Source organism: Boleophthalmus pectinirostris, unplaced genomic scaffold (genome assembly GCF_026225935.1).
Source record: "Boleophthalmus pectinirostris isolate CB_2022bp ecotype Guang Dong unplaced genomic scaffold, ASM2622593v1 HiC_scaffold_14, whole genome shotgun sequence".
Lineage (NCBI taxonomy): Eukaryota > Metazoa > Chordata > Actinopteri > Gobiiformes > Gobiidae > Boleophthalmus > Boleophthalmus pectinirostris.
In genome coordinates this window covers 3,923,224-3,995,312 of record NW_026571047.1, presented here as the reverse complement: position 1 = coordinate 3,995,312, position 72,089 = coordinate 3,923,224, and the positions used below count along the sequence as shown (strand labels likewise).

At 41.8% G+C, this 72,089-nt stretch overlaps 12 non-coding genes across 12 annotated transcripts; 2 read left to right on the top strand and 10 right to left on the bottom strand.

The window, feature by feature from the left end:
- Window positions 1-39,094: 39,094 nt before the first annotated feature.
- On the bottom strand, window positions 39,095-39,168 carry trnat-cgu (transfer RNA threonine (anticodon CGU)). The gene has a single exon. It is a non-coding gene; the product is annotated as a tRNA-Thr (tRNA).
- Window positions 39,169-39,284: 116 nt separating this feature from the next.
- On the top strand, window positions 39,285-39,357 carry trnar-ucg (transfer RNA arginine (anticodon UCG)). The gene has a single exon. It is a non-coding gene; the product is annotated as a tRNA-Arg (tRNA).
- A 264-nt stretch (window positions 39,358-39,621) lies between these two features.
- On the bottom strand, window positions 39,622-39,695 carry trnat-ugu (transfer RNA threonine (anticodon UGU)). Its single transcript has one exon. It is a non-coding gene; the product is annotated as a tRNA-Thr (tRNA).
- A 766-nt stretch (window positions 39,696-40,461) lies between these two features.
- Window positions 40,462-40,535, bottom strand: trnat-cgu (transfer RNA threonine (anticodon CGU)). The gene has a single exon. It is a non-coding gene; the product is annotated as a tRNA-Thr (tRNA).
- A 440-nt stretch (window positions 40,536-40,975) lies between these two features.
- trnat-ugu (transfer RNA threonine (anticodon UGU)) lies at window positions 40,976-41,049 on the bottom strand. The gene has a single exon. It is a non-coding gene; the product is annotated as a tRNA-Thr (tRNA).
- A 762-nt stretch (window positions 41,050-41,811) lies between these two features.
- Window positions 41,812-41,885, bottom strand: trnat-cgu (transfer RNA threonine (anticodon CGU)). The gene has a single exon. It is a non-coding gene; the product is annotated as a tRNA-Thr (tRNA).
- Window positions 41,886-42,322: 437 nt separating this feature from the next.
- On the bottom strand, window positions 42,323-42,396 carry trnat-ugu (transfer RNA threonine (anticodon UGU)). The gene has a single exon. It is a non-coding gene; the product is annotated as a tRNA-Thr (tRNA).
- A 455-nt stretch (window positions 42,397-42,851) lies between these two features.
- On the bottom strand, window positions 42,852-42,925 carry trnat-agu (transfer RNA threonine (anticodon AGU)). Its single transcript has one exon. It is a non-coding gene; the product is annotated as a tRNA-Thr (tRNA).
- Window positions 42,926-43,160: 235 nt separating this feature from the next.
- trnam-cau (transfer RNA methionine (anticodon CAU)) lies at window positions 43,161-43,234 on the bottom strand. The gene has a single exon. It is a non-coding gene; the product is annotated as a tRNA-Met (tRNA).
- A 117-nt stretch (window positions 43,235-43,351) lies between these two features.
- Window positions 43,352-43,424, top strand: trnar-ucg (transfer RNA arginine (anticodon UCG)). The gene has a single exon. It is a non-coding gene; the product is annotated as a tRNA-Arg (tRNA).
- A 263-nt stretch (window positions 43,425-43,687) lies between these two features.
- On the bottom strand, window positions 43,688-43,761 carry trnat-agu (transfer RNA threonine (anticodon AGU)). The gene has a single exon. It is a non-coding gene; the product is annotated as a tRNA-Thr (tRNA).
- Window positions 43,762-44,560: 799 nt separating this feature from the next.
- On the bottom strand, window positions 44,561-44,634 carry trnat-ugu (transfer RNA threonine (anticodon UGU)). Its single transcript has one exon. It is a non-coding gene; the product is annotated as a tRNA-Thr (tRNA).
- Window positions 44,635-72,089: the final 27,455 nt, after the last annotated feature.

Below are 72,089 nucleotides of genomic sequence, written 5' to 3'. Positions count from 1 at the left end.
TAACAGTACACAAAAATCACGGTTTGGTACATGCCTCGGTTTTGAGGTCACAGCTGGGTTCATTCTCGGTACAGTATGGGAACAAAATACAAAGCCATTTACTTGTTTATTTGTTTTAACAAATGGGAAAATAATATAAATGTAAAGTGCTGCTTAGTAATACTAATAAGTTAAATAAAATATTCTCAAATAAGCAACAAATGTATGAAATATTATGAAAAATGTATTCCTTGTAAACAGTAAACAAAACTTTTCAAGAAGTAAAGCACAGCACTAACACTTCCAGAATGTTTACTCAACTCAGTTTTACTCAGTCCTCAGATTTCTGGCTAGTCATTTTGGACCACGGCATGAAGACCGTAGGTGGTAAAACTTTATAATAACTCCACCTTATTTAGCCTTAATAAAGCATGAACAAAGACTTAATTAATAATCATTCACGCTTACTAACTACTTAATTAGTACCTGAATTAGCACTTAACTTGCACTTCATTTGCCTGTGCTGTAAATAGTTACGCATAAGTTATTTCTTACTGAATTACTCATGAACTAACCATTTGTGTGTGCATTTGTAAATGTATATTTAAGTCCAAATTTGAGCATTTATTAATGATTAATAAGCCATGAGAGAATGATTTACTAGTAATGCATTATTGTTTCTCTGGAATTTGACCAACCTTAACAAATGCTTAATAAACATAATTAGTCTTCACTTTAGAAAAGCTCACAGAAAGACTTAACTAACAGATAACAGCTGCCTGAATGATCATTGCATTGTATTATTAGTAAATCATTCTCTCATGGCTTACTAATCATTAATAAATGCTCAAATTTGCACTTAAATATACATTTGTAAACATGCAAATGGTTAGTTCATGAGTAATTAAGAAGTATTGAGATACTATTTACAGCACAGGTGAATTAAGTGCAAGTTAAGTGCTAATTCAGGTAATAATTAAGAAGTTACTAAGTGTGAATCATTATTAAATTAAGTCTTTGTTCATGCTTTATTAAGGCTAAATAAGGTGTAGTTATTATAAAGTGTTATCCCGTAGTTTTGTGAGGATTCACATGGTCTGAAGGGATGTAGTCAAGGCGGCCGCCCTAACTATAAAGCGCTGTGGTAAACACACAAATTGTGTAAAGTCACTCATTCACAGCCCTGCACTGAACCACATGTCCTGTACCTTAACGGTTCAGCACGAATACATGTACTGTTACAGCCCTAAGCATTAATATCTCTAGCATAACTATAGCAGCACAAACAAAACTTTTTGCAGCACAAACGGAGCTCAAACGATTGACAGTTTTTGTAGGTTTGTGTTTGATGGGGGACACACGAAGGGAGGGGTAAGAAAAGCAAGGAGGCAGGGGTGCACACAGAGAAGACAAACAAGTGAAGAGGCAAAATCAGAATTAAATATAAGCATTATATTGATATATATGATATGACCATTTTGTGTCTAAAAATATCTCGATATATTTTAAATATCAAGATATCGACCACCCCTCACTGCAAGTATCTGTACAGTGTTGGAGAGTTCCTTTTCCAAGTCATAGATATTTATCATTGACTCTTTCCAGCTCAAATCTCAAACCTGTGCCTGACTTTCTGACCTCTCCTCCACCCCCACAGAGAACACCATGGAGACAGCACACTCACCTCTGTACAAGCAAGAAGTTACATTCAGCAACACTTTAATGCCTTCTGTTGCCTGAGATCCAGAATCCACACTGCTCCAATACTTTACAAAGAGGTGAAGTGTGTCATTGTTGAATCTGGGAGACTGACAGGCAGAAGTGGGTAGAAAAATCCCCAAAATTTACTTAACTAAGAATGGAGTTACTTCAAAATGTGTAGAGGAATAGGAAGGAATAGAGGAACAGACTGAATACTTCATACCAATTCCAACAACATGATGATAAACACTGTTTCATAGATAAGAGAATGTGATTTTCCACATTAAATGGTAGTACTTTCTTTTTTAAATTCCCAAGTGGTTTTATATCTATGTAATCCCTCACTAGTGCTAATACCAGTCTATGTGCTCTTATACTTGTTCTGATGCAGCTCCAGATCATTCTAAAGCTACTCAAGAAAAGTTCTGCTCTGTCCTGTCAATGGGACTTTTTTAATCGATACCTGCGGGAAATAGTGTCTCATCTCTAGCTTTTCTGTCATCTCGGTTTGTCGTTACGCCACGGACACAAACACTATCCAAACTTTTTGCGCAGTGGTTCTGATGATAATTGCACAGCAGCTGGAGAATTCTCTCATCACGCTTTACGTCTGTCAGCTGAGGAGGAGACGGGAAGAGTGTCGGAGAAGGAGGAAGAAGACAAACTGAGTGTGAGGCTGCTCTACCTCAGCCCACTCCCACATCCCACTCACAAATCCAAAGAGACGTGGATGAAAGTCCGAAGTCAGGACTGGTGGAGCTGGATCGTCCGGATCACATCAGAAGGGCGACACAACGAACATAAACTGAACCACTGGAATTATTTTTAAGAAGAATAAACATTTACATGATCGAGGAAAAAATTAGTTTGGCTTTAAAATCAGAATAAACCTCCCACTTACTTCGGAATCAAATTTAATTCCGAATAATCATTCTCATTAGGAATTAAGTGTTTACATGGTCTTTTTAAAGCGGAATACATTTTTATACAGAATTATTATTGTTATCTCTTTATTCAGAATGTAAAGCATCTTCGAGTGTCCAAAAAAGTGTTTTATCAAACTGATCCATTTATCCCAATAGATGCATCAAGAATCTCAGACTTCCGGTCATTGCGCAATGCATACTGGGAAGTGAGCATCAAACCGCCATGTTTGTTTTCCCAGTGGGATGCGTCTATTGACAAAGTCGATCTTTTCAAGTCTTTTGAACCATATCACTTTTGTTTCTGGTTCTGATATTGTCATATTTTAGTTTTGGGATTCAGACATTGTAATTGTGTGGTTGTTGGATCCTAACAGTGGAAAACGGCTCGAGAAATTTGTTTGTGAACTCCATAACTGCAAAAGGGAATCAGACGTGTGTGACTGCAAACCTCTGTTCAAACAGTTTTCCTTCCCATTGAAAAATAGTGAAAAGTGAAGGTGATGGGCAGGATTGATCCACAGGAAGGACGAAAAAGGAAACCTTTGACTGTCTAAATCATCCTGAGTTTGCAGTGAACATTTTGTATGTGGAGCCAACAAAGCAGGATCCCGTTTGTGAGAGGTGCAGAAGACAAACAGACTGAGCTGCACTTTCTTGTTCTTGTGGTTTTACAGCAACATCATGTCTTGGTCTCTTTGCAGTGGAAGGTGTTTCTTGGGGAACAGTTGGTGCCTTTCGCTTTGGCGTTGACTTTTTAAATTTGTAACCAAAGTTGAGTAAGAGACCGGGATCCCGCTTTGATGTTGCTCCACATACAAAATGTTTGCTGCAAACTCAGGATGATTTAGACAGTCAGAGGTTTCCTTTTTGGTCCTTTCCTGTGGATCAATCCTGCCCATCGCCTTCAACTTTCACTATTTTTCAATTCCGTTGGGAAGGGAAACAGTTTGAACAGAGGTTTGCAGTCACACACATCTGATTCTTTTTTGCATTTATGGAGTTCGCAAACAAATTTCTTGAGCCGTTTTCTGCTGTTGGGATCCAACAACCACAAAATTACAATGTCCGAATCCCAAAACTAAAATATGACAATATCAGAACCAGAAACAAAAGTGATATGATTCAAAAGACTTGAAAAGATCGACTTTGACAATAGACGCATCCCAGTGGGAAAACAAACATGGAGGTTTGATGCTCACTTATTCGGAAAATCCTTCCCAGTATGAATTGCACAATGACCGGAAGTCCGAAATTCTTGATGCATCTATACACGGTTTTGTTTTGTAAAAGGTGCCTTCTGTGTCAAATTGTGCTCACTACTGCCCCCAGTGGTCAGCTCAGTCACTGCTCTGTCGCAAAGATTTGACGGACAGAACAACTCAGGGGATGGACAGAAGCCTCCGTGCGTATCTGTATGTGTCTAGAACGTAGAGCATAAATGACTCTTAAGGCAACAGCAGCTCCATCAGCCCACACACAAGAGCAGAGGAGGCTGAAGTCTGGAGACGGATGCTTCAGCCCGGGTCTATTTCTCTCACTGATAACACTTGATAAATGGAAATGGAAGAACACTCAAATGGGGCTGTCATTTTGAGCAGCAATGTGATGTGACAGGTAAATAGTATTCACACAAACTCATACGTATATAAATAAGGAGGATATATTTACTATGCATACTGCCATGGAGGCTCTATATTACACAAAACTGACTCTTGTGAGCTTTAAGTCTTGTTAGAATGTTGTTATCGAATCGTAAAACATACCTGGAGTTGTGTTTTCTTTCATTCACACTGGGGCTGAAACGATTCTCAAAAAAAAAAAGATCATATTGTTCGATTCTGGTGTTTCAATTCGATTCAGTATTGAGTTTGATTTTCACGTGTGCCTCCATGCGATGTGTGTTGTCACTTTGGCATGGCCAGAAAAAGTTCAAGCCTTGGGTCTTTTCTTACACGACGTTCAGACTGCAGGGCTTAATGCTCATTTTGGATTTTTTTGAGAAATCAGATTTTTTTTTGCAAGGTTGTCCACATTTCCACGAATTGTATGTGATCTCCAGTGTTGGGGAGGAACAGATTACATGTACCGGCATTACATAAACAGAGTACAAATGATGAGTAACTGTATTCAGTTACAGTTACTGTTTCAATGAGTGGTAATTGGATTACAGTTACTTTGTTGAAATAAATGGATTACACGGTGGTATTTTCCTGTTTTCACATTTTGAGCTATATCCCTTTTTAAAATGTATTTATTTTTTATTACGATAATTCCACTCATTGCTGGAAACCCAGACAAAACACGTGCAGTAAGAGCGATGTAAACGTCTTGGTGGCATCAGTCACACACTGGACGAGGTCGAGGAGCCAGTAGAATAGAGCCAGCAGTCCAAGGGCAAAAACGCATTTGTGTCTTGGAAATTTAGATACCACTTTGTATTTAAAGAAGAGAGGGACGAGCATGTGGTGGGCGTGGTACGTGGGGGTACGCCAACCCCCCAATTCTCCCGACGTGAGATATAAAAAATAACAAATATAAAATTGCTTACAAGTTAAATGTCAAACCGAAGCTATTGGCACTGGTGAAAACAACCTGCATAGGAGCCAGGACTGTGTGTAGCCGCGCTCGGACATTTCTTTAGCAGTCATTTCAAAAACTGCCCTTTTCCGATAAGGCCCCTCCAATTTGGCCTGAATACAACGATTCCCCTAAATACTAATTAACACTAACCTAATTCTCCATGCTCTGACTAGACTCCAAGCCTGATGTGTAGGTGGGATGAATGTGACCTGGATTGTATATGTATTGGTTTTAGGAGAACATATCCAAGTGGCCTGGGTCATATTTGAAAAAAAATCATATTTGGGTCACTTCAGGCTGCAGTTTTGAACATAGTCTTAGATACAGAAAGTAAACAGCTCTATAGAAGCTCACTGCTGCTTTATTCTAACAGAGGTGAGTTTTGTCTTTCAGTCACTTTTTATTTTACATTCATAGTCTCAAAATTGACATAAATATGAACTTTTAAATATGCCAAAACTGCTTTTTGGGGGTTAGACATGTATGACAGAAAAACTCCTAAATATGCAAAGTTTGTGGGTTAAACACGTGTGAATGAAACAAAACACAACTCCAGGTCTGTTTGCGATGACATTATAATGTAATGACAGACTCCCCACTCCTCCATTCTGTCATTTTGAGCTTTGGAGATGTAGACAGAAATAATGAAGAGTTACTCAAACATATGAATGAAACATAACACAACTGCAGGTCTGTTTTTTGGACCATAACAACATTATAACAAGAGTCAAAGTTCACAAGCGTGAATGAAACAAAATACAAGTCCCGGTATGTTTTTGATGATAAAAAAACAATATCACATTGAAAATTTATGGCGACGGCTGAAGTAAAGCACACAACCACAAAAACAAACATGGCGACGCTATCTCCAGATTGCTCTTGGCTGGAGATATTCCCAGATTGATCATGCGTCTTCATCTCATGAGTGCTTCACATAGATCAGTCTCTTCTGCTCTGTTAGCCATTCCTCCACTAGAACACAAAATGATGTCACCCAAAACCATCAATATGGACACCACCCAACCAACCATGATTGAATTATGCTCTGGAGTCCTCCACGCTGACCACCATCGCTGACCTCTCCGTCTCCTCTCCTCAAACAGCACAAACACGTCCCTCATCTGCTCCATCTGTTTAATGCTGCGGTTGCCAGGCACGTCTCTGTCCCGAGCGCTTGACCTCTGCGTCCCGGGCGTCCTGTCCTCTTATTATCTTGTTTTGGGACAGCTCTTCTCCACGCTGCCCCGCTCAGACCCTCTCGCCTCTGCTCCCGCACGCAGCCCGGTGAAGAGGACACGCACCATCACATGTCTGCTTGAAGGTCATCACTGCCAAATCTGTATTTGTAAATCCACTTTTGTTTGTTTTGCAGAAAGATTATCCCGTATTTCACAGTCACAGTCGCTTTATAAAGACATATCATGCTTGTGTGTGCTCTACTGTTCTAATCTATGACACCCATGGATCATTATGTTAGAATTTGCACATTTTAAATCACAATATTCATCTAAATTTACTTATTTAAAGAAACAAACAAACTGTATTACCCAGTGGGAGCTGCAGTGGCCATAAACGTCAACACAACAAAGAGCTGAGCAGTTGTCAGCACCTTCGATGGACACCTGCAGAAAAGCGAGAGGCGAGCATGATGTGACACGACGCTGCCAAGTAAATATAGAGCAGGCAGGTGACAGTGAAAACTCTGTCTTGAAAATAAATGATTAAATATTCTTCAAACATGCACGAATCACTCCACATCCAACTTTGGGTGAGTGAGGGGAAACAATTATAGCCTGGTGATACATAGTTTATTTTGCAGAATAGGATGGAATGGAACTCATTTCAAGTCTGTATTGTTTATGTCAGTGAAATAAGCCATTTAGATTTGTTTTCAAAAATGAAAAGTCATTTTTATTTTTTATTTTGCGTTGTAGCTCATCCCTATGGACGCTTATTACAGACACTGCTTGTCAATGATTAATTATACTCATTTACATATTATTTATGGACTGAAGGAGGAAGTCAGCAAGATTTCCTTTGCTTTAATGTATTTGTTGCAATTTTTTAATTTTTTTTTTCGCAGTCAAATACCAGAGTCAAGAAAAGAAAGTAGGCAGTGAGCTGAGTGTCTGAATGGCTCTGTGAATAAGGAGCTATGAGTCCTCTGAATAGTGCAGGTCTGTGTAGTGAATGAGAGGTTAGAGGTGACAGTGACATTCAGCCAGTGTTTAAAACTGTCAACATTAGTGCCCATGGGCTTTTAACTTTTAACTAAAAATACAATCATTTGTTAAAGAAAAGTTGCGTGACAAATGCAGAATGATGTGTCTGTTTTTTTGTTTTTTTTCGTACCAGTCTTATGCCAAATAGCACAGGCCACTGAAAACGACACAAGGCCATCTTCATCTTCCTTATCATATTATACTTTTTTTTTTTTTCCCTCATAAGCAGCCATATTTATTTTAATACAGACCATAAGTGTGCCTGATTGGCTAATCCACCTGTCAATCACACTCACCTGAACTCGGGGAGATTCACCAGTGACCAAACTCACAGTGCGTTCAATTATCCATCTGACTCGGAGGTCCGAGGATGTTGCCTAGTGACAACTAATTTCAGTCACTCATATTACTGCAATGCCTGACTGCCTATGGGTTTGGTTGTCGGTGTTGTGGTGGTCGGTGTGTTGTGGTGGTTGTGTTGTGGTGGTCGGTGTTGTGTTTGTGGTGGTCAGTGTTGTGTGGTCGGTGTTGTGTGGTCAGTGTTGGTGTGGTGTTGTGGTGGTCAGTGTGTGTGTGTGTTGTGTTGTGGTGTGTTGTTGTGGTGGTCGGTGTTGTGGTGGTCAGTGTTGTGGTGGTCAGTGTTGTGGTGGTCAGTGTTGTGGTGGTGGTCGTGTTGTCGGTGTTGTGTTGTGGTTGTCAGTGTTGTGGTGGTCAGTGTTGTGGTGGTCAGTGTTGTGGTGGTCGGTGTTGTGTTGTGGTTGTCGGTGTTGTGGTGGTCAGTGTTGTGGTGGTCGTGTTGTGTGTTGTGTTGTGGTCGGTATTGTGTGTGTTGTGTGTGTGTTGTGGTGGTCGGTGTTGTGTGGTGTTGTGGTGTTGGGTTGTGGTGTGTGGTGGTCAGTGTTGTGGTGGTCTGGTGTTTGTGGTGGTCAGTGTGTGGTGGTCGGTTGTGTTGTGGTGGTCAGTGTTTGTGGTGGTCGGTGTGGTTGTGGTGGGTGTGTGGTGTGTGTGGTGTTGTGTTGTGTGGTCGGTGTTGTGTGTTGTGGTGGTCAGTGTTGTGGTGGTCGGTGTTGTGTGTGTGTCGTGTTGTGTGTGGTCAGTGTTGTGTGGGTTGTTGTGGTGTTGTGTGGTGGTGTTGTGGTGTTGTGGTTGTCGGTTGTGGTGTTGTGGTGTGGTGTGTGTGTGTGGTGGTGTGTGTTTGTGTGTGTGGTGTGTGTGTGTGGTTGTGTGTGTGTGTGTGAGTTTGTGGTGTTGTCGGTGTTGTGGTGGTCAGTGTGTCGTGGTGTTGTGTTGTGGTGGCGGTGTTGTGTTGTGGTGGTGTGGTGGTCCGGTGTTGTGTGGTGTGGTGGTGTCGGTGTTGAGTTGTGTTGTGGTGGTCGGTGTTGTGGTGGTCAGTGTTGTGGTTGTGTGTCAGTGGCTGTTGTGTTGTGTTTTGGTGTTGTTGGTCGTGTTTTGTGGTTGGTTGTTGTGTGTCGGTGTTGTCGTGTTGTGGTGGTCGGTGTGTGTGTGTGGTCAGTGTGGTGGTGTGTTGTGTGTTGTGGTGGTCATGTGGTGTCAGTGTTGTGGTGGTCAGTTGTGGTTTGTCAGTGTTGTGGTGGTCGGTATTGTGGTTGTTGTTGTTGTTGTGTGTGGTCCGGTGTTGTGTTGTGTTGTGTGTGGTGGTCGGTGTTGTGGTGGTCCGGTGTTGTGGTGGTCAGTGTTGTGGTGGTCAGTGTTGTGGTGGTCGTGTGTGTTGTGGTTGTCGGTGTTGTGGTGGTAGTGTTGGTGTGTGGTGGTCGGTGTTGTGTGTGGTCGGTGTGTTGTGGTGGTGTGTTGTGGTGGTCAGTGTTGTTGGTGGTCGGTGTTGTGGTGGTGGTCAGTGTTGTGGTGTCGGTGTTGTTGTGTGTTGTCGGTGTTGTGGTGGTGTGTTGTGTTGGTGTGTGGTCAGTGTTGTGTTGTGTGGTCAGTGTTGTTGTCGGTGGTCGGTGTTGTGTTGTGGTGTCGGTGTTTGTGGTGGTCGGTGTTGTGGTGGTGGTGTTTGTGGTGGTCAGTGTTGTGGTGGTCGGTGTTGTCGGTGGTCGGTGTTGTGTGTGTTGTGGTTGTCGGTGTTGTGGTGGTCGGTGTTGTGTTGTGGTGTCAGTGTTGTGGTGGTCAGTGTTGTGGTGGTCGGTGTTGTGTTGGTGTGTTGTGTGGTGTTGTGGTGTTGTGGTGTTGTGGTGGTCGGTGTTGTGGTGGTCAGTGTTGTGATGAGGCCAATATTGAACACAGACTTTTTTTTGAATGGATATTGCTAAATGTCCCTAGAGTCACTAACAGAAGATAAACAACAACAATAACAGATTTCCAGTGGCGTCCACGTTTTTCTTCCAGTCAGACATGGAAAACTGGTACGGGGCGGCTAGCGCGTGAGCTATGTCCATTCATATATACAGTCTATGCACGAACATAATAAAACACTTAAAGTGTGAATGTGACGTTATATTCCAGATCTGAGCGGGGGATAGATGGATAATCAAACACACCAATACATCTTGAGAATGTTTTGGAGAAGTGTGTGTTCTGGATCTCAGACAATCAAAAAGCAATGAAAACTGTGAATTTATCAAGAGAAACAACTACTCCCCCTCTACCACCTACCAACCCCGCTGACCCTCCAATCTCCACACACTCACTGTAAAAAGTCAATTTGGTAAAAATATAAAACAGCCCGGTGGGACCACGCTTGTGTTTACAGACTGGCTTGTTGCTTCGGTGTGACCTGGCAGCCCTGCAGCCTGTGCCCGGGTATGGCGCTCCGTTGTGGGGTGAGGTCGGGGGCTTTCTCTCCCCTCTCTGGTGCTCTCCGCTCTCCTCCTCTGATTATAATGACGCTCCGCTCCGTAGCCCCTCATTTGGGGGAATGGGCTGTGATTTCAGGCCTGAAGAGGTGCGTGTGCTCTGTTGTGATGAAGACACAATCAAGGTCAGGATTTGGAAAGTTGAGGAGGAATTTTCTGGAAACTTTTGCTGAAAGCTTTTATTTGAATGAAACTAATTTAATATTGTGTGGTCATTCATACATTTACACAGTTAACATCATTTATATTTAAGGTTTTACTAACAATTGTATCTAGTTTTGTCAGTTATCTTTTTTTTTTTTTTTTTTTTTTTTTTCTGGTGAGTTTATAATTTAACTTTTCAGTTGGACATGGGCATCAGTTATGACGTATGCAGAGGTAATCCAGTTCTGTTAACTAGCAACCATAATATAAACAAAGGCCAAAACCTGTCTAATGCGTTCATTTATCCATCTGACTCAGAGGTCCATGGACGTTGCTTAGCAACACACACTGACACGCCCCTTTTCCTCAGATGGCGGAACTTGGAAGAACGTGGAAAGAGACCGAGATAGAATCAAAGATGGCTGTGCCCAGTGTCACTTTTAAGTATGAAGTGTTTTCATTGTGTTAGGAGCTTTGGTGGTTTAAAGGACAATTTCAGTCACCCGTATTACTGCTGTACCTTACTGCATCTGTATTACTACAGTACCTTACTGTATTACTACAGTACCTTACTGCCTATGTATTACTACAGTACCTTACTGCGTATGTATTACTACAGTACCTTACTGCGTATGTATTACTACGATACTTTATTGCGTCCGTATCACTGCCTGTGGGTTTGGGAGTCAGTATCACCCATGTTTTAAGCCCATTTCCTGCTAGGTAATGTGCCAAAATGATCGACTATCACATGACCAAGGCTTTCACTTCACTAATATACTCAATTATACTGAATTATACTATTATACTGAATTCTTCCTGGAGGTTGTGTAGTTGAAGCACAGACTTATTGTGGAGCCTGGTACTCAGCCAGTGCTAAAGCAACAACAGCTTTACGGTTAGAGTCCACGTTTTTCTCCACATGAAACATACTGAAACAGTTGAAGCGTAGACCTGATGTCATATCTGAGATCCGAGTGGGAGGTGGATGGATAAATGAATGCAGCATAAATTACAGTAGTTTTCCATCCATCCATTTTCTTCCGCTTATCCGAGGGCAGATTGTGTTGACAGCAGTCTAAGCAGGGACTCCCAGACTTCCTTCACCCCAGACACGTCCTCCAGCTCCACCGAGGGGACCCCAAGGAGTTCCCAGGTCAGCCCAGAGACATAGACCCTCCAGCGTGTCCTGGGTCTTCCCCGGGGCCTCCTTCCGGTGGGACAGTAGTTATGATTAGATTCAGAAAACTATATGACAACACTTATTTTCATAAAAAGGGAGTATTTTACTTCTATGGGGCATTAACTGCTAACACATCACATATTCACATCAGCATGTTACCTTTTATTGTTTAGAAAATACTGTATCTCCACGCCAAGTCACTCCCCCTTCAGAGCACTATCACAACACAATCAAACTACTACACATCACATCAGGTTTGTCAAGATGCTGTGTACAGTTTTGTATCATGTTTTTGTATTTTTGTATATTTATGGAGGATTGTCATGTGGGAGCATGGGTGATGTAGGCTTGTGGGCAGAGTCTTGTACAGAATCTTACAGCTCGCCATAAATATGGTTTGAATAGGGCCCAGGAATCTCTCCTAAAGCTCTTCTAAATTACTCAAACATGCATGTATGACTCTAAAACATACTAACATTTTTTTTGATGACAGAACAATGTTATAATATGGTAGAAAGCTCCAAAAAGTCGATTTTGCAGAATTCCCCTCTTGAAGATATCGAGTGTGACTAATAAGATGAGCACATGTCTGGTAAGTCTGCTACATCTGCACTCTGCTCATCTATGTAAGTATGTGCAATGCAACCACATGAAATCTAAGAACCTGGATCAGCTCTTTGACATTTAGACTGCAAAAGTGTAGATAAAGCAGTTCTGAAAAACCAAAATGATTACATTAAAGGTCCTTTACTACACAGAATGGACACTTGTGAGCTTTAAGTCATGTGAATGTTGTTACCTCTTCAAAAACAGACTTGGAGCTTGTGTTTTGTTTCATTCATACATGTCTGAGTAACACTTTATTATTAGTCTGTTTACATCTCCAAAGCTCAAAATGCTCTTTTCCGCCTTGTGATGTCATGAAGGTAATTTTCAAGTTAACAGCTTGTTACAAACCAGTGCTAGGGACAAAGGAAAATAACACAAAAAAGATGTGATGTAATATTAAGTTAGTTTTACGAAAACCCCAGAAGTGCGAGTTCAGGCACCAGCCAATGAGCAAGAGCCATATATTCAGTGTTGGCAACGATTCCTGAGATCAAGGATTTAAAGCCGGAACATTTGGTGAATTTTATCAAGGGGAAAGACGTTATTGCCCTTCTTCCTACGGAATTTGGGAAAAGCTTAATATACCAGTTGGCCCCATTAGTGGTGCATTACATACATCACAACTAAATAACAGAGATTGGTTAAATGAAAAAAAAAGTACCCACCTTCCCTCAAGTGAACAAATCCTAATGCTGCGAAGTCAAACGGTTTCTACGAAGTGAAACCGGCTGATGAACCAGGATAATATTAATTGGCTTTTATATAGTAAATGCAAGTAAGTACAATAACACAATAATGGAGGTTTTACATAAAATTTTAAAATCTGAATTCTCAATACAACTAAACAATATTCTAAATGGATAAGGTTAAATCAAAGAAAATGTAAATGCCCAAGGGCCGAGCCAAGGCAATTACAAAAAAGCGATAGATCAATAACAAACTCTAGTGTCTCAAATACACAATTCACACTTGGCAGTAGGAGACAACAAGAGACACGTCGATCATGGAGTGTGACGAGCTGAAACTGAAACCCAGCCGCCAGGAGGAACAGGCGCACGGGACTTTTATGGGATGAAGGGTTGGATGATCAGGAAAGGGATTGGAAGCCAGGCTGGTGCCACCTAGTGCCTCTGCTCGATTTAATTTCTCTCCAGCGACTTGGTCAGGAATCAAAATACACTACAGTAGACCCGCAAGAGTGAGTTCGGGCACCAGCCAATCAGACATTCTGTGTTGTCAAGGATTCCCCAGATCGAGGATTTAAAGCTGGAACAAAGAGAATGTTTGGTGAATTTCATCAAGGGGAAAGACGTTATTGACCTTCTTCCTATGGGATTTTGGAAAAGATAGTTAGCCCCCGTTAGCGGCGCATTACATACATCATGACCAAATAGCAGTGATTGGTTAAATGATAAAAAGTACCCAACTACCATCAAGCGAACAAATTCTAACTCTGCAAGGTCAGATGGTTTCTACAAAGTGAAACGAAGTAAAACTGTCTGATGAATCAGGCTAGGGGATTGGAGGAGTGTAACATCAATCCTCCAACCACGGCACGACGAACATCGGAGCCAGCCCAACAGCGACGGGACCACACCCCACCAATCAGGGGCCAGGTATCACACAAGCACATGCAAATACAGAAGACACAAGCGGTGAAACAAACAGCGAGAGTCGGGCGAGGCAGAGCCTGACCGCGTGCCGTAACACAGCTTCTTTTACCTTTAGTTTAGTAGAGCTTGGCAATCCAGGTCTTAAATTATCCAAATGATTCTATTGAAGGTGTGTGGACTTTAAAAACACAGTGGAGCACTTCCTGTATTACCATATGGCATCACAAGGTAGAACAAAGAACACAACTCCAGGTCTGTTTGTGATGAGGAAACAACATTACATAAATTAGAAAACAGCGTAATATGAGCCCTTTAAACGCTCTGTACCTGATTTTGACTCTCTTAAAAACGTGAAAAACAGAACTAGTTCGTTTTAACAGTTTGCAGTGTTCCAAAGTTATTCCTCACTTACCTTATGCATTCAGAGGCATCCTGGTTATTCACCATGTTGAGTTTATAAGCACTTATAACAACTGTCACAAAACAGTAGAGTTTTGCAGACTTATATTGACCCCAGAGTTTCTTATACCACATATCTCTGTACTGGGGCAAGATATAATGTACTCAAACACATTGAAAAACATAAATCATGTTCAGGGCCTTGAAGTCTTTCTCATTTCACTAAACTCGGAGTCTCCATAGGCCCGGCATATTAATATTGATCCTGTGCTTGTGATTGGGACAAAGTGATCCTGGGGGCTTCACAACAGAATACATTAACACAACATAAACAGGTTAGGGGCACAGTAATAATCCACAGAGTCGCAGTGGTCCTGGGAGCAGCTCTGAAGGAACTCTCCACTCCCAGATAAAGAGTGATTTAGTCTGGACTAACAGAGGGTTAAATTACACCAGGCATGTACACAGGTCTGTCTGTAAATGTGCATGCTCTTTGTGGTAGGAACACAAAGCTCTGGTGGTTTTACTTTAACTTTGAAAGGAACTGTGTGCAAGATTTCTCATTTCATGACCTCACGCCAGAAACAGACTGAAGTACATCTGCTGGTGTCGTTATATTTGTTTTGGTTCATTTGGGCGACTTTGAATAAGTTGCTGACTTCACTTAAATGTGGCGGATGAGTTAGTATCAGCTCACACCCTCTGGTTTAATCAGAATTTACAGTTTTGTATGGTAATGCGAAGGAAAGAAATGCAGGGGACTGGCTCTGATATTCGAAAATCTTCCTGGACTCGAATTGTTAAGTGAATGATAGCATTAGCATTGAACGCTGCATCTACTAATTGTCTATGCTTAAAACAATTTTCCAATCATGAAGCAGAATGAGCCTCACACGAGTCTCTCATTTGAGTTGCCAGTTTCTGCCTCACAGTCACTACCTAAACCCTAGCTCCTGCAGACAATCAGGAATCAGACCGCAGGGCTTAATGCTCAATTTGGATTAAAAAAAAATAAAAATAAATATGAAATCAGATTTTGTTAAGACATTGTTCACATTTTCAGTTGACTGTGACTTGTATGTGATCTTCAGTGTGAACTTTAAATGCCCCAAAAGTGTCCCACATGAGCATTGGAGGACACGACAACTGGACACACAGCGAGCATGTCCAGTGTTTAGGGAAGTTGCCTAAACATAGACGCAGCATTGATCACCTGGAAATTTTAAAGTTGATGTCATACCAGAGCCAGAACATGTACAGTTTATTTGTTTTAAGGAGAAGAACGAGGTATTTGGCCATGCCGTTTTGTGGGGCAGTGGCAGCAACTTCTGTAGAAAGGAACGTGTGGGTGCGAAGTCACAGTGTGGAGGGAATAATCTGTGCTTCACTGCTTCACTGACACACAGTTCAGACACAATTTTCGTATAACGAGAAGTTTGTGACATGCAGGTAGGATGAATGTGACCTGGCCGTTCAGACTGAACTTGCATGTCAAAAGATCGGATGTGTATCGGTTTTAGGAGCACATATCCGAGCGGCCTTGGTCGCATTTGAAAAAAAAAAAACGGATCCGGGTCATTCAAACTGTCATTAAAAGTTCAGACACAGGAGCATCAAATCAAATTTGGGTCACTTCAGGCTGCAGTCTGAACATAGCCTTACAATTTTACAGGTACCACAATCACAACAGAACCTGTGTCTCCAGAGTCTTAACCTGCAGATAGAGACACAGCCAAGTTTGTCTCATTCTCAGTATATGGACAGACCTCATGTGAAGCTCAGAACCTCCAGAATTCACTCACTGAGCTGCAGAGGCTGCACTAGCACTGATTCATGATGTTTAGTTAGTGACAATTCATATCAGAGAGAGGCATTTTAGGTTTTTGTAATTAAGAATAAGTAACATTAGAATTGTTATCAGTAAAAGCTACAGTAGAGTTGAACCTAGTCTGGGGACACAGGCAGGTCATGTTTGTTGTTGGTCAAATTTAAAATCACAATCTTACACACCGTCCGTAAACACATCCAACGTGTATCTGCTTGTTCTCGCTCGGTGCTGTCGATGCCATCTGTGCTTCTCCAATATGAGATATTCAAATTACATCCTCACCAATCCTAGTGCCTCGTTTACATGCACTTTGAAATCCAGTTCACACTATAGGCCTAATCCAATTTTCCCAGCATGCATGTGGACGTGGTGTGTGTGAACATGTCATCACTGCCGCAGCTCAGAACAATCACATTTGCCCTGATAACAGCTAAAGCGTTCATCTTGTGCTTAAAGGGCCTCTACCTGATTCTTTGCCATGCATTTGAGCCCCTGTACAGATAGATTACATAAGCAGCTTTTGAGATCAAATGTGTGCACTGTGTACTGTCTGCATCTACTTATCAAGTGTTTTAGTGTCCAGTAATCAGGAACTGCACAGTTAGCATGGTAGTGTTGCTGTTAGCTTCACAGTGACTGGCAAAACCCAACTTCTGAAAGTTGTGAAAAGCACTTATAAACTTGGACCACTGCAAACTGTTAGAAGGAACTAGTTCAGCGCAAACAGTAAAAATCAAACAAGTTACAAAATCAAAGTTCAAGTTCAAAAATGTTTATTGTCAATTCTTCATACGAAATATATGAAGAATCAAAATTGTGTTTCTCACTCCCAAGCATGTAAATAAATAATAATTCATGGACAACAGATTCCTGCACAGATTCCTGCTTCCTGGTCGCCTGCTGGTTATAAAGGGGAGAGAGTTCAGCATCCTAACAGCCTGGTGGATGAAGCTGTTGATGAGTCTGGTGGTGCAGGAACAGAGTCTCTTGTACCTCCCCTAGAGGACAGGATTGTGTGTGGGCTGACTTGCATCACTCACAGTTGTGATAAGCAGGTGGTGTATGTGCGGGTGAGGTGGGTGGTGTATGTGCGGGTGAGGTGGGTGGTGTATATGCGGGTGGGTGGGTGGGTGGGTGGTGGGTGAGGTGGGTGGTGTATATGGGTGAGGTGGGTGGTGGTATATGGGGTGAGTGGGTGGTGTATGGGGTGAGGTGGGTGGTGTATACGCGGGGGTGAGGTGGGTGGTGTATATGCGGGTGAGGTGGGTGTGTGTGAGGTGGGTGGTGTATGCGGGTCGAGGTGGGTGGTGTATGTGCGGGTGAGGTGGGTGGTGTATATGTGGGTGAGGTGGGTGGTGTATGGGGTGAGGTGGGTGTGTGTATGTGCGGTGAGGTGGGTGGTGTATATGTGGGTGAGGTGGGTGGTGTATACGCGGGTGAGGTGGGTGGTGTATGTGCGGGTGGGTGGTGGTGTATATGGGTGTGGTGTGGGTGAGGTGGGTGGTGTATACGCGGGTGAGGTGGGTGGTGTATGCGGGTGAGGTGTGCGGGTGGGTGTGTGTATATGCGGGTGAGGGTGGTGGTGGTGTATACGCGGGTGAGGTGGTGGTGTATATGTGGGTGAGGTGGGTGATACGGGTGAGGTGCGGGTGAGGTGGTGTGGCGGGTGAGGTGGGTGGTGTATGCGGGTGAGGTGGGTGGTGTATATGCGGGTGAGGTGGGTGGTGTATATGCGGGTGAGGTGGGTGGTGTATATGCGGGTGAGGTGGGTGGTGTATAACGGGGTGAGGTGGGTGGTGTATGGGTGGCGGGTGAGTGTGTATATGTGGGGGTGACGGTTGTGGTCGGGTGAGGGTGGGTGGTGTATATGTGGGTGAGGTGGGTGGTGTGCGGGTGAGGTGGGTGGTGTATATGCGGGTGAGGTGGGTGGTGTATGGGGTGAGGTGATATGCGGGTGAGGTGGGTGGTGTATACGGGTGAGGTGGGTGGTGTATATGCGGGTGAGGTTGGTGGTGTATACGCGGGTGAGGGGTGAGGTTGGTGGTGTATACGCGGGTGAGGTGGGTGGATACTCTCGATGGTTCCTCTGTAGAATGTGTTCATGATGGGTGGAGATGCATTTGTGCTAAATCCAATAGATATTCTGCTACAGATTCCCAGGCCAGTAACATTTCCTTAGGCTGATATCTGGTTGGATAATTTCAGATTGTAGAAAATGTCTCTTGATACTCCCAGATGGCAGCAAGAGCCAGTTTTCGCAATAGATTTGACTGTACTTTCAGCTGACATTTCTAAAAGGTAAATTCACAAATGTTGAATAATGCTGATCATTTCTATTATTGACGAGAGCCCAGAAGTCCCTGCATTACAACCGAAAGCTGCACTGGTAACAATTTTATAATAACTACACCTTATTTAGCCTTAATAAAGCATGAACAAAGACTTAATTAATAATGATTCATGCTTTGTAACTACTTAAATTACTACCTTAATTAGGATTTAACTTGCACGCCTGTGCTGTAAATAGTTACTCATAATTATTTCTTACTTAATTACTCATGAAGTAACCATTTGTGTGTGCATTTGTAAAAGCATATTTAAGTACTAATTTGAGCACTTATTAATGATCAGTAAAATATGAGAATGATTTACTAATAATGCAATGATAATTCTGTTATCTGTTAGTTAAGTCATTTTGAGACCTTAATAAATACTCAAATTTGCAGACATATTTAAGTACACAAGTGAATTAAGTGCAAGTTAAATGCTAATTAACGTAGTAATTAAGTAGTTACTAAGCGTGAATCATTATTAATTAAGTCTTTGTTCATGCTTTATTAAGGCTAAATAATGTATAGTTATTATAAAGTGTTACCGCTGCATTTGAATATATGTCTTTGTTTGTAAGTCAGCTTGTTTTGTAAGTCTCAAATAAGTCTCAAGTGTTTGACCTCAAGTCCGAGTCAAGTCCCAAGTCAAATACAGTCAAGTCCAAGTCAAGTCCAAGTTGTCTGCTTTGAACTTCAATTCCTTTCAAGTCTTTAAACCAAAGTATCAAATCTAGCTTACATTTTTGCAATTTATATGAAATTTAAACTAAATTGTACCTGAAGTCATGGTATATTTATACATGAATATTCATACGATCCATGGGGTTGTAGTCTGTTGTTTTGTTTTGTGCTGCAAAATGACCAAATAAAACTACTACTACTATATAAGAGTTGTAGAAACGCTACTTTCTCCTTTTTAAATGTCTTGACAGGATTTTAGTCTGAATCATTACGGTCAGAATAGAAAGAACTCAAATTTAAAAATACAGTTATTTTGTCATGTAGTCTGCACTAAAATGGAAGGATCATGTTCTGTAGCTCCCTCTGTTTTACTGTACTGCACTTTACATTACTGTAGTACATTTGAGCAGTGTTGGGAGTAATGTATTATAAAAGTAATGTATTACAGTAATGCGTTGATTTTTGCTGTAACGCAGTAATGTAAGGCATTACAGGGGGAAAAATTGTAATATTTTACTCGGTACAAATGTGAGTAACGCGCGTTACAATGCTTTTTTAACCTGGATTGAAGTGGTGGGTTTTTCTTCATAGAAATTCGCTAAAATCACCGTGAAATCAGCAGCGGTGAAACGCCGGAGACGCGACTGCAATTTTGCATGCCTTTTGTTTTTAGTGTATGAACACGTATTTCGTTCCTCCCGCTGTGTCCTGATCGGCTAAGGGACTCCTGTCTCCTGAACAGTACAGTACAGAATATGTTCAGCTGCCAAATTTAAATAAATGTTCAATCTGTATCAGTGTGATTCTGAAGTGCTGTATGTCTGCAAGTTTTCTCTCCGACAAAATCCACAACGTCGACGAAATGTTCTGCACCAACAAAGTCTCCTGCGCTCACACCCAAAAGACAGAGGACGATGCAAACCATCGCACAAAAAGTTGGACTTCTGGACACGCTGAAGGAAGGTAGAAGTTACGCGCTGTAGCAGAATCTTGCACCGGGTCTTGTACCCGCAAATAGTTGCTGAAATCAGGACCGCGAGCCCCCGCAGCAGGGTGTCCATAAAGAGCGATCAGGCGACAGCCGCTCTTACCTCCATGAGGTGCGGAGCAAAGCCGGTCCTTTCTCCTGCGTCACCTTTGAGCCCGTCCTGACAGTGAGTCCTGTTTTAGTCCTAGTTCAGTTCTGGTTTAGTCCTCCTCTTCAGTCCTGGAATCAGTCTGAGGTTAGTCCTGTTATAGTCCTGGTTTAGTCCTGGTTCAGCTCTGGTTTAGTCCTGGTTTAGACCTTGTTTAGTCCTGGTTCAGTCCATATACGGCTCAAAAGTTCAGCTTTTTCGCAGTTATTTTGGTGAGAGTAACTTAAAGTAATGTAATGCCTTATATTTTAAATGCAGTAATATTGTAATGTAACGAATTACTTTGAAATGACAGTAATAAGTAATAAATAACACATTACAGTTTTAAAGTAACTTGCCCAACAGTGCATTTGAGGACACTATATCACAGTACTTCAGTTACATTCAGAGTAACAAACAGAGAAGTGGGAGGGACATGTTCCAATTTGTTCCTGTAAAATGAATCACCACATTTATCAACTGTAAAGAGAAAAGTGTTTCATGAAAACATATATTTTTAGAAGAAGCATCAAGTCTTCTCAAGTCACAGGCCTCAAGTCCGAGTCAAATCCCAAGTCATTGAGCTTCACGTCCAAGTCCAGTCCAAAGTCTTAGTCCATTTTATCAAGCTTCAAGTGCTAAAAATAGTGACTCAAGTCTGACTCAAGTCCAAGTCACGACTCGGAGTATTGGACTATCACAGATTACTGCATTGTGTCCATAGTACACCTCTCTACGTTTTCCCATATCTGTGCCTCTCTGGTCCAGTTACCTGCCTGGCTGATTGTGTTCACAACAATCTCATCTGCTCCTTCCTCTCTCCTCCTCCTCCACCTCTTCTCTTCTCTCCTTTCCTCAGCTCGAAACGGCAAAATCCTATAATCGTGCTTTTTGGTGGCAGCAATTCTATCCGTGCTGGATCAATATTGGGAGGCATGAGGAAAAATCAGTGAGGATCGCTGAGACGTGCATGAATGAAACACATACGTGCACACTTACAGGTGCAAATGATTTTATGTTCAATCTTCATCTTAAATCATAAACAGAGCTTTTTCCAATTTGAATAACCTGAGTCCAAATTAAAAGCTCCACTGTGTGACGTTTCTCGTGGCTTTTCTCGATGGAGATGTTATTGCTTTGTCTGGAATGTTTCCCAGTATGGCATTAAACCATTCTATCTCTATGGAGACCAAACCGGACCAAGTTAGAGTCCAGATCTGTGGAGAGGCGACCACGCTCACAGTCAGAATACCTGTTTTTCTTGGTATTTTTGAGCTCTAAAACCACCTGTAATTGAATAAACGTGAAATAGAGCTGTTTAATGTCATACTGTGGGATATTCTAGACCACAGGTGTCAATCATAAGGCCCAGGGGCCAGATCCAGCCCTCCAAGACCTTTAATGTGGCCCTTGGGTGATTTTCTACTAAAATATTTTAATTATATTTTCTATTAAAATCTTGTTAATTTTCTGTGGTGTTTATCACAGCAGCGTCTCCAGCGTCTCTGTACGTGGCCCCTCCCACCAGAGCAGCACAAATGAAGACTTGTCTCTTTCCAAACGCTCTTAAAGGACGATCGTTTTGACTGTTGACCGTGACACCCTCATCAGAAAAATGTCCAACATGAGAAAAGTGGAGCCGAGTGCAGGATTTTCCAAGAAAAACTTACTTATTCCTATTTATACAAGTTAATGTTAAACAAGTTCATGTTAAAACATTGTATTGAAATTGAATTTTTCTTAAAGTTTTAGGTTGTTCATAATATTATAATATTATAATAAGAAAGAGTTCATCACTTAAAAAAGATTTCTGTAATAGATTTGCATTTCTCTGCACAAATATTTGAACTTATTGTTATTTTTGGGGTTTATATGACCATGAGTTTTCTGATCCGGCCCCTTTGGGATCAAAGTAGGTTGGATATGGCCCCCGGACCAAAATGAGTTTGACACTCCTGGTCTAGAGCGATGACGTATCCATAAGAACAAGCAGGTGACAAACCCCTAACCGAAAACTTTTATTCTCTGGCTTGTAACACCACTTGAGTTCAATGTAAACTCTAACACTAGGGTACATTTGCATTCAGCTTGTTTACTTTACTCACAGTTACGAATTTTTGGTTACAGTTACTTTCAGAGCCCAGTTTGTTCTGCTCCTCCTTTTGTTACCTCCCTGTACAACCGCCACTCATTCTCTGATCCTCCCAGAGCGTCTCTATATCCTCCCTCTTTTCACTCAGTCTCTTTATCCTTATTTCTTATTTTATTTATTTGTAAATGGACAGTACATATTAATGAACATTAAAAATGTAAATATGTTAAGATTATAGCCAACGTGGCTCATTTCTATCTTCAGTCCCTCGGCAGGTTGATGCAAAATCATCTACAGGACAAAAGTAAGTACAGCAACAATCACACAAAAGTACACAACACCAGCAGACTCACTACACATACATTAGTTTCAAACTGTTCATTCTTGTTGTGCAAATTGAATCCTCCCTCTGTTCATCCAGTCTCTATATCCTCCCTCTGTTCATCCAGTCTCTATATCCTCCCTCTGTTCTTCTCTCTAGTCTCTCTATCCTCCCTCTGTTCTATCTCTAGTCTCTATCTCTATCCTCCCTCTGTTCTTTCAGTCTCTCATATCCTCCTCTGTTCTCCAGTCTCTATATCCTCCCTCTGTTCTTCAGTCTCTATATCCTCCCTCTGTTCTTTCACTCTCTATATCTCCCTCTGTTCTTTCACTATATCCTCCCTCTGTTCTTTCACTCTTTATATCCTCCCTCTGTTCTTTCAGTCTCTCTATCCTCTCTTTTTATCCAGTTTCTATGTTCTCCCTCTGTTCACTCTGTCTCTATATCAGGAGTGTCAAACTCAAATTCACAAAGGGCCAAAATTTAACAAAAACTGGGACTAAGTTGTGGGCCAGACTAACTTCATCTAACATTTGCATGTTTTCTCTTCTTTCCAGATACGTCATGTCAAATGTTTTGTCATTAAAATAAATGTTTAATTATAGTTTTGCTTAAACGTTGAATCCAGAACAAGCAGAATATAAAATAATAACACAATTTTAAATAAATAATGTCTCTATAGTCTATCTGTAGTCGGAGGGCAGCTCTAATACATATTTGATATGATCTTGTGGGCTAAAAAATAATTAAATCGCGGGCCAAACCTGTTCTCCTGTTTAGTTTCTTCCAGTGTTTTTTTGAGTGTGGGGGTCTCGGTTGAGTTGACACAGAATGACCGAGCTTTACTATTTTATTCTTACACATGTTATGATCGGTTTAAATTTAAGATGAACAAAAGTAATTGCTATTATTTTTTTTCATATACTAATAAAAAATCAGATCCTTGTGTAGATATGGGTGTCAAATTATTGCGTTAATTGCAATTAATTACAGTCATATTTAGTGCGTTATGTTTTTTAATCGCGTTAATCTCATTTTTAATCTCTAACTTTACTGTTTCTGTATGCAAGTTGCCTTATTATAAACTCTGTTTTTATGTGTTGTTGGGACAACAACACATCGCTCCCGCAAAGAATTGTAATTTTCATTCCTGTTCTCGCCACATTTGCAATAAACCTGCACACGTCTGATCTCTGAAAACATCGCGACAAACACAGAACAGACTCACCTTCCCCACCAACATCCCTCTGTCACAGAGAGAACACTCATATTCCACTGAGTCATGTCCTTTAGTCCGACAGAAGATGAACCGCATCAGCGCACAAGAGCATTTTTTTTTTTTCTCGCTTAGTTTATGCAAATTAATGAATTTTGAAGTTTTGTTTCTGTAAGACTTGCACAAATCTGCATTAAACACATTCTAATGTCAAACGGGCTGATGTGGCTCTCGAGTGGTGATGGTTTATATGTTGTAAAGTTGAGTTTATTTATGCAGATTAGTAATAGTCATAATGATGATGATGATACTGTGGAATGTAAATGACTGCATTTGTTAAAGTTTGTTAAACAATAAATGACTTTATAAAGTCACTTTTTTTTGTTCTATATCAGTCTTTTGATCTGCCACAATAATGTGATAATGAATTTAAATGAAAATACCTCAAGTTGAAGCTTTTCTCAGCAATTTTTAGGTGAGATTAAAAATAAATTAAATTAGATTAATTAATTACAGATCATAATTAATTCATCTCTCAATTTTTTTAATTACATGACAGCACTAATTGTAGAATAGAACCTGTTTTTACTCTAACTTGTGTATAGAAGTAACATTTACTCGCTCATTTTAAGGCAATTCATTTCCATGTTTTTACCAACTAAGATGAACTTCCTCTTAAAGTAAAAGATACTACAGATTTCAGATTTGAGGAAATGACTGATTCGTTGGCACAGCTTCACAAAATGAGCTCTATGAATGAAATCTAAAGTCCATTTCACTTGCTGTGCTTTGTTCGAAAGAGGAATTCACTGAACACTACACCGAGGAATTTCTTGCAAGACAGTCCACTTTAGTCCGATTTTTCAAGGCAATCGGTTTCCAAGAATTTTTCAAGTAAGGTCTTCTTATTAGATTCGACAGTGTTGTGTGCTCCTCTGTGTCTTTTATTTATTTTACTCATTTATTTCTCTTTTAAGATTTTTATGCTTTTGCTTTTATTTGCTTTTTACCTGTTTCATTGTTTTAGGACTGTTATGATCACATTTTTAGCAATTTACCTTTTTGTTGTCTTCATTTTATTGATCTCTGTGCAGCACTTTGGAAACTGCTTTGTTGCAAAAATGTGCTATAGAAATAAAAGTGCATTTGGATTTTGGACAGCAGTTTTTTATCAATTTGTTGCTGAATTCTCCACATTATGAGGTTCAGAAAGTACAATTGGAGAAGTAAGTACAGTACAGTGGGCCGGGGTGTAGCTGCAAATTCTGGACCCTTTGTACAAATCAAGTTAGTGGGCCCCAACTAAATGATGTTGTGAAAAAAAAGCATATTACACTGCAAATACTAAAATCTAGTGAAGTTAAGATGACTTGAATTAAGAAAGTTGATCAGGATTTGAGCGAATTTCACTTGACAAGTAAAATGATGTGCCAATGGAACAAGACTTTTTGGAGTTAAAATATGAAAATGCATCTTGCTGCACTTAAGAAAAACAACAACTTTTTGCACTTAAAATAAGAAACAAAATGTAATGTTGCTTGAATTAAGGAAACCACACTTGTGCCATTGGAAGATCATTTGACTTGTCAAGTTGAATCTACTCAAATGTTCTTAACCTAAACTGGGATCAGCCTTATCATCAGAACCCTCAGTCAGGGGTGTCCAAACTAGGCCCGCGGCCAACTGCCCGCAGTCAGTTTTTATTGGCCCGCGGGCAAGTTTTGAAAATATAATATAATACATATGGTTTGCAAAGTTTGCGCTCTCGGAGCTCCACTTCTCAGTTTCAACACTTGGTGGAGCCAAACAACTTTAGAACTCTCTTGCAGTACAAGTTTGAACACTAGATGGAGCCAGCCACGGAAACAGGTCTCTGTCGCCGCCAAAAAAAACTACTTCACCGCAAATAGGCAGACAGTACGAAGAAACCAAAATAGCAAGTGAGTGAGGAGATTTCAGAAATGATTATTTCTTCAAAGTAAATGGAAAGTGTTCTGTTTGATTTGTAAGAAGATATTTTGTGATGAAAGATCCGACACCACTATGAGACTAGAGCACATCATACACTGAAACGACCAGAAAGTCAAGCAAATCTAGTTACAAGAACAACAGCTTTTTTTTCCGCGCTAACAAAATGCAGGAAAATGCTACAACAGCAAGTATGTCGCTAACTTATAGCCCAGCACGGCAAACCATTCTCAGATGGTGATTCATAAAGCAGTGCCTCATCAAAGTCACAGAAACAATGTGTCAGAAAAAGTGCAGGATTTCAATAACGTGAGCTTATCCAGGAATACGGTGGTACAGAGAATCGAGGACTTGGCAGCTAACGTGAAACTTCAATGAGAGACAAAGCGTGCGCTTTGATTTTTACTCAATAGCATTGTGAGAGCAACGCACAGACACCGCTCAGCTGTTCATTTTTTGGGGGAGTAGATGATAACTTTTGCTGTACGGAGGAGTTGCTTGACATGATGAGCCTAAAAAGCACAACACGGGTAAAGATATTTTTGAAGCCGTGTCAGAGGCAATTGAACTTAAATAGGCAACAGAACTTTCCAGCTGGGTATTGATGGACTGTTTAAAACAACATAATTCGAGCTAGAGACTAAGAATTTCAAGAGCCGATGTGATTCTGAATACGGGGAACTTACCACTAATGTGCGCTGGCGGCTTCAGAATCGACCAGTTTTTAATGAAGGGCCCTGTGACTGAGTGACTTTGGCTGGCAAATCTCGCATTGCATCATGAATACACTAAACAAAACCTACAAGGCAAAGAGCAGCTGTCCACAACTACGAAAAGCCTTCTGTGTAAAGCCCCGCCTGTTTGAGACGCACTAGGAGTTTAACACTGCGCACTCACTACACTGGCTGAAATCAAAGCTGCTTTTCAAACGCGGACCTTACTACTAAATAATGACAAACATGTCTGTGATTGCATCTCTTATGATAGAATTCAACAGCGCCAAGTTTTTCTATAATTGAAAACAAATCAAGCTCTTCTCTACCCCCTTCCTGGTGGATAGAAAAGAGAGTTTGCAGTCAGAATTGATTGAAATGCTGTGATGATTGTCTGAAAAGTCAGCATCAGCTTCTCTCCCTCCCTGACTTCTATCAGAGTTTGGATAATGTCAAGTTTCCTCTGATGAGACGCCATGCAAAAAGAATGATGAGCCTGTTTGGCTCAAGAACAAACATTTTCTCTATTAAATCAGAACAAAAAAGACTGAAACAGAATTGATAGCTTCTGTGAAGTCTTCGTGTTCAACCACCAAATTTTCTCCTGAATATCGCCATTTTCAGTCCAAAGAGCATCACTGCTCCCATTTCTTCACGAAGGTGTTACAATTACACAGTAAATTATACATAGTCAGTTCTCTAGTACGGCCCGGCCCTTGGTTCATTTTTCTGTATTTGGCCTCAGGGAAAGTTTGGACTGCTCTAGACCAGAAAGACCCTCTAGTCAGAAGACCCTTAGTCAGAAGACCCTCTAGTCATCAGAAACTCTATGTTCAGGTAGTGTTTTCAGTATACCCAAGATCTTGTAGGTATTTTCCAAATTTCACTCAAAGTTCATAAAGACATTAATTTTTATACAACTTCCAATTTTGCTAACAATTGAAAATAAGAGGCTTGATATTTTTAGCTCAGCTCAAAGTATATGTACTATTTAGGCGTGTCATAAAAATGCTCCTGTTCTGGGTATCCCGCCTGGTCGTATTGAAAAGGGCCAACTGTAAGGCATTTTTAGCTCAGCTTGTGAGCTGTAAACTCAGTTTACTAATTCTTCCCTGATATCCAGGAATTATTCCCTGTTGCTTTCATCAAATATACATTCAGTTGTTCAAGAGAAATGTTGCTGACAAACCAATAGAAGAGGGAATGATTTTCTAGCTAGTGGCCTTCTGACTACAGGACTTCTGACTAGTACTAGTGGCCTTCTGACTATAGGGCCTGGACTTTCTGACTAGTGGGGCTTCTGATGATAAGGGTGTAACCAAGTAGATATTGCTTTTTGCAGTGTAGCAGTGAATAAACAGTACACTTTAAAGGTACATTGTGTAACTTTTTGGTTCTGTCGGGAATGTTCCACAGTATGACATTAAACAACTCTACTTCTGACCTGTAACTTGGTCTTGTTTGGTCTCCATGAACATAGAAAGGTTTAATGCCATATTGTGAAACATTCCAGACAAAGTAATAACATCTCCATGGAGAAAAGCATTTGATGGACCCTCCACCAGAAAAGTTACCGTATTTTCCGGGCTATTAAACACGCTCTTAAGCCTCTAATCCCATCAAAAAACGACCGCACGCCCCACAATCCAGAGCACCCTAAACATGAATCCACTCGGGTGTCCCAGCACGACTTCATTAAACTACAAAGCCGCAGCACCCACAGAACACACAAACACACACAGAGCAGACAGCGACCGACAGCACAAAAACACCCACAGACACGCCGACGAGAACAGAACGGAAAGTGAGTGCAATGTGCCACTTCTAGACACAACTGAACAACTGAGTCACTGTGAACACACCGACAATCCGTTGGTCCCAGACAGCACCCTCCCTACACGCCACAACTGAACAAAGCCCAGAGTCACCGTGAACGAACAAACAAACAAAACCACTCACCCATCCACAGTGTTGGGAAGGTTACTTTTAAAATGTATTCCCTTACAGATTACAGATTACAGACCCCAGAATGTAGTTTGTAACGTAATCCATTAAATTCCTTAAAGTGAGTAACGTAATCTGAATACTTTGGATTACTTTATTTGCTCTGGAGAAGCAAAGATTAGGATATCTTCACATAAATCTGCTAAATTAGAGCTGCTAAATTTAGTCCTGTTAAATCCTGGTTTAGACCTGGTTTAGTCCTGTTTTAGTCCTGCTTTAGACCTGATTTTTTATTTTTTTTTTTTTTTCAGTAATTCCACTCATTGCCGGACACTAAACCAGGACTAAACCAGGACTAAACCAAGACTAAACCAGGACTAAACCAGGACTAAACAGGACTAAAACAGGACTAAACCAGGAGGACTAAACCAGGACTAAAACAGGACTAAACCAGGACTAAAACAGGACTAAAACCAGGACTAAAACCAGGACTAAAACAGGACTAAAACAGGACTAAACCAGGACTAAAACAGGATTTAACAGGACTAAACCAGGACTAAAACAGGATTTAACAGGACTAAACCATGCCGCGTGGACTGTGTCTCCTCCTCTTCTATCAATAATATTTTTTTATACGGTAAAATAAAGTCTGGGCTTTTTATTTTCTTTTAGCAGACAAAACTTCTTATGTGAAGATTTCCTTGTCTTTTGCTTCTCTACAGCAAATCAAGTAATCCAAAGTATTCAGATTACGTTACTCACTTTAAGTAATTTAATGGATTACGTTACAAACTACATTTTGGGGTCTGTAATCTGTAATCTGTAGGGGATTACATTTTAAAAGTCACCTTCCCAACACTGTATATACACTATAGACAATAGACAGTATATTAATCCCTATTCGTACAGGATTAGTGTGACCTGTGGACCTTTGGTGATTTGTAATAGTTTTGGAGGATGCCTGAGATCTTTATCTCAAGCAAATGCGCCATGTCTGTAATTTGTGAAGTAAAAATTCCGCCACAAATGACCCACTATATTTCACCAAACACAGACACAGTCCGGTGATAACACTACATCTGCATCTCAGTGTTTGTTGTTGTAATTGCTCCTTTTCGATCTCTTTCTTTTCTTTCCATGTCCTTTTCTCTTTCAATCTCAGTCAAAGTCAGTGAAATTGATTAATTTATGGACTTTGTTTATTCCGTGGAAAGGCGCAGTACGTAACACAGAGGTGGGGCAGTATTTTGCAAATGACCGGACGTCCCCAGGTTGTACTTGTCCTGTGTGAATAGAGCTTTACAGTGTACATTGTAGTGAATATATACAAATAAATACAGTAGAATGAACAGGTGGGAATCCAGAACTACACTAAGCACCTTCAGCCTTCACTAGGACACTTTAAAACACTGCACTTTCATAGCACACAGCACTTTCAACATATTTGCACATGACAAAAAAAAATTGCACACAATTGGTTTTAAAAATTATTTATTGTCTTTCCTTTTACCACTTTTAATCCTGAGGCACAGTAGCACTTTAATTGGAAGCTGCTGGTCCCTGGAGGAAAAGGAGACAATTACCAAATACATTTTAAATTGAAATAGTGCAATATATGATGCAATATCTGTTTTTGAAATGTTTTAAGTGTTGATGTGAGTGTTAGTGTATTTTAATGTGTTTTAATGAATGGTGTGGCTTCTGCTTTTACTTACCTCCCTTTTTTATCTTCTGTCCAGGTGCTAAAAGAGTCCCCTGGAAACAAGTTCCCTCTTGTAAGGTTCCGGGCTGGACCACGTGTATTATTTTGTACAGGGGTTTTAGGTTTGGTGTTTTATTGGTTTATGGGTTTTAAAATTTAATTGGTGTAATGATTTTAGGGTTTTTATGTATATAGTTGGTGATTTTAATAGTTAACTGGATTTGGGTTGTTTGATGGAGGTTTAGGTTATGATTTTAAGCTAATGGCAAGGCAAGGCAAGTTTATTTGTACAGCACAATTCGTACACAAAGTAATTCAAAGTGCTTTACAGAATAAGAAATACATTAAAATCATAATAAAAAACAAATCAAAACATAAATAATCATGAAGATTAAAATTAAAAAAGAGAGACATAAATTGGAGAGAAGAGTGCGGAATGAAAACCTTTCAGTTATTTGCACAGTTAAACAGAAATGTTTTGAGCCTGGATTTAAACAGCGTCACAGAAGAGTCTGTCTCACATGTTCAGACTGTTCCAGGTTTTAGCTGCATGAACCTGAAACTCTGACTCCCCTTGTTTAGTCGTGACTCTGGGCACCAGCAGGAGGTCGGTCCCTGAGCTCCTCAGAGTGTGAGATGGTTCATATGACACTAACATGTCACAGATGGACTTTGGTGGTGCTCGGTCATGGAGACACTTGTACAAGCAGAGCTGCTTTAAATCTAGTCTCTGAGGCACAGGAGCCAGTGCAGAGACCTGAGACCAGGACTTATGTGCTCGTACTTCCTAGTTCGAGTCAGGACCCGAGCTGCAGCGTTCTGGATGTTCTGCAGCGTCTCACAGCTCGTTTGGAGAGACCAGTGAGCAGACCATTACAGTATCTAACCTACTGGAGACAAACGCATGGATAAGTTTCTCCAAGTCTGATTTAGACAGTAAACCTTTGATTTTTGCTATGTTTTTTAGATGGTAAAAGGCTGCAGATGTTATTGATTTGATGTGGCTGTTAAAGTTCAAGTCTGAGTCCATTATTACCCCTAGATTTCTTGCCTGATTTGAAGGTTTTAGAGAGAGAGACTGGAGGTGATGCTGACACTGTCCCTTTGTTTCTGTGGACCAAACACTATGACTTCAGTCTTGTCAGAGTTTAGCTGGAGAAAGTTGTTTTGCATCCACACACTGATCTGTTGGATGCAGATGGAAGGAATGGAAGCTAATGATCATTTTTATCATCCCTATTTTAGCATAGTAGTTTTATCCAATCAGAAGAACCAGCATAAAAGGCGCCTCCAAACATCAGTCTGGGTTCTGCTGCTGGAGAGGAAACTGCTGCCTGCCTCCATTTTGCACCCTGCACTATTTTTTGTTGTTGTTGTAATCATTGAAAAACAAAAAGTAAACCGTGGACCACAACTACCTGTCTGTGTCTGGATTTTTTTAACCTTACTCACTGAACCCCAAGCCGCTCACGGTCAACCTACGTCACAGTTTAATATACATTTACTATGAACAAATATACAGGGTGCTATAGAAATATATGAATGAGCAAAAGATATATACTGTATGAACTGATGCGCTGTAAATAAATAAATAAACAAATAAACATAAAGTGATGTATCTGATGTAATATGAACATGTAAGCATGATGTGCAGAGATAAACAGCACTGGTTGATTATATACATGTAGTTTGGATGGAGGGATTGGACAGGGGACATGGGCGTTCAGCGGGGGATAGAGGACAGTAAGGAAACAGCTGTGGGGAAGAAAGTGTTCCTGAACCTGCTGGTTTTCGTCCGAAGGCTTCTGAAGCGTCTTCTGGAGGGGAGGATTTGGAAAAGTTTCTGGTTGGGATGTGAGGGGTCCTTCAGGATGCTGTGAGCCCGCCGCAGGCATCGCTTCTTCTGGACGTCCTCAGTAGCAGGTAGTGAAGTCCCTGTTGTTGTCGAAGTTTTCAGCTTGTCTAAGAAAGGGTGGAGGTAAAAGACTGGAGACCAACTGGACGTCTTAAGCAGGAGATGTTTATTTAACATTAATAATACAGGTCCAGTATGATTTCAAAAAGGAAACATTGTGTGATCTTTGAGTGTTCAAGCCCCTTTTGACTGTGCTTCTGGAGGAGGAGGTTTATAAATCAAGTGGTGAGACTATGAAGGCCAGCAGACACCTGTTAAACATCAATATGCCACAATTTAGACAGTGGTTTGCCAGTGGTGTGCCAAAGCAAGATCATGGTGTAAATATAGTTTTTGTGAGTCAATGTTAAACTGAGATATATGTGGAGGATAAATTACTGAAATCCGTGATTTGGCATTGGGCAGTTTTCACCTTCCTCTGCAGTGCTTTGTGGTCGGCAACAGAGCAGTTTCCATACCAGATACCAGACTTGTGACACAGTTGGTTAACTCTTTCCCCCATGAAGACGACATTTGACGACCCTCCCTTGGTTCCTTAATGACGTCTTTTGACACCTTCGCTGTATCACTGAAAGACGTGATTTGACGACCATTACAAATGGCTCGGTTTTTCACATGTAAACAGAGGCTGTGATAGGTGGGGGCCACTACAATCCATACATGCTAATATATTTATGGGTTGTTCCAAGTAGAGTTAAGATGCTCTCAGTCACATAGTGGTAGAAGTTACCCAGGATGTCAGCGGACAGGTGGGTCTTCTTCAGTGTCCTCAGGAAGAAGAGCCTCTGATGGTCCTTCTTAACCAGGCTGGAGGTGTTAACTGTCCATGTCAGGTTCTCAGAGAAGTGAGTCCCCAGGAACTTGAAGCTGGAAACACGTTCAGCAGCCCTTGGTGTTGATGGGATTGTGTGTGTCTCCCTTCTCCTTCCTTAAATCCATAATGAGTTCCTTGGTTTTGCTGGTGTTGAGGAGCAGATTATTGTCATTAAAGGTGCACTGCGCAACTTTTCTGATCTCTTTTCTGATTTCTTGCCTCATGGAGATGTTATTGCTTTGCCAGGGATGTCCCACAGTACGGCATTAAACAAATATATCTTGTATTTATTCAATTACAAGTTTTTATTTCTCAAAACTACAGTTAAATCATCCATTATTACTGTGAACTCCACAGATCTGACCTGTAACTTGGCATTGTAATGTGGCCTGTTTGTCTGCATGGAGATGGTTAAATTAAACACAATCTTGTTGAACATTAGGTGGAAAAACATAAACGTACATGGAGTCAAGCAGGTGAAGAGAAAAGATTTTAAGAAATGAAAACAAGCTTATTTTTGTACGTGTAAAAGTTAAAACATGAGGGACTAAAAGTAAAAGTGTAAAAGTAACAAATATGAAAATTGTGAATATATAAAATGAACATACACAAATATCTGTGTATTGTTCTGTCCAAATGTTCTGTGTAAAATATTCAGATCAAAATAAAGCTGCGTGTGTGACATGAGAAAAGCCTGGAGTGACAGGATTACACTTACATAATCCGGTCTACACATCCAGACAGATGAATGTGTTTGGAGTTTGCAGGTATTTTCAGCATTACCTAACCTGAATTATGAAATGAAATTACATCATTTGGTCGATTTAGAATAGAAAATTTGAAGCACTGGAAATAAATGCAGTTCTCGCCTTCGCTTTCCTCTGCTAATACTCTTTCTATTCTAATCTGCAGTCTGAGCTAACTAGTGCAGTTCTTCAGCTGTGATTCATGGACTGAACCTGGACTAAATCAAAGCTCTACTAGAACAACCCTGGGGTAAATTGTCACTCTACCAAAACCAGGACTAACCAACGTAAATCCAAGACTTTTTTTAAGGTTAAGGCTGTGTTAACCCAGACACAGGGAGAACATGTAAACTCCACACTGAAAGACCCAGGAGTCCAACCCAGAACCTTCTCTCAAAAATCAAGACCCTCCTAGAGCGTCACTATCCATGGACTAACTCTGGAGTCTTGTAGGACTGACCCAGGTCAAATAATCAGCAAATAATCTAAGCAGTAAAAAACTGTTATTCATTATTTAGATTCATCTGCCAAAGATTGTCTGTGATCCAGAAAACACTTCAACACTTCACAAGTGGATAAGCCAATCACGAACATGCATGGCCCTTCTTAAGAGGGGGAAAAGAATATATATATATATATATATATATATATATATATATATATATATATATATATATATATATATATATATATATATGTGTGTATGTATTACAAGGGACTGAAAAACATTGCAGATTTTCAGATTTTGGCAGAATTAATGAGTGAAGTCTTAAACACAAGATATATCATATTATGGCTACGTTTACACAGAGCCGGGTATGTTGAGAAACAAATATTTCCCTCCCTCCTTTTTCCAAAATAACATCATGCCCACAGCATCTTTTTCAAAAAATATTTAGTTTATATCAATCTTCATAAATACACCACTGAGTGTCGTCCTATCTACACCGAGCCTCTGGGCGGCACCTGGATTAGATTCAAACCTGTAGCATTGATTTCATTACAGTTGTGAGTTTTACTCACAAATACCTTGAAAAATGTGCATTAGTGAGCGGGCTCGCCTCTCCACAGATCTGTTAAAGAATTGACAAAATGTCTGACCTCCGAGTTCATTGGTCTCTGGTCATGGATATGAAACATCAGCTGTGTGCAAATGAAACACATGAACACATGTGACTGTTGCTCTGAATGTTTCATCATCATCATCATGAGAGCACAAGGGAAACATTGGTCGCACTTTTGGAGTGTCAGCTCCTAAAACTCTGTTTATCTCACTTTACATGCAAGTGTTTTCCAGAATCTCCACTCTAGCTGGAGTCTTTAGAAAGATTCATTTTCAGAGGCCAATTTGCCGTTTGTGTGTAAAAGATGGGAACAAACGAAGGGAAATGTCTCTGTTTTTAAAAAATACCCCTTTATGTGTAAATGGGGCCTATATATCATGCACAAACTTTATATAAATCCCTGTTTTCATTTGGAAAAAAAAAAAAAAGGTGTTAATCTACAGATCTCTTCAAGCTGTATTTGGAACGACTTGTTCATGTTTGTGTAATCTTTATTTGCTTATTTTCAAGACGTCCTTTTGACGATCCCCCCATTTTCACCTCGACTGGTACACGCCCACTGTGATGTTCTTACTTCGTTCTACAGTTTAAGTTTCTTCATCTGTGATACAGGTGAAATTCAGCAGAGTTGTGTAATCATATTGGTACAAATGAAAAAATCCATGACTCACTAGTGTGATGTGCAGCTCCCAGGGGAGGGCCCAGTCTTTGCTGTGAGGCAGAAGTCAGTGGACAATCAAAACTATGATATAAAATGTATCAGTTCTAACATAATGATGCAAGGTTGTCATAGATTTTAACTACACAAGAGACACAAGCACAATGTCTGCTTTAAAAGTAACCACTTTAATCAAACATTTTATAACATCACAGTGAAGAAGAATGACTCAGGTAAGGCACACAGACTAATATTTCAGACCTCCCTCTCCCCAGACGCCTCCTCCAATCTCCTGCAGCCCCTCGTCACTTCGGGGACACTAAACTCTTAAATGTGTGTTGTGAGTTGGCTCCTTCAGAAGCTCTGGGGTCCGGCTGACAGGACATGTAAATGAGCGGGGGGTTTTCAGAGCGTGACCCTCACCCTCTGCACACCGCACGCTGGATTTACTCGGAGACAGGCTGCTTATGCTAATGTCTGCTGGAAGTCTAAACCGAGGAGTGGGCTTAGTCTGACTTATATTCTACCACACTGACTTCAACACAAGGTGAATGAATCGATTCTTTATTGTCATTACAACGTGCATCACAGACTGGACGTATATAAAAGGCTCTATTCATGTTACATCACACACCAGGAAGACGTTTGGAAACATGTGACGACAACTTCCGGTGTAGTTCTCGACACTGGGCTCACTGGCCGACTGTGATTAAACCCACAGAAGTAAATGTGAGCAGCAGTAAAATGAAGAGTGCAGACGTATGTGCTGTTTAGAATCATACCCAGTGTGCTCAGAGCTGTGTGTCAGGGGGAAATGATGAAAACGGAGATATTAAGGGTGAAGTATAGTTCTGCGTTGACTCAACACGCACTGCCTCCGTCGATTTGTCATCGTTTTTGATTCATGGATCTGCGTCAAGGTCTGTGCACCGCAAAGTAATTCACCATCAAAACACTAGGGGGCTAGGCTCACCATCAGCAGAACACCCCTCTGTCACAGAAAGAACACTCATATTCCACCGAGTCGTGTCCTTTTTAAGTCCGATAGAAACTGACCGCGTCAGGGCACAAGCAGTGATCTGTTTTTTGAGCACTTAGTTTATGCAAGTTAGCCATGTGGTTTGAAGTTTTGTTTCTGTAAAACGTAAACACATATGCTCAAAGCTGCATTAAACACATTATTTCTCAATGTATATTAAAAGAAAGGAAAGTGGAGAACAAGAAATGTATGTAGTGCAGAGGTAGGGAGGACCAATCACAGCTCTTATTGTCTTGCGTCACTTCCCCTGCTGTCTGCGTCATTTCGATGTGTAGTTTGAAAATTATGGAGGTGCACTTCGGTCGAAGCAAAGGCTCTGTGTAAGGGGTACGCGTCGACGCAGACTCTCTGTGTCGTGACACAGAGAGATTTGACGCTGGATTGTAAATTGGCCTTTAGAGTTGGGGTTGGTATTAGAGGTCTGCGTGGAACAGAATTTTCAGTCCCACTCCCGCCCGCACCCACATTGTGCAGTCCCACTTCTGCCGCGCCCACAAAGAATTGTAACTTTCAGTTCTGCTCCTGCCCACATCTGCAATCTTTTTTCTTATTCCCATCAACAAGTTCCACAAGATGGAGACGTTCGCTTTCTTAAACTCTGTCAACAAAAGCGGTGGTCTCGATCTGCTTGACTCTGCACCAAATGCCAAACTCTGGTGCAGTCCCTCTGGTGAGAACGCAAACTCGGTCCAAACCATAGACATTAGGTCCAAACCAACTACTCCAAATGCATCATGGGAGGGCAGGCTCGGACTAGTGGTGTGAAAGTTCTCTTACATTCATTATGTGTAGAGCTGTTTTGTACAGACGTATGGTGTGTTGGAGCTCAGGGTGTGGGGGACGTCTCACTCCCTCAGTCCACGTCTACTGTCCACGTCCTGCACACAAACCAGACAAACTCAAGTGGTTCATTGGACTCGGCGTGTTACTTCCAAACTGGACAAAAGTATTTCAGTGCAGTAGTATGTGGTATTTGCGGTGTGTAGTACCTGTGTGTGTATCATGAGTCAGCGTTTGAGTCTGAAGTCACAGTCACAGAGGTGAAATGTCCCACTTCCCTGAGTCGCTCTCACTCCGCTCTGGCCCACTTATCTGCTGATTGTGTGTCCAGCAATCTCATCTCCTCCTCCCTCTCTCTCCTCTACTCCCTCTCTTTTTTCACCTCTATCCCCTCCCTCTGTCTCCTCCTCTGTCTCCTCTACTCCCTCTCTTTTTTTCACCTCTACTCCTCCCTCTGTCTCCTCTTCTGTCTCCTCTCTCTGTCTCCTCTACTCCTCTCTTTTTTTTCACCTCTGTCTCTCTCCCTCCCTCTCTCTGTCTCCTCTACTCTCTCTCTTTTTTCACCTCTATCCTCTCCCTCTCTTTCCTTTACTCCATCTTTTTCACCTGTCTCTTCTCTCTCTCTCCTCCTCCTCTGTCTCCTCTACTCTCTCTCTTTTTTCACCTCTGTCCTCTCTGTCTCCTCTACTCCTTCTCTTTTTTCATATCTGTCCTCTTTCTCTCTTTCCTTTACTCCATCTTTTTTCACTGTCTCTTCTCTCTCTCTCCTCCTCTGTCTCCTCTACTCTCTTGTCTTTTTTCACCTCTGTTCTCTCTCTCTGTCTCCTCTGCTCCCTCTCTTTTTTCACCTCTCTCCTCTCTCTCTCTCTCCTCCTTTGTCTCCTCTACTCCTTCTCTTTTTCACCTCTCTCTCTCTCTCCTCTCTCCTCTACTCTCTCTTTTTTCACCTCTGTCCTCTCCCTCTCTTTCCTTTTTGGTCTCCTCTCCTCCTTCTCTTTTTTCACCTCTGTCCTCCCCCTCTCTCCTCCTGTCTCCTTTGCTCCCTCTCTTTTTTCACCTCAATTCTCTCCCTCTCTCTCCTCTCCTTCTCTTTTGCACCTCTGTCCTCTCACCCTCTCTCCTCCGCTGTCTCTTTTACTCTCTCTCTTCACCTCTACCCACCTACTCTCTTTCTCATCTCTCCTCCCTCTCTTTTCACCTCTGTCCTCTCCCATCTATTCTCTCTTTTTCACCTCCCCACTCTTTCCTCTTCTCTGTCACTTTTCACTTCAGTCCTCTCTCTCTCACTGCCATCTCTCTCCTCTGTTCTTTCTTTTTTCATCGCTGCTCTCTCCCCTCTTTTTCACCCCTGTCCTCTCTTTTCTTTCCACTCCCTCTCCTCTTCTCTCTCTTTCCACTTTTGTCTTTACTATCTCTCTCTCCTCTACTCACCTCTCTTCACATTCTCCTCTCTTTCTCTTCACACTCTCCCCTATACTCTCTCGTCTTTCCACCTCTCTCTCTCTCTCATCTACTCCCTCTCTTTTCACCTCTGCACATATGTCCCCTCTCTCTCTATAGAGGCTTTGCACCGTCACGTGACCCCTATAGTAACTGTACCTACGCCGCCATGACACCGGGCACACTATGTCATTGACTTCAGCAGCATCGGAGAAACATGGGCAGGTTTTGTAGTGTATTTGGTTGTTCTAGATCAGCGGTGCTCAATACGTCGATCGCGATCTACCAGTCGATCGCCAAGGTCGTGTGGGTAGATCGCCGTTTCATTTTTTAAACTAACCATGAAAGAAAGGGAAAATTTGGGCACTTGGCGTTTTGTGAATGACATTAAGACAAACGATCCTGCTCCTTCACAAGTTAGAAAATAAAAGACAGCCATGACTGTGTGGCTTAACCTATAATGCACTTGACTGCGGACCATGAGATTGAGTGCTCAAGCTGCTTTTCTCAGTGTATTCTTGGTTTTGAAATGTTTACGTAAGAGACCCAAATGTGGAAAGGCACTGCTGGGATTTGAACCCAGGATCTCCTGTTTACGAGACAGGCACTTTGACCAGCTAAGCCACAGCGCCTACACTTTCAGATGTGACCATGAAAGGAAGCTAAAATCTGGGCACTTGGCATTTCTAAAGAAAAGTCAGATAAGTTATCCTGCTCCTTCACAATCTAGAAAACAAACTCCATACATGACCACGTGGCCTAATGGATAAGGCGTCTGACTTCGGATCAGAAGATTGAGGGTTCAAGTCCCTTCGTGGTTACTTGATTAGTGCTTGGCTTTTGAATATTTACAGAACAGAATGTGAAAAGGCACTGCTGGGATTTGAACCCAGGATGTCCTGTGGAGGCAAGAAGCACAATGATCAGCTTATATGGACTTCAGTTGACAGGAGGGACGATTGGAATCATCTCGTGATTAGGCATCAATATGCAGTGTGACTTGAGATCAGAAGATTTAACTCCCTTGATGGCTCTCAGTACAATCTCAATTTTAGAATGTTCACAGATGATAATAGAAGGTCGAAAGGCACTGCTGGGATTTGAACCCAGGATCTCCTGTTTACAAGACAGGTGCTTTGACCAGCTAAGCCACAGCGCCTACATTTTCTAAACCAACCATGAAAGAAAGGTAAAATATGGGCACTTGGCGTATTGTGAACAACATTCTGACAAATGATCCTGCTCCTTCACAAGTTAGGAAATAAAAGACACCCATGACTGTGTGGTCTAACGTATAAGGCGTGTGACTGAAGACCATGCGATTGAGTGCTCAAGCTGTTTTTCTCAGTGTATTCTTGGTTTTGAAATGTTTACGTAAAAGACCCACTTGCGGAAAGGCACTGACTTGAACCCAGGATGTCCTGTTAAGTCAAAGAGCGCATTGACCAGCTTTTATGAACTTCAGTTCACAAGAGTGAGGATTTGAATCATTTCATGATCAGGCATCGATATGCTGTCAGACTTGGGATCAGAAGACTGAGCGTTTGAATCCCTTGATGGTGCTTAATGCAACCTCAATTTAAGAACGTTCACAAACAACAACAGGAGGTGGAAAAGCACTGCTGGGACTTGAACCCAGGACGTCCTGTTTACTAGACAGTTGCTTTAACCAGCTAAGCCACAGCGCCTACATTTTCTAAACAAACCATGAAAGAAAGGTAAAATTTCGGCACTTGGCGTTTTGTGAATGACAATCAGACAAATGATCCCACTCCTTCACAAGTTAGGAAATAAGAGACACCCATGACTGTGTGGTCTAACCTATAAGGTTACATGACTGCAGACCGTGAGTTGAGTGCTCAAGCTGCTTTGTCAGTGTATTCTTGGTTTTGAAATGTTTCCGTAAGAGAGAGACAAATGTGGGAAGGCACTGCTGGGATTTGAACCCAGGATCTCCTGTTTACGAGACAGGCACTTTGACCAGCTAAGCCACAGCGCCTACATTTTCAGATGTGACCATGAAAGGAAGCTAAAATCTGGGCACTTGGCATATCTAAAGAAAAGTCAGATAAGTTATCCTGCTCCTTCACAATCTAGAAAACAAACTCCATACATGACCACGTGGCCTAATGGATAAGGCGTCTGACTGAGGGTTCAAGTCCCTTCGTGGTTACTTGATAGTGCTTGGCTTTTGAAATATTTACAGAACAGAATGTGAAAAGGCACTGCTGGGATTTGAACCCAGGATGTCCTGTGGAGGCAAGAAGCACAATGATCAGCTTATATGGACTTCAGTTGACAAGAGCGGACGATTGGAATCATCTCGTGATTAAGGCATCAACATGTTGTCTGACTTGAGATCAGAAGATTTAACTCCCTTGATGGCTCTCAGTACAATCTCAATTTTAGAATGTTCACAGATGGTAATAGAAGGTTGAAAGGCACTGCTGGGATTTGAACCCAGGATCTCCTGTTTACAAGACAGGTGCTTTGACCAGCTAAGCCACAGCGCCTACGTTTTCTAAACAACCATGAAAGAAAGGTAAAATTTGGGCACTTGGCGTATTGTGAACAACATTCTGACAAATGATCCTGCTCCTTCACAAGTTAGGAAATAAAAGACACCCATGACTGTGTGGTCTAACGTATAAGGCGTGTGACTGAAGACCATGCGATTGAGTGCTCAAGCTGTTTTTCTCAGTGTATTCTTGGTTTTTGAAATGTTTACGTAAAAGACCCACTTGCGGAAGGCACTGACTTGAACCAGGATGTCCTGTTAAGTCAAAAAGCGCATTGACCAGCTTTTATGAACTTCAGTTCACAAGAGTGAGGATTTGAATCATTTCATGATTAGGCATCGATATGCTGTCAGACTTGGGATCAGAAGACTAAGCGTTTGAATCCCTTGATGGTGCTTAATGCAACCTCAATTTAAGAATGTTCACAAACAACAACAGGAGGTGGAAAAGCACTGCTGGGACTTGAACCTAGGACATCCTGTTTACTAGACAGGTGCTTTAACCAGCTAAGCCACAGCGCCTACATTTTCTAAACAAACCATGAAAGAAAGGTAAAATTTCGGCACTTGGCGTTTTGTGAATGACAATCAGACAAATGATCCCACTCCTTCACAAGTTAGGAAATAAGAGACACCCATGACTGTGTGGTCTAACCTATAAGGTTACATGACTGCAGACCGTGAGTTGAGTGCTCAAGCTGCTTTGTCAGTGTATTCTTGGTTTTGAAATGTTTCCGTAAGAGAGACAAATGTGGGAAGGCACTGCTGGGATTTGAACCCAGGATCTCCTGTTTACGAGACAGGCACTTTGACCAGCTAAGCCACAGCGCCTACATTTTCAGATGTGACCATGAAAGGAAGCTAAAATCTGGGCACTTGGCATATCTAAAGAAAAGTCAGATAAGTTATCCTGCTCCTTCACAATCTAGAAAACAAACTCCATACATGACCACGTGGCCTAATGGATAAGGCGTCTGACTGAGGGTTCAAGTCCCTTCGTGGTTACTTGATAGTGCTTGGCTTTTGAATATTTACAGAACAGAATGTGAAAAGGCACTGCTGGGATTTGAACCCAGGATGTCCTGTGGAGGCAAGAAGCACAATGATCAGCTTATATGGACTTCAGTAGACAAGAGCGACGATTGGAATCATCTCGTGATTAAGCATCAACATGTTGTCTGACTTGAGATCAGAAGATTTAACTCCCTTGATGGCTCTCAGTACAATCTCAATTTTAGAATGTTCACAGATGGTAATAGAAGGTTGAAAGGCACTGCTGGGATTTGAACCCAGGATCTCCTGTTTACAAGACAGGTGCTTTGACCAGCTAAGCCACAGCGCCTACATTTTCTGAAACAACCATGAAAGAAAGGTAAAATTTGGGCACTTGGCGTATTGTGAATAACATTCTGACAAATGATCCTGCTCTTTCACAAGTTAGGAAATAAAAGACACCCATGACTGTGTGGTCTAACGTATAAGGCGTGTGACTGAAGACCATGCGATTGAGTGCTCAAGCTGTTTTTCTCAGTGTATTCTTGGTTTTGAAATGTTTACGTAAGAGACCCACTTGCGGAAAGGCACTGACTTGAACCCAGGATGTCCTGTTAAGTCAAAAAGCGCATTGACCAGCTTTTATGAACTTCAGTTCACAAGAGTGAGGATTTGAATCATTTCATGATCAGGCATCGATATGCTGTCAGACTTTGGATCAGAAGACTAAGCGTTTGAATCCCTTGATGGTGCTTAATGCAACCTCAATTTAAGAATGTTCACAAACAACAACAGGAGGTGGAAAAGCACTGCTGGGACTTGAACCCAGGACATCCTGTTTACTAGACAGGTGCTTTAACCAGCTAAGCCACAGCGCCTACATTTTCTAAACAAACCATGAAAGAACGGTAAAATTTCGGCACTTGGCGTTTTGTGAATGACAATCAGACAAATGATCCCACTCCTTCACAAGTTAGGAAATAAGAGACACCCATGACTGTGTGGTCTAACCTATAAGGTTATATGACTGCAGACCGTGAGTTGAGTGCTCAAGCTGCTTTGTCAGTGTATTCTTGGTTTTGAAATGTTTACGTAAGAGAGACAAATGTGGGAAGGCACAGCTGGGATTTGAACCCAGGATCTCCTGTTTATGAGATAGGCACTTTGACCAGCTAAGCCACAGCGCCTACACTTTCAGACGTGACCATGAAAGGAAGCTAAAATCTGGGCACTTGGCATTTCTAAAAAAACAGTCAGATAAGTTATCCTGCTCCTTCACAATCTAGAAAACAAACTATATACATGACCACGTGGCCTAATGGATAAGGCGTCTGACTTCGGATCAGAAGATTGAGGGTTCAAGTCCCTTCGTGGTTACGTGATAGTGCTTGGCTTTTGAATATTTACAGAACAGAATGTGAAAAGGCACTGCTGGGATTTGAACCCAGGATGTCCTGTGGAGGCAAGAAGCACAATGATCAGCTTATATGGACTTCAATTGACAGGAGGGATGATTGGAATCATCTCGTGATTAGGCATCAACATGTGGTCTGACTTGAAATCAGAAGATTGAACTCCCTTGATGGCTCTCAGTACAATCTCAATTTTAGAATGTTCACAGATGATAATAGAAGGTTGAAAGGCACTGCTGGGATTTGAACCCAGGATCTCCTGTTTACTAGACAGGTGCTTTGACCAGCTAAGCCACAGCGCCTACGTTTTCTAAAACAACCATGAAAGAAAAAAATAAAATTTAGTAAAATTTGGGCACTTGGCGTATTGTGAACAACATTCTGACAAATGATCCTGCTCCTTCACAAGTTAGGAAATAAAAGACACCCATGACTGTGTGGTCTAACGTATAAGGCGTGTGACTGAAGACCATGAGATTGAGTGCTCAAGCTGTTTTTCTCAGTGTATTCTTGGTTTTGAAATGTTTACGTAAGAGACCCACTTGCGGAAAGGCACTGACTTGAACCCAGGATGTCCTGTTAAGTCAAAAAGCGCATTGACCAGCTTTTATGAACTTGAGTTCACAAGAGTGAGGATTTGAATCATTTCAAGATTAGGCATCGATATGCTGTCAGACTTGGGATCAGAAGACTAAGCGTTTGAATCCCTTGATGGTGCTTAATGCAACCTCAATTTAAGAACGTTCACAGACAACAACAGAATGTGGAAAGGCACTGCTGGGATTTGAACCCATGATCTCCTGTTTACTAGACAGGCTACATTATCTGAACTAATCATGAAAGAACGGTATAATTTCGGCATTTGCGTTTTGTGAATGACAAAGACGATCCTGTTCCTTCACAAGTCAGGAAGTAAGAGACATCCATGACTGTGTGGTCTAACCTATAAGGCACTTGACTGCGGACCGTGAGTTGAGTGCTCAAGCTGCTTTGTCAGTGTATTCTTGGTTTTGAAATGTTTACGTAAGAGACCCAAATGTGGGAAGGCACTCAGTACAATCTCAATTTTAGAATGTTCACAGATGATAACAGAAGGTCGAAAGGCACTGCTGGGATTTGAACCCAGGATCTCCTGTTTACAAGACAGGTGCTTTGACCAGTCAAGCCACAGCACCTACACTTTCAGATCACGTTTGGACTCGGTCTTGTCTCTCACTCGAGGTCTGACACTCAACAAGTGCGATCATATTACGGTCGTTGCTGTTGGCAATAAACTTGTACCGGGGTGCGGGAGCATGCGGCGCGTGTCACCATAGCCTGCGAGCGGCTTGTCCACAACAGTGTGAGTCCTCGTGTACCAGCGTGTATCACGGGGCAGGTTAAACTTTTTTAAAAACATCCTACCTGTCCATCTGCTCACGTCAGCGCACTGCTCCTCGCCTTCTCACGCTGTCGCTCTTTCCAGGCTCCTTCCACAATGCGCAGATTAGAAGGACAAGACAAAACGCGAAGCAAAAACTGATCTAAATGTATGTTAGAGTGTTGGCACAGAGGAGCCAACAGCACAGAGCAGACCTACTGCGACATGTGGCTAAAGTTTGCCTAATAAACGTGCACAAATACATCTGGGTTTGGTTTGGTAAATGTGCAGAGGCTAAATCCTGCTGTAAAACTCGTACGAACCATGTAACTCCAGTTAAGAACTTGAAAAAACAGGTTTAAAAATAATAATCACTGTCTTCACTTTTTTCAGTTTTCTGTAAAGTGCTATTGGAAGTTCTCTTAAGTCCAGTACAGTTTACTTGACTTTGTAGTCAGTTGATCATTTTTGACTTGGAGATTTTATAAGTAGCTCGCATGCTGAAAAAGTGTGGGCACCTCTGATTCAAGTCAATACGAGCATGTAAAAAGTTGAATTGTGTTGTGCAGTATTATCTCATGACGTTATGCAAGATACCTCAAAATGTGTTGTACATGTAAGAATTCATAATACATTTACAAATAAATATGTGTATAACATTTTTGGATTAGGTGGTAGATCTTTCAGACACGATCATTTTAAAAGTAGCTCACATACTGAAAAAGTCTGAGCAGCCCTGATCTAGACGCTCTGAAAACGATTCGTTTCTTCACTGTTCCTCTGGAAATGACTCATCAGGATCAAACAAGGGAATTATCAGAAAAAAACGGAATTATGGTTAGAGAACATAAACCGCAAAGAGATTTCCTGTGGTACCATCAAGACACACTCACGTCACTTTCATCAAGGTATTTGCTATTTAAAAAGTTTATTTAATGAGAGAAGCACATTTACTGAACTAAAATGTAAAAAGAAAACATTTGCAGTGTGAGTGGCAGTAGAAACTGGATCTTCCAGCGCACATATAAACATGTCACTCGTCGTAGGACCATGTTTTCTTTATTGTCTTGCTTATCCACAACTTTGTCTTCTAGAATGAATCGCTTTTTGTGAGTGGATCTCTCTATCGTTTGTAAGGATCTTTTCATGGCCGATTCTTTCGAGGTTCGGCTCACAGACTCTTTGACTCGTGCGTCATGTTGATCACAGGAGCCCAGTGTGGGTTCGTTGAATCGTAAACTAGTGCGGGCTTTCCTGGATAAATTAATGACATTTAGTTCAGTAAATGTGCTTCTTTCATTAAATAAACTATGAAACAATTTAAATAGCAAATACCTTGATGAAACTTCAGGTGTCTTGATGGTAACATTGAAAATCTCTTCACGGTTTATTTTTTGTAGCCATAATTCCCTTGTTTGATCCTGATGAGTAATTTCCAGAGGAACAGTGAAGAAAAGATTTGTTTTATCTCTTTCAGAGCGTCTAGACCAGGGGTGTCCAAACTTTTTTCATCAAGGGCCACATGTCTAAACACAGATGAAGCAGAGGACCGATCGAGGGCCGTAGACTGGAGCTCAATACAGTGAATAATTGAAATATGTGCAAGTTTAACACATTAGAATGAGTCATCAGACTTTATTCATGCTAAGATCCTTAAAACCACAAACTAAATATGAAAAATTGGCTTTATCAAAGTAGATTTTCAAAAAACTTGCAGTAAAAAGTAAAATTTTAATTGATGCAAGTTAATTTGGTCCAATTCACCTGGAAGCCTGAGGGCCTAGAAAAAATTGTCTGAGGGCCGCATTTGGCCCCCGGGCCGTAGTTTGGACATGCCTGGTCTAGAACAACCAAATACACAACAACACCTGCCCATGTTTCTCCGATGCTGCTCAAGTCAATGACATAGTGTGACTGCTGTCATGGCGGCGTAGGTACAGTTACTATAGGGGTCACATGACTCTGCAAAGCCTCTATAGTAGTTTTCTCTCTCTCCTCATTTCCCCATCTGTACTCTCCTCTTCATCTCTTCTTTCCTTCTTCCTCCTCTCCTCTCCCTCTCTCCCTGTCATCTCTCTCTGTGTTCCCTCTCTCTCTTCTATCAGAGTGGAGGAGTGGAGTCTCAGGTGGCAGGACACATTCCAATTACTCAACACATAAAAGAGAGAGACAGAGAGAGGAGAGAAAGAGAGATGGAGAGAGGAGAGAGATGGAGAGAGAGAGAGATGGCGAGCAAAACAAAACAGAGAGGTGGAGGGAGGAGAGAAAGGAGAGAGGGGAAAGAGATGGAGAGAGGAGCTGAAGACAGAAAAGAGGAGAGAGAGAAAGGTGAGAGTGGGAGAGGGAAAAAAGGAGAGAGAGATGAGAGAGTGAGTAAGAGCGCGAGAGAGGAGAGAGTGAGAAAGAAAAAAACTGAGAGTGAGGAGAGAAAGAAAAAGGAAGAGAAAGAGAGTGAGTGAAAGAGGAAGAGAAAGGAAAGAGTGAGAAAGAGAAGAGAGTGAAAAAGAGGGAGAGAAAGGAGAGGGTGAGAAAGGAGAGAGTGAGAAAAAGAAATGGGGAGCGAGAGGAGACTGTGAGAAAGAGGGAGAGAAAGGAGAGAAAGAGAAAGCGGGAGAGAGGGAGAAAGAGGGAGAAAGGAGAGAGTGAAAGAGACAGAGAAAGGAGAGGGTGAGAGAGAAATTGGGAGAGAAAGGAGAGAGAGAAAGAGACAAAAAGAGGGAGAGAAAGGAGAGAGAGAAAGAGGGAGAGTGAGAAAGAGAAATGAGGAGAGAGATGAGACAGTGAGAAAGAGGGAGAGAAAGGAGAAAAAGAGAAAGCGGGAGAGAAGGGAGAGAGTGAGAAAGGACAGAAAGGAGAGAGTGAAAGAGAAAGAGGGAGAGAAAGGAGAGAGAGAAAGAGGGAGGGAGAGAAATGAGACAGTGAAAGAGAAAGAGGGAGAGAAAGGAAAGAAAGAGGGAGAGAAACGAGACAGTAAAAGAGAGAGAAAAAGGGGAAAGAAAGAGAAAGTGAAAAAGAGAGAAAAAGGGGAAAGAAAGGAGAAAGTGAAAGAGTGAAAGAGAAAGGAAAGAGAGAGAGAAAGAGGTACAGAAAGGAGACAGTGAAAGAGAGAGAAAGAGGGAGAGAGAGGAGTGAGAGTAAAGAGAGGGAGGAGAGAGGAAGGGCTGAAATCGAGCTGATGTCTCCACAGATCATGTCATAGCGCTCTGAAGGGGGAGTGACTTAGCATGAAGCAAAAAGGGAGGGAAGACTTGTTGATATCTGCTAAATACCTCCACACACTACGGGGGACTTTGATTTTCACTGTGATTTGTTTCTCCACAAAAACTCTGCGGATTTAGGCTGAGTTCTTCTGAAACAAAACCCCGCTCCAGGTCTGGAGTTTGAGGAGGCAACAACATTCCCACGTGACTTAAAGCTCTCAATAGTCCATTCTGTGTAAAATAGGACCTTTAAATCTCCGGCCCTCGTTCGCTGCGAGATGATCCACTCAGATGATCCACGGCTGTGAGATGATCCAGTGCTCCGCAGATAACCACCTCGCGCATCTGTTATTGACCTGTGGAGCTCCGTATTGGATCATATCTCACACGGATGAACGTCTTGAGGAGACCAGGCCGTTCATCACCGGAGCCCCATAACCCCACGACGTGAAGATGGAAGCCTTCTCAGATAAAAGCTCCTCTGCCCCTCTGCTCACTCAGGCCTGACGGAGCATCGCATTCGGGCGCTCGTTACTGTGATGAAAAGGTTACAGGTTAGAAGAAGTTTCAAGATGCACTGGGATATTTCACAGTATAAAAATAAACCTGTCGTTCTTGTATTTTATGTTTTATTGATCAAAAGTTGTTCTTCACTTTCTTAGCACATTCTGACCATCCTAATTATTCATGATTCAAGATGAGTTCATGAGCACGTTTCACAACTTTCAGACACCAGAGCAGAGTTTTGGTAGTTAACAATGAGCATGCTAACAGTGCACTTGCAGATTCACAGCGTTTTCGATTTAACGTTTTATAAGGTTATGTCCTGATGGTGGAGGAAGTAGAAGCGCTGCTGGACTTTCTTCACCAGTGATGCAGTGTTGGTCCAGGAGAGGTCCTCACTGATGTGCACTACAGGGTGGATCGGGCTGATTTTTTCTGTCCGAGCCGGTCGGCGTCTGACAAAGCAGTGATCGAATCTGACTCGAGCCTGATAGGCATTAAGATATTTGTGTCCAAACCCAACCAAACCCGACATAATTAAAATCAGGCAGTTTTCATAGGCCTAATAATGACAGTGTCTGTGTGGCCTAACTGACCCAGAGACAGAAAACACAAATTCAGGATACAGCAAAATATGTATTTATTCCTCACCTCTCGTAAAGTGGTACATGTAAAATGCAGCATCTCATCCACATTACCCATAGAAACTGTCCTTCGCAAATAATTACCCCAATCCACAAAACAGTGCTGTGAATCTGGTTTGAAAAGTAAAAAAGCGAGTAGTTCACGTGTGTCTGTTTACATCCACACAGCGCATGGATCGAGGTGAAGCTGCAGATTAGTGATCGTAACTCTACTTCCTGTGGATCTCCAATCTTTTATCCTTTAAAAATCACATATCTGAAGTTTTGACTTGTATCTAAACTAGAAGTGCAGAGCTCTGATCTTTTGAACACTTAAGAGTCTCAAATTGAGTGGTTTTACTGTAGACAGAAAACAGCTGACGTGCTGATGTGTCCGAGTCCGACCCAAGCCCGAACATAAGTTCTAAATATTTATCTGAACCTGTCGGACTTTGGTCGGTTTTCCATGCTCTAATATGCACCCCCAGGAATTTCGTGCTGCTCACTCTCGCCACAGCAGCACCGTCGATGGTCAGTGGTGGGTGTTGGGAGTTGGCCTCTCTGGAAGTTGAAAAAAATCTGTTAAGTCTTGCTAAGTCTTGTTCAGCTGGAGGTTGTTGTCTCTGCACCACGTGGTCAGAATGTCTACCTCTTTCCTGCAGTGAGTCTCGTCACCCTCGGTGATGAGACTCACCAGAGATGTGTCGTCTGCGAACTTCACACGGTGGTCAGTGCTGTAGGTTGTCGGTGCTGTAGGTGGTCGGTGCTGTAAGTTGTCGGTGCTGTAAGTTGTCGGTGCTGTAAGTTGTCGGTGCTCGGTGCTGCTGTAGTTGTCGGAAGTGGTCGGTGCTGTAAGGTTGTCGTGTGCTGTAGTGTTGTCGGTGCTGTAGGTTGTCGGTGCTGTAGGTGTCGTGTGTAGGTTGTCGGTGCTGTAAGTTGTCGGTGCTGTAGGTTGTCGTGCTGTGCGGTGCTGTAGTTGTCGGTGTTGTCGGTGCTGTAGGTTGTCGGTGCTGTAGGTTGTCGGTGCTGTAGGTTGTCGGTGCTGTAAGTTGTCGGTGCTGTAGGTTGTCGGTGCTGTAGGTTGTCAGGTGTGGTGCTGAAGCAGAGGACTGAGCACGCAGCCTTGGGGCGCCTCAGTGCCCAGAGTGATGGTGCTTGAGATACTGTTGCCAACACATACCACTTGTGGTCTCTGGCTGAGGAAGTCTAGCAGCAAGGTGCAGGCAGAGGGACGAGGAGACCAGCTTGTCGAGTTTGCAGGTGAGCTGTTGTGGTGATATGGTGCTGAATGCTGAACTGAAGTCTATGAACAGAATTCTCACATTTTTATGACGAAACAATGTATTACGTTCCCTTTGCTAGGGAAGAAGGGAAGAAACAATAAAAATTGTGAATTTGTTAATTTACAGTGTAGGAAAGAAAAAAAAACAACAACAAACAAATATGATGGTGAAATAAAGGGGTTTAAACAAAAAGGAATTACCAAACAATAGAGCCCTAACTAAATACAACAACAACAACAAAAAATGAACCTAAGTTGTACTACGAATAACCAAAGTGTCTCAAAGTGTCAAAATGAGACACAACAGAATGAAACAACCGAACAGAAACGGCGGGTTGTAACAAATGGCCAGCCACCTTGAGGAGGTGGAAGAAGGTCCCTTTTGTAGTGCACGCCCCCACAGGTGGCCTCCGTGGATTGGTAGGGGCGGGAAGGTGCCTGCGATCACACGCCCAGACTCCATCCAGCAGTCTCAGCTCCCGCAAATCCAAGTCTGGGACTCACAGACCAGATTTGCATACACACAAAACGCATAAGAAGCAAAGGAGCACAGGATTATCAAATACCAAAAGGGCCAAGGCCTGTAACAACCTGTCTTTAAGGCACCGGTAACTCAGGCCTAGTTGTGACTGTACCTTTTTAAAACAATAGAGCACAGTCTGTGTACAGTCCTTTACCTTCAGCTGCATCTTATGTATCATGTGTAATATAATCAATGAGAAACCCCCGGGGATGGTCACACACTCTGAGAGCAGGAGCGTCTCCCCTGACAGCAGTGCTTTGTACAGGGTGGATCAGCACACACACATGCACACACACACACACACACACACACACACACACACACACACACATGCACACACACACATATATAGACACACACACGTAGAGGAGAACGCCAGTTACAGGGCGATGGAAGAAATGGCACATGCAAAGGTCACGAGTTATAATCAATACACTGAGTCCAGAGGGAAAGGAGTGACCTACAGACGGGAGCCCCCTGTGCACCACCACACACACACACACACACACACACACACCACACACACACATCCACACACACACACACACACACATACAGACGGTGGGTTTACATGCTTTTTGCGGACTTCGTTGTCCCGGTGAGTGATCCTAACCTCAACCATAGTTCCTTCTTGCATCGCTGTAGGGAGCTTTTTTCAGCTTTCAGAACACCTGCAAGTTCAGGCTGGTGTGAAAGAGGACCAGTTTTATGTGGTGTGGACTACAAAAGCTGGAGGTGGTCTGGTTCCAAGTGGACTCCAGTGTGGTTTGCTTGTTCAGATTCAATTCAGCCAAACTCATTAGCGGTGTGGAAGTCCGAGGGCTTCTACCTTGATGTCTGAACCAATAATTAACATTAACATTTGCATTTACATAACACCTAATAAAGAAAATGAATCAAAAACATCACCTGGAAGTTGGCCCAGGACCGGCTAATATAAAAGTCACATAGGTTCGTTGTTGATGAACAGAGCCATGGTTCACATTTAGCAAAAGTGTGCAGATTATTTATACATTTTCCATAAATTAGTTGAGTGTGACAGTAAAGTTTCCATGAGTTAGTAGGACAGTTCGGTTCACATTTCACTGAATAACTCTTGGTTTGTTCGTACATCCAGTCTGAGTTCAAATCTCTGGAAAACACTGGTACACTGGAAAGACAAGACGAGGCGACAGTGCACTCAACTCCATGGTTTAAGATCTATAAAGTAAAATGCACATTACCCCTAATTGTACAACTCAGCAATTGTTCGGAGGTCCAATTTTATGCCACACACACACACACACACACAACTGTATTAGTCGCTGGTTGAGTGCGGCGAAGGACAGACGCCAAACAGCCAGCCCGCCCGCTAGTTAGCAAGACGACTGCACAAAAACTCGGCTCAGGGCAGTAAGTTCTTAAATAAAAACAAGTAATCAACGCTGCAGACCTTACTGAATCTTGAATTTAACATTGAACATTGAACCTGGAACACTACCTGAGAGTGATGAACGAGCGGTGTCAACAAAGGGAAACCGGAAGTAAGGGCGTGACGTCAGAGGGCGAGGGGACGGAAAGGGATCACTTTAATAGACTGACTGAGATATGATTGAAATATGTTATGTGTTCGCAGTTAATACCCCATTGAATTGTTATGCCCCATCGTTAGGTTAGACACTTAAATGTGAACAACTCATCCAAGAGTGACCAAAAGCATGTTTCAAGGGGAGTTACAGCCCCAAGATCGCAAAATATGTTCTGACCTAAAACTTGACATATACCGTATTTTTTGGACCATAAGGTGCACCAGAATATAAGGCTTAATATCAATAATGTTGAATTCTCTCATCTGTTTTCATACATAAGTTGCACTGGATTATAAGGTGCATTAAGCGAAACAAACGGATGACATTTGAGACTGATCCTTAGTCCAGGCGTCCACGATCCATCGGCAGATCAGTGTTGCCTCCCTGTCTTGGTGGATGTGGATTATGAATGTGAATGTGGTTGGATCATTTGTTTTTTGTCTGTGTTTAAGACAGTAGTGTGGTTGTTGTGTTATAAAAAATGTTTGTGTGACCTTTGTGTTTGTGATGTTCTTGTTCTAGAGAGAGGACAGCCCTGGGTGAGAGCCGGCACCTCAGCAGCCTTTTTAAATATTATTTATTTATATTTTTTTCATTTCCTACGAGGAGGACTCAAATATACATTGAGTAATAATGTGTTTAATGCAGCATTGCGCACATTTGTTTACGTTTTACAGAAATGAAACTTAAAACCACATGACTAAACTATAAGCACTGAAAAAAACAACTTGCTCCTTGTGCGCTGATGAGGTCAGCTTCTGTCGGACTTACTCTGCGAGGCCGTAATGCTCTGACAGTCCATTAAGCTGTACGGCTTTGTGGTTTACCAAAGTTGTACTAAAACATTTTGACAGATTTTTGACCGCCATGTACCACATAAAATCAGTAAGGGTCAGTAAGTACGACCAGAATGAATAAATAAAGTGCAGCAGATTATAAGGCGCACTGTCGATTTTTGAGAAAATTAAAGGATTTTAAGTGTGCCTTAAAGTACCAAAAAATACAGTGCACAAAATATTCCCTACACTGTCAGTTTCAGTAATGATATAACAGCTGTACTCTATATTTATTTTAATATGACGTCATTACCAGCAGTACTCTGACAAACTGCCAATCCAGGACTGAACCAACATCACACTGGGGCCGGACTAGTACCAACCAGCACTAAACCAAAAAAGGACTAAACCAGAACTAACTCAGAATTAAACCAGGCCTAAAGCAGGATTAAACAAGGACCAAACCAGCAAACAAAAGAAATATGTGTTACATTTTGAAATCAGATCAGATCACCATTTGGAGAGCCTGGCTGGTGGAATATCAGTAAATCAGTGAAATGAAGCCAACCTGAGAGTCTGTACTTTTCATACACACCATGTCACTTCAAAACAGTGTGGCTGCAGAACTCCACCCAGAGGAACCCACTCCGCAGACCTCCACCAGGGTGCACTTATTCTTATGTTTCATTAGTTTACTCTTTTAAGCACTTTAATGATGCTTTTTTTCTTAGTTGTTGCCTTTGTTTCCTGTTAAACGTTATTACAAGTGATAAAGCTCATTTCATTTGCATTTATTAGCACTTCAAAGATTGTGCATTTAATCCCCAGAACATTCTAAATGAACTAGTCTCTGGTGTTCTCTGCCACATGGGGAAATGAGCGGTTTAAAACATGTGACAAATATAACACGAATTTACTGTGAACATGTCGCCTATAATTACACAAATACTAAAGGCATTTGATGTAGTTTGTCCGTGTTTGTTGCCGTAGGCCTTTTGTTTGGTTAAGATTAGGCACAATTCTGTAATGGTTAAAGGTTCTGTAGTTCATGAAATAGCTTTATGGTTCCTGACGCTGGCTTGCCTCAACAGTGATGTTTTTGCTTTGGAAAGTCCCACAGTACAGCATTAAACGTAGATAATTAGTTCAAAGATATTTTAGTTGGTAAAAGTTTGGTCTCATCACCAGCTAGTCTCCACAGAAATGGAGTTTAATGCCATACTGCGGAACATTCAAAAGCATCTCTTTGGAGACAAGCAGGAAACCAGGAAAGTTCCATAGTGTACCTTTATCTCCAATACTGATTGAAAAATGTGCTGTTTTTATGACACGTGACAGGTGAGAGGGCATGTCAGGGGAACACAGATAAGATGACAGGTGCAGAGGGCCTTTCGACGGGTGAGATGACAGGTGCGGAGGGCCTGTTAACAGGTGAGTGACAGGTTCAGATGGCATGTCGACATGTGAGGTGACAGGTGCAGGAGACATGTTGACAGGAGAGATGATGGGCGCAGGGGACATGTCAACAGGTGATGTTATAGATTCAGAGGGCATGTCGACATTTGGGGTGACAGGAGCAGAGGGCATGACGACAGGTGGCATGTCGATAGCAAGGTGAACGGTGCAGAAGATTTGAGACAGGTGGGTGAAAGGTAGGAGGTGCGTCCACAAGTGGGTGAAAGGTGAAAAGGGCATGTCGATGGGTGGGTGAAAGGTGCAGAAGGTGTGTCGACAGGGGGCATGTCGGCAGGTGGGTGAAAGGTGCAGAGGGTGTGTCGTTAGGTGAGTGAAAGGTGCAGAGGGCATGTGAACAGGCAGGTGAAAGGTGCAGAGTGCATGACAACAGGTGGGTGAAAGGTGCAAAGGGTGTATCGACAATTGGGTGAAAGGTACAGAGGGTGTGTCAACAGGTGGTTGAAAAGTGCAGATGTTGTGTCAACAGGTGGGTGAAAGGTGCAGAGAGCATTTCGACAGGTGGGTGAAAGGTGCAGATGTTGTGTCGACAGGTAGGTGAAAGGTGCAGATGGTGTGTCGTTGGGTGGGTGAAAGGTGCAGAGGGCGTGTGAACAGGTGGGTGAAAGGTGCAGATGGTGTGTCGACAGGTGGGTGAAAGATGCAGATGTTGTGTCGACAGGTAGGTGAAAGGTGCAGATGGTGTGTCGTTGGGTGGGTGAAAGGTGCAGAGGGCATGTGACAGGTGGGTGAAAGGTGCAGATGGTGTGTCGACAGGTGGGTGAAAGGTGCAGATGGTGTGTCGACAGGTGGGTGAAAGGTGCAGAGGGCATGTCGACAGGTGGGTGAAAGGTGCAGAGGGCGTGTCGACAGGTGGGTGAAAGGTGCAGATGGTGTGTCGACAGGTGGGTGAAAGGTGCAGAGGGCATGTCGACAGGTGGGTGAAAGGTGCAGATGGTGTGTCGACAGGTGGGTGAAAGGTGCAGATGGTGTGTCGACAGGTGGGTGAAAGGTGCAGGGGGCATGTCAACGTGTGAGGTGACAGGCGCAGAGGGAATTCAACAGCTTAAGCAACAGGTGCAGAGGGCATGTAAACAGGTGAGACGACAGGCGCAGTTTGATATATTTTTGATCGAAATGTGAAGAGATGATGAGTGTAAAAAGGCCATATTTAAATCCCGCAGAACAATGTGGTCACAGACATAAGTCCCTGATGCGTGCTCTAATTCCCGGGCGTTTGGTAAGCTGCAGCTCAAAGGCTCAGTCCTGTGAGCGGCACAAATGAAACGCCCGGGATCTAAAGGCTGAGCGGAGATTAGGTCCAAAAGTTCCTCTGTGTTTGACTTTTGGAAATAAACCTACAGCCTTCCATGAATCTTATTTGCTCTATTTGCAAATATTTACCATTTTGAACACATGTCTGGATTGAGTGATTTGGCTTTTTGTTTTTTTCACGCCAGATAGCATATTTAGTTGTCTTGCTCAGGGGCACAATAACAGTGTGGGGTTTGAACCGGCGTCCATCCCATTGAGAGTGCCTCTGCTGTCCTGGAAAAGACAAATGACACAGTTTGAAACACTGAGAGGCGAACTGCTGAGGTCAGACCAGATAATACGCCGAGACTGCTGATGAAGAGGTTCAGGAGCAGAGGGCATTGGACAGGTGACAGGTGAGGTGACAGGTGCAGAGGGGATGAGGACAGGTGACAGGTGAGGTGACAGGTGCAGAGGGGATGAGGACAGGTGACAGGTGAGGTGACAGGTGCAGATTGACTAGAAGAGGAGACAGATCTGATGAAGGTATAGTGTCTCATCTCTGGCTCTGGTGGTGGAGTGTTCAAATCCTGCTCCCATCAAGACTCACAGGTTAGTAGTTTGATTCCTACTCTGACAGGTGAATACCTCTGTTGTTGTGTCCTTGAGCAAGATACTCAAGGTATTTGTCCTCTCTATCTGTGTATCTGTAAACTAGTGTGTGTGTGCTTCTTTGAGTGGAGTTTGCATATTCTCCCTATGCCTGGGTGGAGTTTGCATGTTTTTTCCTGTGTCTGGGTGTAGTTTGCATGTTCTCATGTGTCTGCGTGGAATTTGCAGATGGACTTTGCATGTTCTCTCTGTGTCTGGTTGGCATTTTTGCATATTCTCCTTATGTATGTGTGGATTTTGCAGGTGCCGTTTGCAGGTGGAATTTGCGTGTTCTCCCTGTTGTTTCCTCCTGTGTTCTGTGTGGAGCTTGCCTGTTCTCTCTGTGTCTGTGTGGAGTTTGTCTGTTCTCTCTGTGTCTGTGTGGAGTTTGTCTGTTCTCTCTGTGTCTGTGTGGAGTTTGTCTGTTCTCTCTGTGTCTGTGTGGAGTTTGTCTGTTCTCTCTGTGTCTGTGTGGAGTTTGGATGTTCTCCCTGTGTCTCTGTGGAGTTCTTTCTCTGTTTGTGTGGTGTTTGCATGTTCTCCCTGTGTCTGTGTGGTGTTTGCATGGTCCTCCCATGTCTGATTGGAGTTTGCATGTTTTCCTTGTCTCTTTGTGAGATTTGCAGGTGGAGCTTGTATCTACTTCTTCAGTCTGTGTGGAGTTTGCATGTTCTCTTTGAGTCTGTGTGTAGTTTAAATGTTCCCACTGCGTTATATGTGGAGTTTGCATGTTCTTCCTGTGTCTGTATGGAGTTTGCATGTTCTTCCCATGTCTGGTTGGAGTTTGCATGTTCTTCCTGTGTCTGCATGGAGTTTGCATGTTCTTCCTGCGTCTGGTTGGACACAGACACTCCTTGTGTCTGTGGTGAGTTTGCATGTTCTCCCTGTGCCTTTGTGGAGTACTCTCTGTGTCTGTCTGTCTGTGGAGTCTGCATGTTCTCCATGTGTCTGTGTGGCATTTGCATGTTCTCCCTGGAGATCTGGAGATGGGTCCCAGTGCTCCTGACAGGTTGCCCCTCACATTAAAGGGTGGGTCAAATGCTGAAGACAAATGTCCCTACAGGTAAACTAAACCTGAGTCTTAAACGTAACTGTGGTTCTATGATATTGGCCTCAGACATGCATGGAAATGATTTGGACTGTACAAGTCATCTGGAGATGCTTCAGACACAAATTCATTTTACTGTTATGAATGAAAAAAAAAAATAAATAAATAAAAAAATCGACAGCCCAGCAGACACCCAAACTCACAACAGCTGCTTATGCTGAATGCCATTTGTCAGACAAGGACAGGACAGAGACGAGTCCCACCTGCAGATAAACACGATGACTTCACAGAGCTGTGGAAGGGACAGAGCGTGAGGGACAGAGTGAGACAGCACCCTGACGGAGGTCTCATGGAGGACACAGGGCCTGGGACAACAGCGGCTGTATAAACAAGACTGTGGGAATAACAAGGTCACCATACAGACAGGAAACTCTCCAAGCTCCAAACTGTTTTATTGTGAGCTTTTGTGCATCAAGATAACCATGAACACAATCTGGGCTCATTGTAAGTCTACAGGGGCAACGGTGATTTTCCTTCTGGGGAAGAAAACAACACAAAAACATCTCTAAACATATATGAGATTTCCTGACTTTTGCCTGTCAAATGTTGTGTTGTCTGTTACAAGAAAAATTAAATATCTTGGGCAGATCATCACTGCAGACATGACACATGATGACGATATGTACAGACAGTGTAGGACGGTCTTTCCACAGGCAAATACTCTTATGTGTAAGTTTGGTTCTTGTACAAATTATATAAAGTTGTTATTGTTTAAATCATATTGTACATCGTTGTACACAGCCCACCTCTGGACTAATTATAAAAGAAGTCAGATTGCAAAGACTGCGGGTGCCTACAATGACACTTTACAGGTGCTTTTGAGGAGGCCACAATGGACAAGTGTGACTGAGAGGTTTGTTGCGGCACGAGTGAACACTTTGCAAGCTGCACTAAGAACAGTGATGGGGAGTAACAGATTACATGTACCAGAGTTACGTAATCAGAGTACAAATTATGAGTAACTGTATTCGGTTACAGTTACTGTTTGAATGAGTGGTAATTAGATTACAATTACTTGGTTGAAATAAATGGATTACACGGCGGTATTTTCCTGTTTTCACATTTGGGCTATATCCCTTTTTTTTTCAGTAATTCCACTCATTGCCGGACACTAAACCAGGTCTAAAACCAGGTCTAAACCAGGACTAAACCAGGACTAAACCAGGACTAAACCAGGACTAAAGCCAGGACTAAACCAGGACTAAAGCCAGGTCTAAACCATGTCTCAAACAGGATTTAACAGGACTAAACCATGCTGCATGGACCGTGTCTCCTTCTCTTCTATCAATATTATTTTTAATTTGGTTCAGTAAAGTTTGGGCTTTTTATTTTCTTTTAGCAGACAAAACATCTTATGTGAAGATTTCCTAGTGTTTGCTTCTCTACAGCAAATCAAGTAATCCAAAGTATTCAGATTACGTTACTCACCTTAAATAATTTAAAGGATTTCATTACAAATAACCTTTTGGAGTATGTAATCTGTAATCTGTAGGGGAATACATTTTAAAAGTCACCTTCCCAACACTGACTAAGAATTCTAATGCACAGCTTTATCTTCAGACTGAACAAATCAAACAATGAAATAATAATGTCACTCACAAATATCAGATTCAGTGCAATAAGATCAGTCCAATATGTGGTGACACTGGTGTGGTTGTCTTTTAAAAACATAAATGTTTATTGTTTTGTAATGCCACTGTCCTTGTCTGTTGTAAAAATGGACCATGAGTCCAAAACAAAGATCATGATGATGATGATGATGATAGAACAATGAACCATAAATAAACAAGGTGAATATCTGACGTGATTAAAGTGCACTAAGTAACTTTTCAGGATTTGTTTTGTCTCCTTGGAGATGGTCACATTTTTATATGGCACTTTTTCACCTTCAGTGCACTTTACAACAAGGAACCACTCACCCATACACACACACACACACACACACACACACACACACACACACACACACACACACACACACACACACACACACACACACACACACACACACACACACACACACACACACACACACACAGGGCGACACACCAGGGGCGAGGGGGTTTAAGTGGTTAAGTTCGTCATCATTATTATTAGTTTGTATGACCATAAAACACTAGCCTGATTCATAAGCCGGTTTCACTTTGTAGAAACTGTCTGATCTTGCAGCATTGAATTTGTTCGCTCTACGGTAGTTGAGTACTTTGTTTAAATTTAACTTTAAATCCTCGATCTCGGGAATCATTGCCAACACAGAAAGTATGACTTTTCACTGATTGGCTGGTGCCCGAACTCGAACTTCTGGGGTTTTTGCATTCTGATTTTTGACTTAGTTGCTGGAGAGAAATGAAATTGAGCGGAGTGGCAACAGCCTGGCTAATAAAACAGTACAGCACAAAAAAAAAAAAAAAAAAGAGAGAGAGAGAGAATTGGGTTAAATATATATGCAGTGCGCACAGTAATTTGTTATGTAATTTATTTTGCAATAGAAGCAATCACATAATCACATCATTTTTGAATTTCTGATGTCATGATTAGGGTTAGCTTAATATAATTTATTATTATTATTTTTTTTTAAATGATTATTGTTTCTTTCTTGGCACAAACTCAAAATAAAAATAAATAAAAACAGTGTCTTGCTCAATGATACAACAACAGGATTCCTCTGTGGAACTTGTAATCACACCGCCAACCTGTGGGTCAGGGGATATGGCCGCTCAACCACTGATGTTTATATCAGGTGCGGGATTCAAACCACCAACCTTCACATCAGTGGACACCTGTTCTGCCAACTGAGGTACTGTCACCAAGATGTTGTTGCTTTGATTCAAATGTCCCACAGTATTGCATTAAACCGCGGATTGTGGTGCCTTGGACTGAGGGAGTGCAGTGTCAGTCAAATGAAGCTCATCAATTCTAGCAGTTCTTGAAGCAAGTCTGGAGCCAAGCCCAAAATTTGGAAATCTTAATGCAGGTATTATAGCAACGAGCAAAGAGCCAATCAGGAGCGAGGTTGTGGAGCTTTTATTTTACTGTCATAGTCCAAAGAATTAAGATAGGAAAAGTCTTTATAACAGTTCTTCATGTTTTCTGCATTGAGACAGAACAAAAGATCATGGTTTATGTAGTTTCCTCTAGTTTTTAGCTGTTCCTGCATTAAAAGAAAGCTTCTAATTTTAAAATACTGTATTGTGACAGGCCACGATATTATTGTGAGAATTTTGACAATATCACAATATTTTGGTCACTGTTACATTCTTACATAAAGCTATAGACTGTATCTGGACTGGATTAGGCACAAAAATGCAATGGTTAAGGTGAGAAGGGTTTGGGTTTGTCTTGAATGTGAAACAATGTCAACTTTTGTAACATTAAGTTGAAAACAAATCAGGAAACAGCAGACTTTAGTGATCTTTTATCATGTCTGCTGTTTTTACTGTTAGAGACCTGTGGATGGAGATGAGTCACGTGAGGATCCTCTGGGTGAAGGTCTTTAGTCTATTATTAATGTTCTTTTCAAGGGCAAAATTTACATGGCTCAATAGTGTGACAGTGATGTGAGTCACAGCGGTTAGAAAACCCAGAGGCCAGGGCACTGGATTTGTTGTTGGTAGTTCCATTGAATTATTAGGAAGGTCCAGAACTTTGGGGGGAAATGCATCAAAATTCCTGCATTTTGGAGCATTTCTGCTGATTTTCTGGCTGAAGTTAGAGAGTGGATGAGGCATGAATGATTTGTGCAGTGCTGCTCTGTCTCTGGTCTGCTCGCTGTGGCAGGGCATCTGGGGCTGAAAATGTCTAAAGAGATACACAAGCAGAGTACACATCCAGCCACAACTGAAGTTTTGGCCATGAATTTGATGCATGTGCAGGAACGATAACACAGTTCCAGGTGCTCATAAGTTCCAACAATAAAAAAAATAAATAAATAAATAAAATAAAATAAATAAATGACAAGAGCAGCTACAAATAGATTGAGGGGCCACATTTTTTCATTAGGTTTTTCACTTCCTGTTCATAACTATTTAATTTAATTAGCTCTCTTGTTTATTTAATAGACATTTTGTAAAAAAAAATAAAAATTAATAAAAATTGCCCCTGCTGTATGCAGTCAGTAGTGCATGCATGAAAGTGAGACACAGCATGCAACCTAGTTAAGGCTGTGAGGTACTGACATCTTTAGATGCCTTTTTTGAAAAGACCCCCCTTTTTGAAATACTATTAAATACAGGTGCATGCATTCTTACTGTGAGTCTGTTCTCTTCATAGATATGACCTGTAACTTGGCATGTAACCTGACCTGGCAGTAACATTCAACAAAAAGCAAAAAAAAAATAAAAAATCCATAGAGACAGGAGCACCTTTAATAAGATGAAAAAAAAAAAATAAAATATTGCATCATGTCTAATATTCATTGTGTAGGTGGGCTTTTATAGCTTTGAGCTATAAAACATATAAAGTTTAATGTCATACTGTGGAAGACTCCAGGCAGAACAATGGCATATTCAGAGAAACAAGCAGGTGACAGACCTCCAACCAAAAAGTTACACAGTGCACCTTTAAACATATTCAAATTATGAGTTTGATTTGCCTCAATAAAATCCATAATTAATAAAAGTAAGACTTCCTGACTCCCTTATATCCTCCATATCCTCGTACATGTGCCTCTCCAAAGTCCAAATGAACCTTCACTTATCTCCATCTGCAGCGCTGCTCTCGTCAGAATGAGCAGAATGAGACTGTCAGCTCAGACCTTTAGTGTGAAATGATGACAGGTGAAGTGACCTTACACCTGCCTCTCATTTCCCCCGAACCCTTTTCCTCTGTCTCTTGTCCACAGTCTGCTCTGTCTCTTCTGCTCTCAGCTCTCTCCTCATAATGAAGATCTAATGAAGCTCCTGAGCACCACCGTCCTGATCAAACTCTGGCTCTGGGAATGTAGTCTGCAGGAACACAAGGACTGCATCGGACTATAAGGGTTTGACAGAATTTGTGTATTTGTTTTTGAGCCGATACAGATATCCGATATTTGACCTGGTGCTGTTTCCTGATAACTGTTATTGGCCGATACCAATATTTAGCTTTTAAAACTCATAGCAAGGCCCATAAATGTATCTTAAGTTGAAGTAACGGTCACAAATAAAACTACAGAACAGTGAAATTCAGCCATAACTCTCTTTTATTTCCATTTTGACTCAAGTGTCTGTTCAAAAAGAGCACACAACTGGGACAGATATTTTGCCCCTCCCAACAGAAGTGTGTTTGTGTTTGGTTTATTAAAGGTACTACAGAACATTCTCCATAGTGACAGATACATTTATGCCATACTGTGGAATATTACTAACCTCATTCATCAGCTGGTTTCACTTTGTGGAAACGGTAGGCGGGTACTTTTTTAAATTTAACCAGTTGCTGTTATTTGGTCGTGACATATGTAATGCACCAAATCCTGTAGGAAGAAGGACAATAACGTCTTTCCCCTCGATAAAATTCACCAAACATTCTCTTTGTGCCGGCTTTAAATCTCAATCTCGGGAATAGTTGCCAATACAGAATGTCTGTCTTCGTCTACATCCATCTCGACATTTTGTTTACTGTTGTGCTGTTCCACAAAAGGGACACAGACAGACACGATGAGTTTGACATCATCGGTTCACAGCTCACAGCTGATTGGCCGGTGTGCGGTCTACAATTTCCGGGATTCTTGCAAACCGTCTAGTGTATTCCAATTCCTGACATTGTCGCTGGAGAGAAATGAAATTGAGGCACTAAGTGGTGCCAGTAGAATATTACAGCCAAAGGAGCAGGATGGAAATGATTGAGGAGACCCTCTTCCAGACTGAATCAGAGTGAGGTTTGGTGATGCAAACCCGCTCACAATAAAGACACATGCATTTCTTCATTGCAATAAACAGTGAACAAAAATGAGGGAAAAAAAACAAAACAAAACATACTATTGCTTTAAAATGGAACTGTGAATTTAACATGCTCTTATAACAAAACTACATAAAACAATCATGAAATGTTTCACAATATGACATTGAACAAATGAATAATGAAAAAAAAAAAGCTAGTCACACCACCGGGTCTGATCTGACTGAATAAACACGATCTGATTAATGTTGTACAGTGGAACAAAACAACAGCATCTCCATGGAGACCAACAGGTGACATAGTGCATCTTCAAGGCAAGATACTGCAGGTGAACAGAAAAAAAAATCATACACTTACATGTATCTATTTGAAACCTCTGCTGTAGTTGCTGAACAAAATGTATTATCATATTTTTCGGACTATAAAGCATATGGGATTATAAGGCACAATATCAATAATGGTGAATTCTCTTATATTATGAGTGTGAATGTGGGTGGATAAATTAAGTTTTTGTTTGTTTTTTTCCCTACAAGGAGGACTCAAATATACATGGAGTCATAATGTGTTTAATGCAACTTTGACACATTTGATTACGTTTTACAGAAGCAAAACCACATGGCTCATTTGCATAAAGTATAAGTGCTGAAAAACCAGCTCGTTCCTTGTGCGCTGAAGTGGTTCAGCTTCTGTCGGACCAAGGACTGTAAATTGGGCTTTACTCCACAAGGCTGCTGAGTACAGTAGTTGTGATGCTCTGACAATCCATCAAGCAGTGGGACTTTGTGGTTTACCAAAGTCGCACTAAAACATTTTGACAGATTTTTGAGCGCCGTGTACTACATAAAATCAGTTAGAGGTCAGTAAGCACAACCAGAGTTATGATACTGCATAAGGCACACCGGATTATAAGGCACACTGTCGATTTTTGAGAAAATGAAAGGATTTTAAGTGCGCCTTATAGTCCGAAAAATACAGTACAAGTTTTTCATCATGTCATGTTTTCATCTAAAAAACAAGTCTATAAATGGGTAAAATTTAAATTTCTTTGGCACATTAAAAATAAACATGAAAAAAGAGATTTTTTTTATTTATTTTTTTTTTTTTATTTAAGTTTAATTGCATCTTTTTTGTTCATATTAGATACAAAAAATATACAGAGGGGGTTTTTAATATCTTTTTTTAATATTTGGGTAAACCAGATCTGATTTTTTTTTTTTTTTTTTTTTTACATAGACCATCCTTCTGTACATTTAATTCAAAAAATGTTTGGAACCGTTGATGTATGTCTATGTTAGTGTAAGAGCTGATCCTTATGTCCCTCTGGACTTCAAGATGCAAGATGACTGAATTGAATTTTAGAAGATATTTGAGTGTGGAGTGGACAATTTTCTTGAAAGTTTATATGCTGACAGACCAAACTGACCCAAACTGTGGAACTTGTCTGGTGGAAGGTCGTCATTTGCTTGTAACCATGTAGATGTGCCTAGAATGTTCCACAGTATGGCCTTAAATAAAACTTCTGAATCTCCATGGAGACTTGCACTCACACTCACAGTAGGAATTAACATTACTGCTGAAAAATATCTGAAAATAAATCACAAAAACAGATGAGTTGAATGCCATACTGTGGACAATTTAAACTAAAGTATTAACATCTCCCTGGAGACAAAACAGGTTACGGACGCTCTCCAAAAAAAAGTTACACAGTGCACCTTAAAGGTTGTATAGAGGATTTTCCAAGGAACGAGAAATCCAGCGACTGTTTGTCCTTTTTCAAATGTTGCGCATGCGTGAAACCACCCCCCCTCCCCTACAGCTCCTACGTAGAAACGCCTCCTTCCGCCTCATCCTTACGCCAGAAACCGGTGCGCTGCACATGACTTGTAAACAACTAACTACAGTGTTGGTTAGGCAAGGCGGAGAAGTGAGGAGCGGGGGGAGCGGGTGCGCGGAGATTTCGTGCGCGGACGAGAAGTGAGAAGCAGGGAGAAGAGCGGAGCAGGGAGAGAGGAGAGGAGAGAGGAGAGGGGAGAGGAGAGAGGAGAGGGGAGCGGTGCGTGGAGATTCCGTGAGGAGCAGGGAGAAGAGCGGAACAGGCAGAGAGAGGGCGCGGAGATTCCGTGCGAATGAACTAGCTACTACTACAACACGCAGCAGCAAGCGGACTCTTTCTTTGCCTTGAAAATTAAGTTTTCAGACATAGGATATCGCATTCGTGTCCTGAAAAACATTTGTCTAACTCTTGGAAATAAAGTAAGTTTTCATAATAAGCAGAAGTTTCCTGTCCAGGAGTAATTTGTGGACCAGTGCGTCAGTCTTTAGACCCTGTGTCTGCTTCAGTCGCGCCATCGCTGGAATGAATCTTCAAGAATCACCTTAGTTTGGCTTCGCTGCTTTTCCCCTTGTCTTCTTCTTTCAGCGACCTCAAAAACAGACTTTCTTTTGTGGCTAACTGCTCCTGGATTCTTGTCGCCATTGCAACAAACTTTGTGCGAACTGCGAGGAAGATATAGGTCAAAAAAAGCCGCTAAGAACTGTTGCGTTGGTGGAGTAAACAGCGTCTGTGCGTCTGTGGACTGCGTGACAGTCGTACGTAAACCACGTACCGGCGGCGCGCAGGCAAGTCAGTTACGCTAGAAACGTAGGGAGATTGATTGACAGCCTGTCAGCTCACAGATAACGAGGCAGTGTCGTTATCTATTGGCAAATGTTTAGCCCCACCACGTCCAGAGTTGATGAATTTTTATTCTCTTTTTTTTGGTCATCATAATTACAAGGCTACTGCATTCTATAACGCTATCATTGACAATTTTAAACAAAAAAAAATAATAATAATTCCTCCATACAACCTTTAAAAGGACAGAATATTGATCTCAGCACAATCGTGTACACTGTAGAATGGACCTATTTAGGCTTTTGGATCTAATGACATTCCCATAATCAGGTTTTCATCGTCTGGAATAGAACCATCTCAGGTGATAGGAGCCAGCTGATGTGTCCAGATTGTGCGTGTGTGTGTGTGTGTGTGTGTGTGTGTGTTGCGTGTGTGTGCGTGTGTGCGGGGAGTATGGGGGGGGGTCTGTCCCTCAGGGGAAGAGGAGGAGGGGTCCACTTTGTGTCTAGACAGAAAGTAATCATCCACAGACAGCGTGTGTGGGCAGAGCAGGCTGACCAGTCAACAGTCCAGCACAGAGCTCTCCACAGTGGGATAAAACCCTGATGCCCTCCCGTCTGCAACCGTTTAACCACAACCATTTCAACCACAGCCGTACGATACGCTCACACTGCAGTCTGAAGTGACCCAAATCTGATTTTTTTTTGCACCTATGTGACCTGTTTCTGATCTTTTAATGACAGTGTGAACGACACAGATCTGATTTTTTCAAATGTGACCCAGGACCACTTGGGCCACGTTCAGACTGCAGGGCTTAATGCTCAATTTGTTTTTTTTTTTGTTTTTTTGCAGCAATCGTTCACATTTCCAATTAAATGCGACTTGTATGTGATCTCCAGTGTGAACCTTTACGTGTGATGTTTACGGAAGTCGCCTAAACGCTGAGTTTGTCTCCCAAAATACGAGCCTCACATGTTCCAGTATGACATTAAACAGCTGTACCTGACATTTATTCAAGTACAGGTGATTTTGTAGGTGATTCCACCCTGTGATGTCATGAAGTGGTAGTTAACAAGTACCTTTTACATTTAGTCAGTGGAGAAAGAAGTACTCAATTTTGTTGCTTAGGTAAAAGTACAGATACTGGAGCAAAAAATACTCAAGTAAAAGTAAAAGTATCACATGAAAAAAAAAAAAAAAAACTTAAGTAAAAGTATTAAAGTCCCTGTTTAAAAGTGTACTTATGGAGTAAAAAGTAAAAGTAAAAGAAAGTTTATGTGATCCAATAAAACTTCAAATGATTGAAAACTGATTTTGATAAAGTTTTTTTTTTTTTTTTTTTTTTTACGGAATGAATGTATTAATAATAATCATTATTATTATTATTATTATTATTATTATTATTATTTTAGCTGTTTTGTATATTTGTGTTTGCTCAAACTCTGAAGGTGTTAAAAATACACCCTCAGCCTTTTCTGCAGGTCTCAAACAATAATAAAAATACTTTTACTTTTCAGTCCTGTTAAAAAATATAGTGGAGTAGAAAGTACAGATACTTGCCCTCAAATGCAGTGAAGTGAAAAAAAACAAATAAATAATTAAATTGACTTAAGTAAAGTACAGATACCTAAAATGTATTCGTAAGTAAGTCTGTACTGTATTTTTTGGACTGTAAGTCGCACCAGCCAAAAAAATGCGTAATGAAGAAGAAAAAAAACATATATAAGTCTGACTTTTTGGGGGGACATTTATTTTATAAAATTAGAGACCAGGAACCGACATTTCCTGTTGAAAGTCAAATTCTAGTAATAACAACAGAACAGAGAACAACAGACTGTTAACGTCACATATGAACAGTTCTTCAGATAAACTATAACATAAACAACAGAACAAAACAAGTTTAACAAACTCTCCATCTCACTCCAAATCACTAAATCCATTCAATTCTTCATCCTCGGTGTCACTTCTGAACAACTCGACCTCCAGAGGTAAACAGAGCGACGCAAACTTTTCTGTGTCGCTGTCGTCAGACTCAGCATCAGTTCCAGTTAGAATTATTTGGGTCATTCTGAATCCCGACAGGATGGTTTCAGTGTCACTGAAGTCACTTAAATGTTAAATTGTTCAGTGGTGCAGAAGTAATGGTGCAATCGACTGATCTGATACAGACAGAACAGAGGCTCTTTCTGCAGGAGACATGTGCAGTAGAGTGAAGTGACAGTGGTACAGGAGGAACAGGAGCAGCAGATACTCACACACAAGACTAGAACCTCTCACCACTTCAGTGTGAACATTTTAATATATAAGTCACACCAGAGTATAAGTCACAGGAAACACCCAAACCATGAAAAATACAGTACTTTATAAGTAAGTAAGTCTTTATTTATATAGCGCTTTAACAGACATTTTCTGTCCCCAAAGACGCTTTACACAGCATTATTCAGCATTATTCATTCACTCTATACCTGGTGATGTTAAGCTACTATTGTAGCCACAGCTGCCCTGGGGCCCTCTGACCACCACCATCACTCACACACACACCACTTTCATACTAGGCAAAGTGGGTGAAGTGTCTTGCCTAAGGACACACAATGATTGAACTGATTGTATTTAACTGACCTTCACTATCAACTGTTCATGGACCTGGAGCATGTTTTGGGTTGATGGGGGAAAACAGAGCACCCGGAGGAAACCCATCCAGACACAGGGAGAAACATGCAAACTCCACACAGAAAGGCCCAGGCGACCCAGGGATTGAACCCAGAACCTTCTTGCTGTGAGGCATGAGTGCTAGCCACTCAGTCACCGTGCCACCTTTTACATTGTTAAATTCCACCACTGCTTTTAGTTGAGAGCGATCTGCAATTAGATAGATAGATAGATAGATAGATAGATAGATAGATAGATAGATAGATAGATAGATAGATAGATAGATACTAGATGAAGTGGAGCACTTTCTGTTTTACCACATGATGGAAGAGAGTGGGATTTTTTTGTGTTTTTTTTTTTTTTTTGAGAGAAGAACTCAGCCTAAATGTGCAGGATTTGTGTGTTAAACATGTTTGAACGAAACAAAACACAACTCCAGGTCTGTTTGTGATGTGAAAAATATAAATTACTACAAATGAGAACATACTAGTAGATCAGAGTCCAGCAGGTGAAGTGTCGAGCACAAAGACACAACAAGAAATGGCACAAAGAAAGAGAATAGGAGGGGAGGACTAGTTGACTTTATTATCACTTCAGTTTGTTTTTCCTGATTAAAGTTACGCCAAAACTTGATACCAAAAGTTCCCCGTCATAAAGCAGAGGCAGAGTACGGCGCGGGGCTCGCTGACATTGTGGAGGTTTATGGTGCGAGTCCGAAAATAGACGGTATTATTGGAAGAGTTTTTTATTAGCGCTAATAGACTTTTTGGAGATGTGTGGAGGGCAGGAACAGCAAGGGCAGCCAAAGAATGACAGGACGCACCGAGGGATCCACGCTCGCTCTTTGTGTTTAAGAGTTTTGTGTGTCCATCGGTGCAAAGGTTATAACAACGACTGACTAATATTATGAGATTTCTGACTATCCAAGTACCGTATTTTTCAGACTATAAGGCGCAATATGAATAATGATGAATTCTCTCGTCTGTTTTCATGCATTATAAGGCTCTATGCGCTAAAGGTGCACTGTGGAACTTTTCTGGTGGAGGGCATGTTAGCTGCTTGTCTCCATGGAGATGTTATCACTTTGCCAGGAATGTTCTCAAAAGTTTTTTTTTCTCTGTGAAGATGTTATTACTTTGTCTGGAATGTTTCACAGTATGGTATTAAACCTTTCTATGTTCATAGAGACCAAACCAGACCAAGTTACAGGTCAGATCTGTGGAGAGGCGACCCCGCTCACAGTTAGAATTGTTGCGGCTGAGCAATGGAGGGACCCAAAAATGGACAGCAGACCAGATAAAAAATGAAAAGGTGAATTTATTTGACAAAAACGGAGAGTAGGGCTGGAGCAGGGCTGGGTTTCAGGCAGGAGACGGCAAGGAACACTGGAGAGCAAGAGCACAGGTAAGTCCAAATGTCGAAGAAAGGTAAGTAGTAAAACATGGAAACACGGAGCCAAGAGGTTCACTGGGCATAGGACGAAAACAATGTGGCAGAGTCTCACAGGTGAGCAGGTCGTAGTAGTCAGGCTCTTGATTGGCTGCAGGTGAGGACAAGTAGAGGTCCCAGGAGACTCCGCCCACACACACACACACACACGCACACACACACACATGCACACGCACACACGCACACACACACACACACACACACGGGGAAAGGAGGGAGGGGAGCACCAGTCATGACAAGAATGTTTGTTTTTCGAGGTATTTTTGAGCTATAACACGACTCGTAATTGAATAAATGTAAGGTAGAGCTGTTTAATGTCATACTGTGGAACATTCTGAGCAGAGCATTGACATATCCATAGAAACAAGCAGATGACAGACCCCCATCAAACGGTTACACAATGCACCTTTAAAGCTCCATCCATCCATTTTCTTCCGCTTATCCGGGGCCAGGTCACGGGGGCAGCAGTCTAAGCAGGGACTCCACGACTTCCTTCAGCCCAGACACTTCCTCCAGCTCCTCCTGGGGGACCTCAAGGTGTTTCTAGGCCAGCCCAGAGACATAGTCCCTCCAGCATGTCCTGGGTCTTCCCTGGGGCCTCCTTCCAGTGGGACGTGGTCAGAACACCTCCCGAGGGAGGCGCCCAGGAGGCATCCGGAACAGATGCCCGAGCCACCTCAGCTGGCTCCTCTCGACATGGAGGAGCAGCGGCTCTACTCCGAGCTCCTCCCGTGTGACTGAGCTCCTCACTCTATCTCTAAGGGAGATAGAGTGCGGAGGAAACTCATTTGTGTCGCTTGTATCCACGATCTCGTCCTTTCGGTCACTACCCAGAGCTCATGACCATAGGTGAGAGTAGGAACGAAGACTCACCTTTAAAGTTATTTTGTATATTTCATTTCCTATTTCATTCTTTTACATATTTAATTTTCTATCATTTGTCAGTTTTTACTGGCACCTCGCAAACAAAATGTAAACTGAAAATGATTTTTTATTTTTATTTTTTTCTCTTCATAGGAATTAAAATAATGAAAAATAATAATATGGCACTTTCTCATACTGCACAGCCCTATAATGTGATACATTCTATATATGTATATTTTTATTGTGATATTAGAGACGGTACAATACGATATCAGATGGGGCCAAACACAAACACACTGCAACGGCCTAATGCGTCTCAATTTGAGAAAGCAGCTTCAAGTACAGAAACGATGCAAATTCACAAACTCAAACACAAGTTTAAATGAGGTACAAAAAAAGAACATGGTGCAAATGAAAAAAAAAAAAAGAAAAGCACTGCAAGAAACAAAGACAAATGTATCATCATCAAATGTGCCGCAAATAGAGAAACGACGCAAAGCACAAAACGATGAAAACCAAGAAAACACCACAAAAAACACTGCACAAAGAGTTCCCAGAACCTGTAGGGGGCGCTGTCAGTGTAACAGCTCAGTGTTTGTTATGGTAATGCGACTTGTATTTGATTCTATTCTATTCGATACTGTGTTATAAATCGCTGTACATCACGTGTCATTTATTTGATTTTATTCCACTCCAGACTTTACAGCGACACATTTGCACGGCAATGAGCCTGAACAATAATTAGTTCCCGCTTTAGTTTATCATCAGTCGACCGTTTTCTGTCTCTCTCTTGGGTAGAGTCTTTCTCTCTCTCCATCCTGTGTCTCTCCATTGAGCTGTTCCACTGACAGCGCCCCCTGCCTCGTTTTTCTGCGTTTT